Source organism: Lepisma saccharinum, chromosome 18 (genome assembly GCF_977018435.1).
Source record: "Lepisma saccharinum chromosome 18, izLepSacc3.1, whole genome shotgun sequence".
Classification (NCBI taxonomy): domain Eukaryota; kingdom Metazoa; phylum Arthropoda; class Insecta; order Zygentoma; family Lepismatidae; genus Lepisma; species Lepisma saccharinum.
Genome location: NC_139246.1, coordinates 30,800,029 through 30,872,117, shown reverse-complemented (window position 1 = coordinate 30,872,117; position 72,089 = coordinate 30,800,029). Strand labels below are relative to the sequence as shown.

The 72,089-nt window shown below is 36.5% G+C and overlaps 1 protein-coding gene across 1 annotated transcript; it reads right to left on the bottom strand.

Moving 5' to 3' along the window:
• Positions 1-14,862: 14,862 nt before the first annotated feature.
• LOC146002191 (AP-1 complex subunit gamma-1-like) lies at positions 14,863-50,854 on the bottom strand. The gene is made up of 2 exons (XM_083139908.1): positions 50,772-50,854; positions 14,863-15,106 (listed from the first exon to the last, which is right to left on the bottom strand). The coding sequence occupies exons 1-2, from the start codon at positions 50,828-50,830 to the stop codon at positions 14,863-14,865; spliced, it is 303 nt and encodes a 100-aa protein (XP_082996034.1). The 5' UTR covers positions 50,831-50,854.
• Positions 50,855-72,089: the final 21,235 nt, after the last annotated feature.

The following is a 72,089-nucleotide window of genomic DNA, read 5'->3' as shown; positions in this document are numbered from 1 at the left end:
TCATAATCTTCATCTGTATAGCTGCCAGGTCTCTTCCTAGTCATCAGTTCCCACAATCCAGGTGTGCCAGGATATTTAACAAAACCACCTCTATCTCCAAGATGAGATTCTGAATATACAATCAGATCATCTCCCATAAATGTTACTCTGAAATTGCCAATTCTATGTATGATGCTACCATCACGCTCTGTGTCAGCATATAGGCCAAATACCTCATCTTTGTTGTCTTTAGGTGTGCTTAAATATTTTTGAGCAAGAAGACCCAATTCAATAGGATCCTGAGTAGCTTCAATTCTTCGAGGAGCAACAGGACTAGGTGTATGAATACTAGAAAGTGGGGTGATTGGATAATCCAATATGTTCCTAGCAGCTACAGGTACAAGCTCTGTGATCAAATTTTGATTTTGCTCTGTAACAGTTTTGATATTTTTACCTAATTCACTAATAGCATCGATAATAGGCTGTTCTGTTTGCTTGTGTTGTTCATAGATTCCTTGGTTCTCTGATTTCCATCCCTTAAACCTTTTTACAAGATAATCTCTTAATTTAAGATCATCAATGATTGGCCTTTTCATGGTTATTTATATATGTTTCAATGTCTAGAAAATTGTTGATTTTATGTCTGTATTTGCCACTATTGGGTTTCCTTGTCATATCAATTGTGACAAAACCCATAACTGTCCTGGTTCCAGCACCTACTGCAAAACTTGGAAAAACCATTGTGGCTCAAGTCCCCACCTACATATTGATCATGTATGTGTTTGAGGTTGGTATGATCTTGATGAAACACACATATAAAATTGCTGTTGTCTCGGATCAATTGCTTCGGTATTTTAGAAAAAGTCTGTGCCAGGTAGAAGCAATCAATGTTTTTGTGTCGGCCCTGTGTAATAAAATTTCTAACCTTGTTTTGATTATCCAGTATAATGTCATCAAACACAACAACAGAATTATCGAGACATTCATGAAGTGGCTTAACATCTGATTCAAAAGTGGCAATATCCAGTCCTTCATATAGCTTCATCAGCTGCTGATATTTTAATTGTTCCAAGCTCTTAGAGAAGACATACAAGTGTCTGTTTTTCCAGTCAAACCAGTTGGGTGCCAATAAAAAATTATCAATCATTAGTGTAGTTTTACCACAAGCCGATGACCCAACAATGAGACATCTAATATTAACAGGCAGCAGCATTCCATTTCTCTTATTCTGCTGTTCAGGCTCTGGCAGCCTCTTTATAACATCCCAGGTGCTCATAGTATTACTTTGTTTGCCTCGATCCAGCTGTGTTCTGGGAGACCTAGCCATTTCACCAGTATCTTGTTGCTTTTTCTGCGGATGATTTTCTCTATGAGATATGTGTCAGGCTGTTTAGTTTTGCTGAGTTCTTCTTCATAAAACCTGCCTTTGAGAATTTCTCCTCGGAGATCTTTTATTATATACGTGTATCGGGTCCCAGGTTTAATTTGAACCACTGTAAATAATTCAGTGCTCCAGTTTCTTGTAAAGCCTCTTTTGAATAAGTGCTTATATTTGCTGATTCTTACTTGATCACCCACCTTGTATTTAGCTTTTCTTGTTGTTGGCTGGTGTCTAGGATAATAAACAGTACTGATCAATTTTTGCTCATCAGATGAAGTTATCTCAGAGGGTTTCATGTTGATTGTGGAATGGACAGAGTTGTTTTATTTATGTAGAAGTTCTGGAAGAATACTGAGCCATTTATAATTACCTTGAAGTGTGAATTGTTTATACATATGATTTTTTAGGGTTTTGTTGAATCTTTCTACAATTGAGGCCTTGAGATCACTGTAACTCGAGTAATGTTGTATGGACTGGCTTTTAATAAATTGTTGGAACACAGAATTATAGAATTCTTTGCCATTATCTGTTTGCAAATAGCGCGGTGATCTTCCACTCTGATTGATGATTGTCCTGAAGGCTTCTGTAACACATTTTCCAGTCTTGGATTTGAGTGGCACAGCCCAGGCAAATTTTGAAAATGTATCTATGACAGTGAGTAGATACTTGTAACCCTTGTTGATTTTGTCTAAGTTTTTCAGCTGTCCACTTGCCATCTCAACCAAGTCACACTGCCATAAATCATCTATGCCTTTTGTAACCACTGGCAGTCTCTTATAATTATGTCTGGCTTGTCTGTGTAATTCATCAACAATAATTTGTCTAGACATAGTATGTAAACAAGAATATTGCAACTATGGGGTGTTCAACAGCTGATACTACAGGATTTTCTAAATACAGTTTGTCTCCTATTTGTATATTAAATTCCAGAGAACCATCATCTTCAGCATAAGATGTTTCTAATGTATTGGGGTCTGTAAAATCCTCTAACTCTACACTGGTGATTTTTGGTTTGTTGTCAGCATTTGTTATTGATAAGGTAGGGTAGTGGTGTGCCTGTGGTTGTAAACAATATTTGATCTCGATTGGTCTAAGTGTGCCCCCAACAAAAAACTGGTAATAAAATTGTGCAGGGAACAGCATATATATTTTGCCACCTGGTGTAAATGGTGAATCATATTCTTTGTTGGGGATTCTGTACAATTCAAGAATTACTGTATGTTTAGGATTCTCAATTATGCCAGTTATTTCTTTTTCTGCTGTAAGCAATCTGCTTGTTACAGATTCAAGGTGCTCATTGATGGTCCTAACAACATCATCATGGCCTGGCTTGATCTTTATGTCCACAACAAGTTTCTTGTATTGTTGCACAATTTCTTGTAGCTGGGTGGCAAAAACAGACAGAGCATTTGCTTGATTGGATTCCATGGTCCCTAGCTGTTGCTTGATATTAGCTACAATTTGCTGTAAATTTTCAACAACTGCCAATTTTGAATTTTGAGCAGTAAGATCATGGACTTGTCTTCTGATATCCTCAAACAGGGCATGCAGTTCATTAATATGTTGATTAGTTGGTAGAGTGGCCACTGTCTGAGTAAGTTGTTTGATCTCTGTCTGGACATTCTTGATATCTTCTGATTTCAATATGCGATTCACAGCTCTCTTAATATTTTTAAGTTCCTGTGATGTAGGCATATTTGATACAGTATTCTGCAAAGATTCAAGTGCCAATTTCACATCATTTAATTCAGAAGCATCAACCACACCACGCATAGCATCTTCGAGCAGGGCTATATCTGCCTGAGTAGGTGTTGATTGTTGTAAAATTTCAAGTTTTGTTTCGATATCATCGATCAAGTGATGAAAATGAGATAGCTCAGATTCAGTGTTGAGGTTTTCAAGTTTGGTGATCTGTTGCTGGACACTGACAAGGGTATCTACAATACCAGGCAGGCGGGATTCTAGAGATTCTTGTACATTTGTCAAATCACTTTGCACTGCTGCTATGGTACCATCAAGATGGGTTATGGTTATGATTTTTCCAAAATCTTCATATGTTTCAAGTTGCAGCTTGATGTTGGCAACACTCCGAGTTATTGCACTCAAAGCATCAGAAGATGGCAAGTTGTTCATAAAATTTTGAAGTGTCTCAATTTTTTCTTTAACCTCGGCTATGGCATTGTTCAGAGGGTCCATATTAGGTATCTGGAGTGATTGAATCTGTTCCTTTAGAGTGGAAATCACTAGATCAAAATCTTCTTGTGATTTTATGCTTTTGACAATTGTTTGGAGCTGTGTCTGGACATTATTTATCTGCTCTTCCAATTGTTGTTTCAATAGCTCAGAGTTGGTGGCCTGGGTCTTAAATTTGGCTTGAAGAGCTGCTACAGCCTCTTCTAAACTTTGAAAATTATCCAATGTGGCCAAATCAGTATATTTCTGAAGCAGCAATTTGAGTTCAGAATCAATTTTAAGAAGAGGGTCCATGCATTGTGATTGTAAATTTGTAATTTCTAGTTGAAGACAGGCATTGAGTGTGGTTTGTAAAGCTTGTAAATCACTTCCTAAATTTTTGACTTTGACATCAAGCATAAGAATCTCATCACTGTGATCTTCATGCCTTGTATGGCCAAATATATCATTAGGCATTTTGTTTTAGTGGTTATTTATTATTGAATATCTAATTCTTAATTCTATAAAAAAAGGTATAAGCTTGTCATAGGATCCCAGGACCTCAATATATAAGCAGTCACCAACAGAAACAGTATATACAGTGCCAGAAACCATGTTTGAGTGCTTAATTCTATAAATATTTCTCCCTACTGAAATCTTGACATCACCCTCGGGGGTTGTAATAAATTGTAATTGACCACCTACAGGTAATTGATAATGATATAAATTATTGTTAAATATGTACAATGTTTTACCTGTTTTATCATCAACATCTGTAGTTTGCTGTCCAGATGAATAATTAACAAAGCACTTAGTTTAGATTTTATAGATTGTATATCAGAAGAGGGTGCTGGTGTTGGCAGGTCCATAATAGCCTGTTTTTTGAACCCAAATAAGTTCATAGGCATGTTTATTTATTTCAAATCATGCTCTGTAATTGGTCATTGATTACCACTTTTCAAATCACAATGACCCCATGGTAGGGTATGTATGCCACATGACAAAATGCATCTCTTACCATCATGTGGGTTCAGAGCAATTTTTCTTACAACATTTGTAGTCAACAAGTGATCCACACTCTGAATTCTGCATTCTGATGTTCTGATTGTGCTACATGATGTGATTTGAGACAATCTTCATAATCTTCAAATTGGAGCTCTTTGTCAACAGTTACTCTGCCGATGCCCTTGGCTTTTTTGACAAGAGCACCACTACATGTTTCAAAACTGTACATCTTGGCCCTTAGCCCAGCAAATGCCACAATAACATCACCAAGTGTCTCATCTTTTAACTTGCCAGGAACCTTTTTGTTGTGGGGTTGAATCTTTGTATGTTCACTGGTATCAAAATATTCAAGCAATGCAGGCTGTGTCATATCTTTATAGACATCTTCTGTCTGAATATCAAGAATAAAACTATCTGTGTCCATGTACATCAATTTTACACAATCACCATAAATAGGCTAGAGCACATCATAATAGAGCTTTAACATGTGTAATTTGGCCAATTCCAATATCACAGCCCCTACATAAATAGGCTTATCAAACTTAATCTCTGTTTTTTTCATGTTGAAGAGTGCCTTATTTTCATCATAAATTCTTCTATAATTGCTCTGATTTTGCTGTAGAACTCTTGTTGTGGTGGCAGAGAACACTCATCAAATTTAGAAAAACCTGTAACATAATCATATGGATATACACCCTTCCGCCTAATTAATTTCAGGTCCTGATTTGGAAACAAAGCACATGTGATTTTGAATTGATCATCAGATAATTGACTGGCCAGTGTAGCCAGGCTAGCCGATAAAATTCTGTAGGAATCAAGAAATCTTAAGTGAATAGGAACACCATTAACTTTAATTATGTTGCTAATGGCTATAGATTTCTCATCATTTTCTGCTAAAATATTTAAATTCTGCTTCTCAAACCCCTCGTACCTGATCAGACGATGGAAATCATAATTGGATGCACCATGGCAACATATAGGGACAAAATTTGGTCTCTGGATCTTAATATTACAACTATTACACAGGGCCATTTTGAATTTACCATCTGTATGAGAATGGTGATGTACCTTCATATTTGTATCTGAAAATTCAGAATCACATACCGTGCATTTTTCTGCATTGTTGAAATCTTCAATCTGTTTCTCTGTTAAAGGCAACATAGGTTTTGATTTTAATAAGACATTAGATGCTATGTTATGGCACTCATTTTCTATTCTATGTGCAAATTTTTTGATGACATCTGATCCCATGTATAAATATTCTTTATTAACAACACCATCCTGTACAACAACATAATAAAAACTAGAAGGTTCATGTAACTGGTATGATGTAATTGAAGATTCATCAGGATCTGGGCTGCAGAATGCAAGGGGTTTGAGGTTTGATTCAAAATCACAGACTATATATGCTGGGTGTTCCAACAAGGCTTCAAATTTTTTGAATTTGGCATTTTCACTTGGATTAGGCATTACCATTTGAACAGGTTTATGGTTGCCACAGTATTTTAGATGCTCAATTAACTTGTTTTTAGCAATTTCTGTGTTACATTCACGAACCCCATTTACCATTTTTTGACCATCAAATACAGTTAAACATCTTCGGCACAACTTAAATATTCTATTAAATTTGTCTAGTTGTTTTCTGACTAAAGCTTCAAGATTTTGTATCAAAGTGTAATGATATGTGATATCTCTTTCAATTAAGAGCAGATCAATCGGAACAGCAGAATCATCAAGTGTAGTGATTCTGAGAGGTGCTATCAAGCAATTGCCACGACCAGTGGAACAAATAAAAACATTAATAGATAATTGTTTACCATTGATATCTCTGGCCTTTTTTTCAAATTTATCAATATTCTGAACAGACATTGGATATTCTAAGCCCTCCATAGCATCATCAAAATCATGTTCATGCTGTTTATAATAAGTTATTCTCTGAGGATTCCTTAAAACTGGATAGAAAGCAGGTAAAATACACCACAGAAACATTTCACATCATTATTTTCTATGTTAACCACAGCTCTTTTGTTTTTAATATTGGCAGGTAATTGCAGATATGTAGAACCTTGTAATGGGCTGAATTCAGAAATATTAATATATAACTTGTGTGGAGATCCGCATAGGCTCCATCCTGACTCTTTTGCTGCAAATTCCGAGTGTTTAATATTCAATTGCTCTATCAAACTGCTTATTATTTTGTCTAAATTTGCATTTGAATATATAGGTACAGTTTCTGTTATGTGGGGCTGTGTAAATTTTGTGCCATTTGGCTTCTTATATTGTGTAAACAATTTGAGGGACAGCTTATAAGAGCCATTTTGTGCATTTAGAATTGCCTGCACATCAGGATTTATACTGTTCAAAAAATTCTTAATGTCACGTCTTGGCTCGGATTTAAAACAGTGATCCCTTAATTGGCCATTAAAACTGCTATGGATGTGTTCATAGCGTGGCTGCTTTGCTGCTCTAGCATTAACAGGTGCTTCATGCTTCCTTTTCAGACCAGATGTAGATGGCTGTGAGGGCAATATTGATGACTGTACATAACAAGTACACTTATGCCTATTGTAATATGCTTTGCCTAATATGTTATGGCATCTTGGACATATTTTTGTAGGCTTTCTGCATTTCTTAGGGTCACAAATATGCCGGTGCCTAGCCCAATTAGAACTAGATATATTTTTATTGCATTGATTGCAATATTTCAAGTTTGGCATTTTTATTGTTTATTTATATAAAATTTCTTGGTCCAAAAAACAGAAGTATGGATAATATGCCAAAACAATTATAACAGCAATTAGTGGCTGAACTGGTGCTTTTATACCCAAACAACAGCAATAACTAGGCTCTGGTGATCCCCAATATAAAATAATTTTGCTCTATTATGCTGTTGTATAACACACTTTACCAGGTTTCAAACCTCAGCTGTATATCAGCTAGCAGTGAATATTCTCAAAATCTCACGTGTGGGGATATTATTTTGCCACATGTATTTCAATCTCACCCACTTTACCAGTCCTCAAACCCAGAAGCTTTTGATTACAAAGCAATAATACAAACTCTTTGCCATCAGGGGAGGCCTACACATTTTACCAGGGCTCAAACCAGAGCTCTTGTTTACAAGGCAGCAATATTAACACTTCTCCATGGGGGGGCCTCAAACCCAGAAGCTTTTGATTACAAAGCAGCAATACCAACTCTTTGCCATCAGGAGAGGCCTACACATTTTACCAGGGCTCAAACCCAGAGCTCTTGTTTACAAGGCAGCAATATTAACACTTCTCCAGGGGGGGCCTCAAACCCAGAAGCTTTTGATTACAAAGCTTATAAGCCATTGGACTATGTCCACATTCTATTGAGTATCAGAACCTAGGAGTTATGAGCTCTATATCAGCTAAATACAGTCAAAGTTGGACTTTGAACTGTGCAATGAATATTCTGTAAGTCTCACTCGTGTATATATTATCAGAACAAGGCAAAACCTGAATTGGGCTCAGGCATACATGACAACATGCAAAAGGGTAATGTTCTTTTACTAAGAATTTCCCTCTATTACACAGAAATATTAATGGAAGTTTTATGCTCTTTCAGTGAATTACACAGAAATATTATTAATGCCCCCTTTTAGCTGTGTAGATTATATCTCTTGCGTGCCAGCACATGAAAGCCCCCAGGCGTGCATAATTTATTACCGGGCAAGCAATTTCTCAGAAATGTATTAGTCTATCAGACAATTTTGATCAGGAAAATTGATGCATTTCTGAACTAAGTAATTGCCGCGAGCAATAAAACTGATTAAAGATTAAGAAGAAAATAGAATTTGCAGCCTGCTTTTGTCCAAGGTAATTCTGTATTGAATTAGATCTGTAAGTTGTTAAGAGTATGAGGATATGAGCACTTTTGGTTTAGTTTTAGGTGTAGCAAAAACAATATCAAGAGGGGCATATTTTTGACAAGTTTACAGACAACAAACTGAGAGATTCAGCCTTTGCACACTTGGCCAAATCTGTCTGTTGAGGCTTCTTCATTTGTACACTAGGGCTCAAAATTCTTTAGATTTAACTGTGTGCACACATGGCCGATTGATTCATATAGACATCTTGACATTGTTTTAAGTGTAGCCAAATCGGGCTGTTTAATCATATGAGCTCTTCATTTGTACACTGTATGATTCTTCATTTGTACAGTAGGGTTCAAAATTCTTTAGATTTAAATATGTGCACACTTGGCCGATTGGGGCATATGGGCATCTTGACATAGTTTTAAGTGTAGCCAAATCGGGCTGTTTAATCATATGGCTCTTCATTTGTTGTGCCAATATTATCATCAATACAACTACTAATAAGACAATGTGAGCGCTGTAGGTTTCCTGGCGACGAATGACGAACAGATTCCATCGGGTGGCATATAGACGACTTGATGACTTCTGGAAATGTTTCCAAACTTTCGAGAGTAGTCACTCTCATCTCCAGGGTACAAGTGGAAGTGAAGTGAAACGATATCAATATCCCGAGAGAATCTGTTCAAGTAGATGTGATTTCTAACTGCACATTGTAACTGATTGATTAATTGGATTTTCATATTTTGCGTCGAATTTTCTGACACGTTTTGTTAATCACGACGATGAGTATGAGTGATGATGAAATTGATGATGGACCACTTACAATGAACACCTATCCCAGCTCGGGATTCGAGCCTGGGACCCCTGGCTAACTGCATTGAAAACTGATATTCAGATTCCTATATTTCCTTATCTAATGGTGTTTCTCTGTCTGTAGACCAACTTTCGGGCACTTAACCCCTAAGTAAAATACCGTCAATAGAGGGCATAATTACGTTATATTTTAAGTATCACATATAACCCTTTATTGCCCACTGTACTCCGGGTTATTTTTCTATTGCTTGAAAATTTCAACTAAATTTTACTTTTGTTCTATATTTATATAATTGTAACAATATTGAAAAACTTACGACATTTCGATTAAATCTTCACCGGTGTTGGTATATATATTATCCCATATAATAATTACTCTTTACTTGTCATCTTGTTACTTATTAATTAAACTATTTAATATGATGAGGATTTTATCACCTGATTTGTGTTGTAATGCAGAAGTTAAATATTATTAATATTTCCATACATTATATTTACTTTATCTTTTCCTTATACTTGCCAACTAATATTAAATTTATTCTAGTATTGCAATTTAATTTTTGGTTAATTTCATGCTCGTAACTCCAACGCAATTACTCCGCTAATAACTGGGACTATATAACCCACAGACCCAGCACAACTACCTATTATATAATTTAGTTCATGATAATTAAATCTAATTAGGAACACATTGTGTATATGCGACGGCGTGTCAATAATAAAGAGAAGAAAAAAAACGTGTTTTCATCTCGGCAGGGATACGAGAGCTCCAACGGAATTGTACTTAGTGCGGGTTTCGCACTTCATCTAGTCGCTGTTCCAAACAAAATGCCAGCCAAGCTATCTTGTAGCCTCGTGCAAGATAAGGGGATTACATGTCTCGCGGTGGAGGCCAAATGAATGCTACATTTCCTTTTCCGCACCTAAGGTAACAGTGAGGCACGAGATATGTATGTACGATCACCAAGCACCTCTCGTAAGCACTAAGGTGTGATTGCGACCGAGTGCAAGGACCACGTTCTGGGATACCGGAACGGACGGAAGATGCTGGCCCAATCGATGTAATTGCACTTCATAAAGAATCTAAGGAACACAATTTCTAAACCCTGCTGGTTCTAGTTTCCAGAATTGACATTAATACGCTTTGGTTTTCCAGCTCTAAATTGAATAATAACAAAATACGCCACCACATCAAGAGGTTGAATAAATGAAAAACGAAGTTAATAAAGCTGTTTTGGTCCCCAGAATAGCAAGATAGATCAGAATTAATTATGTAAAAATCTAACAATGTTTGTATTATTCATTATATATATTTTGCTATATATTATATATTATATATTGTAAATGTGAATCAATAAATAAGAAATATGATGGCGGGGAACCCTAAATATTTCACGCAACTGACGACCTGGTATATTTTAAGGAACCAGGACAGTAAGAACATAATCTCAATTGTATGCGGGAGAAGGCTTATACCTCCTTTATTTCGTTATGTCTGTAAAAGTTATTTTCTAAATGAGATTAATTACAAATTGATGATATAGTTTAATGTATATATGCATAATAAAGATATCCTGTAGAGATACGTATGAACAGTATCGGAACTACGTAGAAGAAAAATTACATCTTCACTTCCCACGCAGTTATGTTAATTTGATCCGTGAACTGATTTCGGTTCTGAAAATACTTCAACGCCCTATAACTTTGAACATCGAATTCAATTCCACCTCCTTTCTGACGTCACTGCCCCTTTTGTGAACACAGTTAAAGAGAATGTGTCAGTTCGAAAGGAATTTCTGATAAAAGATTTTTCGCTTTGAATTTTAAATAACACATTTGAGAATTTTTTTGTCACTCCACAGATTCAGAATTGCTACTTACAAGAAGGAATGATTAACCGATTCTGTGATTTCAAAGTAAAACAATAAAATTTTCAACAGAGCACTTTACAATGCATCTGAGGACACGGAACATATCACACTCTTTCAACCAAAGATGGACACCAAATTTAAGCCGAAGTCTTTGCAGCCATACTACGGCCAAGCATTAAAGTTATGCAGCTATGTTGATATCTTATATTGGATTTCTACACCAACAATAGCCCTTTCAGAGTAACAATGTGTGATATGCTCTCTATTGTCCAAATAACATTTGATATCCTCCAGTGTGCGTCTACTGTTCTTGGCGCTTTCTTGCAGACTGAAGATTTTAAACAGTTTGTTTTTGGAATATCTATTTCAATTTACGCTGTGAAAGGTGTTATCAAAATTGTGTACATGTCTTGGAAGAGGAAGGCTTTTTCCAAATCTCTGACCTTAACTAACTATCTAGCCTTCTTAAACTCGAAGGTTCATGGCTGCAGCAACACAGGCCTTCCATCTGTCCCTATCTTGAGCAAGATCTATATACTCTTTTCCATCCCTACCGATTTCTTTCAGGTCCATCTCAACGTTGTCCCTTCATCTTCGTCTTGGCCTTCCTACAGGTCTCTTACCATCAGGTTTCCCAACAAAAATGCTGTGAACTCCTCTTTCCTCTCCCATTCGTGCCACATGGCCTGCCCACCTACTCCTTCTTGATTTAATCATTCTAATAATATCTGGCCATGAATACAAATTATATAGTTCTAAATTATGTAACCTTCTACACTCACCTGACTCCTCATCCATTTTAGGTCTAAATATTTTCCTAAGGATCTTATTTTCAAATACTCTCAATTTATGTTCCTGTTTTAATGTAAGGGACAAAGTTTCACATCCATATAATAATAAAGACAAAATTACTGTTTTGTATATATTTTAACTTTTAGTTTCTTAGATATTAAACGAGAAGACAAGATTTTATGAATAGAAAAATAACATGCATTTCCTCGATTATGCCTGCTTTTCATTTCCTCTTTAATATAATTTTTATTTGTTAACATTACTCCTAAGTACTTGAATTTGGAAAATAGTTCAAACGAGTTGTTATCAATAATTAAATTTTGATTATTAGTTAACACTTGATTTCGACCTGTAAACATATATTTAGTTTTCTTTTTGCTAACTTCCAAACCTATCTATTTAGCTGCTCTGAAAAATATTTTAGCATTATTCTTAATTGTATTTACATCATCCCCCAATAAGTCTACATCATCTGCATATGCTAACAACTGAGTCACACCATTTAATTTTAGTCCTTCTTTAGTTTCTCTTACCTTCCTAACAGCATATTCTAAGGCCAAATTAAAGAGCAATGGAGATAATGCATCTCCTTGTTTCAATCCATCATGAATTGTAGGTTTGTCAGACACATTAATACCCATACGAATCTTACTTTCTGTTTCACTGGTGCATACTTTAATCATACTAACAAGCTTCTTAGGTATTCCAAACTCGACTAATATATTATATAATTTATCTCTTTTGACATAATGATATGCTTTCTTGAAATCAACGAATAGCTGATGGACATTTTGATTATATTCCCACTTGTTTTCAAGTGTCTGTCTGATGTGAAAAATTTGATCTGTAGTTGATATGTTACGTTTAAATCCACATTGATACCAATACTTTCATTAGCATATGGGGTTAGTCTTGTTAAAAGAATGTTAGATAATATTTTATATGTTGTTGAGAGTAGAGAAATTCCATGGTAATTATTGCAGTTCATTTTATCATCTCTTTTAAATACAGGAACAATTATGGATTCTTTCCACTGTTGAGGGATTACTTCTTTATTCCATATTAAACAAATTAATTTATGAATTTGACATATTAATGAATTTCCACCATATTTAATTAAATCAGCTGGTATTAAATCAATGCCAGGTGCTTTTTTATTCTTTAGCCTTTTAATAGCATCTTTGACTTCAGTCACGTTAGGTTCTGGAACTAAAGGTTCTGCTGTGTGTACTTCATTTACTTCTGATTTATCTCCTAGATGAACATTTAAAAGATCATTAAAGTAGTTCTTCCATTAATTTAGAATATCGCTTGGGTCAGCTAGAAAATCACCGTCTTTATCTTTTATCAAGTTTACGTTAGGTTGCCACCCCTTTCTAAATTCATTTACACCTTTATATAAATCTCTGATATTTTTATTTTTGCTGTTTGTTTCAATTTCGTTAATTTTGCTTTTCAAGTAATCTCTCTTTTTACTTCTAAACTTGCGGTTAACTTCTCGCTTTATTCTATTATAATTGCTTAGATTTGTATCATCAGAGTTTTTTAACCACCTTAGTCTAGCCTGATTTCTTATTTCTATTAGATTATGACATTCATTATCAAACCATAGCTTACTTTTTCTTAGTTTATGGTATCCTATATTTTCTTTAGCTGCTGATTCTATTGCATTACGTATGTGCTCCCAATTCTTATTTACGTCTGTTTCATTTATATTTTCATCATCATTTAAATCCTGCAAAACATCGAATATATTTGACAGTTTAATATGGTAATCTTTCTTAATTCTTTTATCAGTAAACTTTCCTGTATCAAATTTTATAACTTTTAGATTTTGTTGCTTATGATTTAACACTGAGAGTCTTTCTCTTAATTTACCAATTACTAAATAATGTTCACTGGCACAGTCAGCACCTCTATGTGTACGAACGTCAATTATACTAGTATCCTTTCTCTTATCAATGAGAATATGATCTATCTGATTATGAGTTTTACCATGTGGAGAAGACCAGGTATATTTATGGATATCTTTATGTTTAAAGGTGGTACTTTTCACAATTAAATTCTTTGAGGTTGCAAAAGTAATCAATCTGATACCATTTCTATTACTTAATTCATGAAGACTTTCTTTACCAATCGTGGGTTTAAATGTCTCTTCTTTGCCAATCTGTGCATTACAGTCACCTAACAGAATTTTCATATCATACTGAGAAAATTTATCAAAGACCTGTTCTAACTCTGTATAAAAATCATCTTTAGTATTATCATCTTTATCTTCCGTTGATGCATGTATGTTTATTAAAATAATTTTACACCACCTACCCTGTAAAACTGCATATGATATCCTATCATTAATAAATTCTACTGTTTTAAGAGCCGAGATAATTCTATTATTTATGAAGAAGCCTGTTCCAAAATTATGATTTTCAGTATCACCATAGAAAAAAGTATAATTTTTAGTTTTACAATTCCCTTCTCCTGGCCACCTAACTTCCTGGACAGCTACTACATATATTTTATACTTAACTATCTCATTAACTGTACACTGAAATGTCCCAGGCCGGTAAAACCTCAGAACATTCCAGGTGTATAATTTAATATCCTTATTCCTAATGTAGATGTTATCCTTAGCCCAGGGACCTCCCAATGTAGTCCCCACCCGGAGATCCGAATGGGGGACTATTTTACCTCCGAAATACCTTGGGAACATCCATGGTCTCATATTCCTGTTTCTTGACGTGTCTTTGTACAGTGCAGAGTTGTCAGCTCTACGCCTAACCCCAAATATGAATGGAGGACCGCACCTGTCGTTGGTCAGCGGATCCCTGGGATCTAGCTGGGAAGATCACATTGTAGTCCACCAACTTAAACCCCAACTCAAACAAATTAACAAATAAAATGCATTGTCTGGCTCAATACAACAGGAAGCAAATTTAAAACATTAAAGTCATGTTTTCATTACAAAGGAATAAAAAAGACAAACACCTGTACCCAAGTAACAAATCATATTAACCATGATTCTTTTCAGACAATAGGGACCTTGTGGCTGGAAGAGATATTTCCATCAGTTCAGGAACTTTACGAATTATTCTAAATGCACATAGAGCTGCTTTTTTCCTTATGTAGGCGTTCGGAGATTTCATTAACCTCTCCACCTCTGCAGCCAGGTCTCGAGACATCTCAGGAGAGGCAATAGCTCCTAGCGTGCACAGCGCAAGCTCTACCACAAACTGTGTTGAACTGTTCAGGTCACTGGAAAGAGGCAAAATACAACATGTTTTGCAAGACGTGTAATAGAGACCCAACATGCATCTTCACCTGTAAAAAGTAGAAATGATTGTAAGTGCCAACTGAAACTGTGAAACACATATAAAATAAGGCACCAGAATTATAAAAACAACGAATAAATTTAAACGAAAATCAATTTATAAAACCTTTACTTTACCTTGGTACAGACATGGACACCTCTGGACTGTAACGATCCCATTAAGAGTCAATGGAGCCGTTACAACGCAGAACTGTCCGTGACTGTACCATTAACAAAATGCAGTATAATAAAGACTTAACAAACAGTGATTTCAAATTGACATAAAAACAGAAAGCTTGGTAACTGCAAGAGAGCTTTCAGACCAAAACAGCCAAACTTTGTGGTAGAGTGGTTAGCACGTGTGCTACGGAACAAGGGATCTGTTACGTACCCAATAGAATCAAGTAAGGTGAATAGTTTGCCAAAGACGAATAGAGATGGCAGCACCAGGCGTGCAAGGTTAAGAATTGGCATAATATATGTGAATAATTTTATAAATAAGAACAAAGCAAATTGGAAAGATGAAAAACAATAGAATATATTATAAGAAGACAAAGAATAAATATGAAAGAAGTAAATTAATATATATATATATATATATATATATATATATATCTTATAAATCAAATCAATGATCACATGTAAGTTAATATGAAAAATAAGGAAGTCAAAGCACTGATACAAATTTGTGTCTTTGAACAGATATTGCATCTGTATGATTGATTTACCATTCCTATAGGGGAAATTTTGTTTACATCAGTGGCGAGCGCGTTCTGATCGACGCCCCACAGCACTTTTTGGTTGCGCGGTTTAACCGTAGCACCTACTTGGATGCGCGTGTAAATCGTTTGCACCAAGTATACACTCTGTTGTTCCTAGTTAGTGGTGGCGCGTTCCAATTGCAGCCCCAAGAGAGGATATTAGTATTATTCTCAAAGCTTAGAGGAAAAAGTTGGAAAAGGATAAAGGAATTCGTTAAATAGTCAAAACCTACATAAATTAAAATCCAGAGGGAAGTTCACAAAGAAGATAAGAAGGAAGTCCCGATCCAGACCGTCCATTGAGAAGGAAGTTCCGATCCAGGCCGTCCATCAAGAAGGAAGTCCCGACCCAGAACGTCCATTAAGAGGGAAGTCCAGATCCTCCATATTGAGAAGGAAGTCCAGATCCAGACCGTCCATTGAGAAGGAAGTCCCGATCCAGATGTGCCCATTACGAAGGAAGAAGATTGAGATGGAAATTGACTGTAAACGAGAAAATTATAGAAGAATGTAGCTTATCATGTAAAATTCTTACTCCATGTATCCTGTGTTTAAATAATATATTCGTTTAAACGTCTTAATTGGAAGGCATCCTGTCTGGTTTCGTTGTATACAAAGAACCCTACCCTGTAGATAAGATAGCTGAGATTTAAGATTAAGGTTTATGTACCTTTGCACGAAATGAAGGTAGCATAAATTAATGGCGACCAACTTTTGGGGCTAGAGAATTAGGAACCAGACAGCGAAGAGAGAAAAAATAATTGAAAATGGAGGAAAAGGATAAAGATGGAAATGAGAAGGGAGAAGCTACAATGAATGAAGACGGAGAAAAAAGGGAAACTTTCATTTGCTGCGGAGAGGAAGGAAACAAGGAAGAAATTATTTCCTGTGTCACATGCGAGGAAATGAAACATTGGACGTGCGAAGGAATAAGAAAGGAGAAATACATATCAATAAGTAAAAGGGAAGAAGATTATACATGTAAGGAATGCAAGAAGGAAAAGCTAAAAGAAAAGCAGAAGAAGACAGAAGAAATAAATTTGATGGAAATGCTCCAAAAGCTGTCAATGCAGATAGAAGAAAATAACAAGGAAGTGAAAGAAAGGCTCGATTAAAATAGTAGACAATTATGAGCAGTAAGAAATGTAAGCAAGAAAATGTACAAGATAATAAGCGAGACATGTGAAGAAAATAGAAGATCATTGGAAAAACAGATAGAAGAAAGAACACTGCTAATTGAAAACAAAAGCGTGGATATAAATAGGACGATCGAGGAAGAAGTTTCAAAAGTTAGAGAGGAGAATATACACAGAACCAATAGTATGGAAAGAAAAATTGTTGAAAATAAATCGCAAATAGAAGCAGTATCTTCTAGAGTAGATGCAAATGAAAGCAAGATAGAAGAAGCAAAGGTCCTAATGGAAGATAGAAGCTGGGAAACACGCAATAGAATGGAAAAGGAAGTTCTAAAACTGAGAGAAGTAAGTACGCGGGAACTGCAAGAAGTTCAAGAAAAAACTAGCAATATGGAGAAGGACATTGCGGAAAATCAAAATAAAATTAATGCCGCAGATAAGAAAGGAAAGGAATTAGACAGAAAATTAAATGCGGCAGTGTCAAAGATAGAGAAGACAGAAAAGAAAGTAGAAGAAGTGGACAGAAGGTTAGGAAAGCTATTCATCAAAGAAGGAAACGTAAATCCCAGGTTTCGACAAAGTGAAGAAACGAAGGTTAAGAAAGAGCTGAGAGAAGAGAGTTCAAGCGATGAATCGACGATGGAATAAGAAGAGAAGCATAAGAGATATAGAATAGCGGGAGGTCACAAGAAAAGGAAATGGAAGAATAGCGAAGATGGAAGTAATAATGAAAGGCTCTTAGACATATTGGAAAATGAATTCTCGAGAGACGAGAACTATAGGACCAGGATACCTAGGCCACAAGAATTGCAGAATCTTCAAAAATTCAATGGGAATGTATCTGATAAATGTCCCAGAAAGTTTTTAACCCTTAGTTCGCCGCCGTAACACATATGTTACAAAAAAAGTATGTCCTTTGTAGCCGCTGTAACACATATGTTAGAAACAGCTTTAGATACAATTATCGAGGGTTTTGCCACACTTATATTTGTATATTGAGGTTGCAACACTGACAGTTCGTTCGGGAACATGTTTTGCACTCGTGTTTCGAAAATTTCAAATTCCTCCCCCCTCCTTTCTCGGAATATGTCACGTGTTTGGGCTCACCCAAACACGTGTTCGCTCTTCAGTTGACAGACACAATAAATGCTTGGTATTTACGATGCTGTTTTCCTCCAAGCTTCCAACGCTTTGATTTAGTACTGATAAGGCACATATTCTTCTTTGTGTTTAGACTTGGTGATCTAGCTGAAGTAGTGGCAGGGGGGGCAAGGAGAGAGGGGATTGGATGAGGTTTGGCATGTCAGCTTTCTGTCGCCTCTATGTTAGAAATGCAATGAAGCTTGACGATAGCCAGAGGCCAGAAGCATGAGTCTAAAGCGTGCGTCTATCCAGAAGTATAGACAAAACAAACGATTGCAAAGGCTCCCTTCCCTCCTCTGTTAGTACTAACAAAGGCATCACCATAAACAGTTCGTATCATATAACAGCTCATCGATTTCCCTAAGGCACAATCGTTTCCTTCCGGACATATTTCCACAAAGAGCCGAGTCAACAGGGAAGAAAGATTCACAGTAGCTACACAAGATGCAAGTGCGAACGAAATAAAGCAAAAGTTCAGGTTTTCTCCCCAAAGTAGCTGGAGAAGAGGGGGCAAAGTCCACATTTTTATGATTTTTTCATTGAAATTCGGGGGATGTAGCCCCTGCCCGTACCCCCCCCCCATGGTTGGGGCATCCAAATTTTACATGGTTGCATGCACTGATGTTCTACCTGCGAAACAAAAGTTATCCGAAGTAGATTGGTCCCATAATGTCAGTTATAACAATTTTATGAATAATATGCAAATTGGCTAATTTCGGTAGAGTTTTACGTTTTGCCTTATTATTCAAATTGTATTGCACCCACGAACACGAATGAAGTTTCATTCTGTTACGGAAGATCCATTCTTTGAAAAAAAAGCAAAAGTTTCGGTTTTCTCCCCAAAGTAGCTGGAGAAGAGGGGGCAAACTCCACATTTTTATGTTTTTTTTTTCATTCAAATTCGGGGGATGCAACCCCCGCCCATAACCCCCCCCCGCGGTTGGGGCATCCAAATTTTACATGGTTGCATGCACCGATGTATTGCCTGCAAAACAAAAGTTATCCGAAGTAGATTGGTCCCATAGTGCCAGAGTTATTACGATTTTTCTCCATTATGCATACGAATTCAAATTTCCCGCTCAAAGCCTCGGCGACACTGGGCTTACTTTCGTCAGACCGCGCAGAGTACTAAGGGTTAAGGGAACTAACAACAAATTTCAGACTTATGAAGATCCCCGAAGGAATGATTTTGAACGTCATAGAGACATGTTTTGAACAGTCGGCAGCAGGATGGTATCAACTAAATGAGCACAAATTTAGAAATTTTAAGGAGTTGAGCCGAAAATTCCTGAATTACTACTGCACTGAAGACATAAAGGAAAGGCAGCTAGAAGCATTAAAAAGAAGATATGTAGATTGGTCAAGAGTCGACAGCCTGGAAGAATATACATGGGAGACTCTAAGAAGCTTCAAAAACCTAAAGGAAGGATGCAGTGAAGATGAGCTGGTTAAACAAGTTGTCTAAACATTGCCATTAAGAATACAGAGAGCTATAGCAGCGGTTAAGATAAAAGCAGTTGATGATTTGATTGAATATCTAAGAACCGAAGATGTGCTAACAAAAACTCAGAATTCCTGGAACGATAAGGAAGGAAGATTCTATGGAAAGAGGTAACATTCAGAAGAAGAAGGGCGCTAAAAACCAAAGTTCCGGAGACAAGAATTTGATGTAAGAAGAATAGAAGTTAGAAACAAGAGACCAAGTGCAGAAAGAAGATACGTAGGAAGAAACAATGGAAGATATGAAGGAAGCATAGACTCTGTGGAAGAAAGAGAGAGAAACGATGATAGATATCGAGGAAATTGGAGAAACTTGAGAGGCCGAAATAATTTCCGAAGATACGGAAGAGGAGGAAATCAGCGATGGAGGAACATATATGAACAGAACGAAAGAGAATACCGAGTAAGTGTGCCCAATGAAGAAATGGAAAGAAGAAATGCACTTCCGGATGTAGAAAGAGACGAAGCCATAGAATTAGCTAGAAATTATTGTAATGACGCAAGAAGATTCCAAGAGGGAATTACAGCAGATGAAGATTCAAGGAATGCAGAAGAGAATAGAGGGTCAAACATGTAATGCTCTTGCAGCATCTCCCAGGTGTGAGAGCAAAAACAGAGAGAAATGTAAGGCAGGGAGAAATTGTAAATAGAAATGTACACAGTGAAAGAGAAAGTCTTGAATTATGTTTAATAGAAGAGCCAAATTCCAATGACCTGAAGCCAGGGAGAACTTTTTATGTAAAGGCAAAAATTATGGAATTAGAAGTAAAGTGCCTAATAGATTGTGGTAGTGTGGTAGATGTAATGAGTTATGATTGTTGGAAAAGGATAAAAGGAAAATATCCACAAGCTCGTCTATATGCATCAGAAAGGGATAAAATAAGATTGGTCATGGCAGCAGGGAAAGAAGAATATAAAATACAAGGAACCGTCGGCGTAATGATGAACCTTCAAGGGTTAAATTTTACTGTCAGATTCCTCGTAGTGAAAGGTCTAAGAAGTGATATGGTATTAGGAATACCATTTTTGGAAAAATATGATGGTCATATCTATATCAAAGATAGAAGATTGAATCTAGAGTCATTGGAAGAAGAAAGACTAGATGTTCCTATGGAAACTGTAAACAACGAAATGGAGAGAAAAGAATGCATTGGCAACCTCAATTTAATGTACGGACAGATGAAGGCAGTACCAAATGATATATGCGAAGAAATTGAAAGTGAAATGAATAAAGAAAATGATGAATACACTGCATCTGTTGAAGAGATAAAGAATAAGGTTGATGAGTGCAAAGATATTTCCAAAGAAGAGAGGAAGCAATTACAAGAAGTTTTGTTAGAACATAGGAACTTGTTTAGCCAAAAGCCAGGACTCACCAGAGGGTATTCCTACGAAATAGAAGTAGATACAGAAAGACCTATAGTATCTAAACAGTATCCGATACCTTTTGCGAAAAGAAAAGCTGTAGAGGAAGAACTTCAGAAATGGTTAAGATGGGAAATTATAGAAGATTCAAATAGCATACATGTAAGCCCGATGCATGTAGTTGATAAACCCAATGGAGGAGTTAGACCAGTCTTAGATCTGAGAGAACTAAACAAACACGTATTACTTCCAAGAAACCAGGTGGATAGAATAGATGAGATGCTACACTCATTTGCAGGGAGCAGATACTTTATTTCTTTTGATTTGACACTGGGATACTTTCAAATTGAGATCGAGAAGAAGTCAAGAAAGTATACAGCATTCAGATATTGATCAAGATTGTTTCAATTCAGAAGATTGCCATATGGTTTAAATTCATCTGTTTCGGCATTTATGACTGCGTTGAACATGATATTTGGGATAGAAACTAAGCATTGGTTAGCCATATATGTAGATGATATGTGCATTCACAGTAAAGACTGGAATTCACATATAAGAAGAATAGATTGGGTATTGAACAAATTAGGAAAAGCAGGATTAACCGTCAAACTGGAGAAATGCTCTTTTGTCAGAAAGGAAGTTACCTTTTTAGGCCATGTTATATCCGGTGGAGAAATTAAGCTATGTAGAGATAAGGATGAAGCGATAAGACTTTTCCCTAAGCCAATTACAAAGAAACAATTACAGAGATTTCTTGGAATGTGTAATTGGAGAAGCAAGTTCATTAGAGATTTTGCACAAAAGGCAAGACCATTGTATGAGCTATTAAAGAAAACTAACAAGTGGAATTGGGGAGAAGAAGAAGATAAAGCTTTCGGTGTACTGAAGATCGATCTCATATCATCGCCGGCCATAAGCCAACCGAATTTCGAGAAAACATTTTGCTTGGGAACCGATGCATCTAATATAGGACTAGGGGCGTATCTATTCCAGAAGGACGGGAATGGAGAAGACCAAGTCATCCAGTATGCCAGCCGTTCTCTTAAGACTTTTGAGAAATCCTATACTATAAGTGAACTCGAATGCCTAGCCATCTTATTTGGAATACAAAAGTTCTCACCATACCTCAAAGGAAGGAGATTTAAGGTATTCAGCGATCACAAAAACTTGGTCTGGCTAAATTCGGCAAAGCAGTGGAATCCTAGACTTACCAGATGGGCCCTGTTAATACAAGAATATAGCTTTGAAGTGATTGATATAAAGGGCAGTGATAATCAAATTGCCGATGCATTAAGCAGAGCTCCAATAAGACCACAACAAGAACCAGAAGAGATAATCAAATTGTCCATAAATGCGATTGTGGAGGAAGAAATGAAAAGTATAGTAAAAGAAGAATGGATAAAAGAGGTGAAAGAAGATGATGAACTTAGTACTATATTTAAAATATTGGAAGGAGAAACCATTGTTGGAGAAAGGAAGATGAGAAAAGCCAGAATCAAAGGGAATTTCAGAATTATAGAAGGCATGATTTTCAAAGTGAACACTGAAAATCCACACCAAGTAAGGTTATGTGTACCCAAAACAATGATCTATAAGATCTTAACAACAGTACATGAAGAGTCAGGACATTTTGGGGCAGACAAAACTTTGAGGATGGCAGGTCGTTTTTATTTTTGGAAGACTCTGAAAAGGGATGTTGTGGACCATGTTAGAAACTGCGTTGTATGCATACAGACTAAGCCATCTAAATGTAAATTATAAAAGGAAGAACTACATGTTATAGCTCGAAGGCCATTGGATTTAATATCCATAGACTTAATTGGACCACTGCCGAGATCAAAAGGATTGCAATACATCCTTACATGCGTGGACATAAGTAGTAAATTTGTAATGTGTTACAACATAAGAAAAGCAACATCAAAAGAGATAGTTAAATGTTTCCAAGACGGTTTCACTAAACACTATGGAATTCCTAGAAAGGTGTTAACAGATAATGGTACACAGTTTGTATCGGAGTATTTCATGGACTATATGCAATTCAAAGGAGTCAAAGTAATAAATGTAACGCGATACCACCCCAGCTCGAATCCCATAGAACGATACAATGGAGAAATAGTCAGACTGTTAAGAACATACTGCCATGATAACCATACACGATGGTCAACTGTTGTTAATAAAATAACTAAATTGTTAAATAACGCATTGTCAGAAGAAACAGGAAGAAGCCCTGCTGAATTATTTCTCGGATACACGGAGGAACCATATGTGCTTGAAGAATTGGAATGGCCAGATATGATGGAGCAAAAGAGCGAAATGAAGAAAGTGATATCAGAGCTGTATAAAAAGAGAAATAGAAGAAAAACAAAGGACGAGAAGAAGGTTAAGAAAATAGATATCAAGAAAGGAGATTTGGTGTTTTGTAAAACACATCCGGTGAGCAAAGCTTCAGAAAAAGCTATCAAAAAGCTATTTTTCATATATGAAGGCCCATATGAAGTGATAAGTACTTTTAGAAATACAGTTTTTCTAAAGCACATAAAAACAGATGTAGAAAGGAGAGAGAATTTAGACAACATTAGAAGATATAATTGTACAGAAGAGAAGAAAGAAAGCGTCAAGAAGAAATAATAAAATTGTATATATATAATTTGAAAAAATGTATCTGCACACATATATATATATTACGACATTTTTTTATGGCAAAGGGGGGGAATATTGTGTTACGTACCCAATAGGATCAAGTAAGGTGAATAGTTTGCCAAAGACGAATAGAGATGGCAGCACCAGGCGTGCAAGGTTAAGAATTGGCATATTATATGTGAATAATTTTATAAATAAGAACAAAGCGTATTGGAAAGATGAAAAACAATAGAATATATTATAAGAAGACAAAGAATAAATATGAAAGAAGTAAATGAATATATATATATATCTTATAAATCAAATCAATGATCACATGTAAGTTAATATGAAAAATAAGGAAGTCAAAGCACTGATACAAATTTGTGTCTTTGAACAGATATTGCATCTGTATGATTGATTTACCATTCCTATAGGGGAAATTTTGTTTACATCAGTGGCGAGCGCGTTCTGATCGACGCCCCACAGCACTTTTTGGTTTCGCGGTTTAACCGTAGCACCTACTTGGATGCGCGTGTAAATCGTTTGCACCAAGTATAAACTCTGTTGTACCTAGTTAGTGGTGGCGCGTTCCAATTGCAGCCCCAAGAGAGGATATTAGTATTATTCTCAAAGCTTAGAGGAAAAAGTTGGAAAAGGATAAGGGAATTCGTTAAATAGTCAAAACCTACATAAATTAAAATCCAGAGGGAAGTTCACAAAGAAGATAAGAAGGAAGTCCCGATCCAGACCGTCCATTGAGAAGGAAGTTCCGATCCAGGCCGTCCATCAAGAAGGAAGTCCCGACCCAGAACGTCCATTAAGAGGGAAGTCCAGATCCTCCATATTGAGAAGGAAGTCCAGATCCAGACCGTCCATTGAGAAGGAAGTCCCGATCCAGATGTGCCCATTACGAAGGAAGAAGATTGAGATGAAAATTGACTGTAAACGAGAAAATTATAGAAGAATGTAGCTTATCATGTAAAATTCTTACTCCATGTATCCTGTGTTTAAATAATATATTCGTTTAAACGTCTCCATTGGAAGACATCCTGTCTGGTTTCGTTGTCTACAAAGAACCCTACCCTGTAGATAAGATAGCTGAGATTTAAGATTAAGGTTTATGTACCTTTGCACCAAATGAAGGTAGCAGATCCCATGGTTTGAATACTGGCCCAAGCATGGGTGTTGTTTCAGTTCATTAATTTCATCACACATCTCACACTGTATATGTACAACTAACAGTAGCAAACCATTGCATGTTACTGACAAAACTTGTGACATGGAAACAACAAATGACATCTGTTTATCATGTCATTCCAGTATGAGTGTTGCATTTATTTCTTAAGGTTTCATTTCAAGTGGCATGTAATGTTTGTCACCTCCTGTCACTCTCCCCTGAGAGCTACAAAAGAATATGTGTTTTGTCAAAAACAAGCAATGGATAATACTGGAACCATTACAACAAAATTAATATACATCACAGGTTCTTTTTTCCTCAACTCCACTAGGATTGATGATGCAAATGACGAATGTAACCCATTACAATACAATAACAATTTGTGGGTTATAAAAATATAGAGACTAACAATACCATGAAGTAGTGTAATCAGATATGTTCTAAGCCGTACGTGGCACGAGGCCTATTATTTTCATTATTTCAGCACAATGGAAAACCTATTTTTATGATGTTTTTGTCGATTTTATACTATGGCAAATCTGTGATTTTTCATTTCGTATTTCGTACGAGTGTCATAATTTCTTTCGAGATAAAGTCCGTAACACCTACACCCACGCCCACCCAAACCCTCCCACGCACACCCACACCCACCCACACCCACCCACTCCCACTCACACCCACCTACACCCTCCCACACCTTCACCAACCCACACCTACACCCACACCCACACCCACCCACGCACACCCACACCCACCCACGCAAATTTACTTCCCGTCTACTTCCGGTCTACTTCAGGTCTACTTCCGGTCTACTTGACAGACACATGTGGGTTTTTCTAGTTTTTATAAGTACATATATTTTAGCGGTTCAAACTCACACTTGCTACGAGGCCTATTGTTTTTTATTAATTTATCCACCGTGGAAAACCTATTTTGACGATGTTTTTGTCGATTTTATACCATTGCAAATCTGTAATATTTTCACCTCACACTTGGTACGAGTGTCATAATTTCTTACGTGTTAAAGTACGCAACATTGCGATGGCTCGTAAGGTAAACTATTGCGCAATGTTTACGCAACAAGTTATTACGCAGACCCGTATCTAGCGTGTTGTTGGTTATGACGTAATGGGTGTCTTCTGATTGACTTACTGTTTCGGATGTTTTCATCCGCGCTTAGGTTACTTAAAGGGTTTTGGCATTCCAGATCAGTTAGTATCTTGAGAGTGTTTGAAGACTACGGATGTGTTGTTGCAGTGTTAAAAGTTAAGTATTTAATTTATTTTAAAGCTACATACTATTTATTATTTTGAAGTTTAAAAAGTGTATCAAGTGATTTTTTTCATAGTAATTTCGATCAGATTGAGTTTTGATGAAATCAGATGTTACTTGTTGTCTCCGGAAATTCTGTATAAATAACATAGCTGAAAATTATATCGAAATAGCTACAATTACTTTATTTTGAAGGAGGTTCAAGTCGTTTTTCATACAGATTGAATTTGTACAAATTTGTATTTGTATTGAATTTTGTATTTTTTTGGGGAATATTTATATATCAATACCAGAGCTGAAAAAATATTATAATTATAACTATTGTTTTTTAAAGTTACTTTCTATCAATTATCGTAAGTTTAAAAGTGTTTTTTTAGTAAATAGAATCTTATTGAATTTTGAGTTGATTGTGCGTCTTATTGTTATTTACTTAAAACATATTTAAAAAAATGTCATCTACCAAGTTCATCGAATGTGTTATTTGTGGGAAATTCATCTCCAAAGCTAATATTAGCAAACATAGGGCAAGATGTAGCGAAACAGGTTCAACAATAAATCGTTAGTTACCTACTAAGCCTTGTACTCAATGTGGAAAAATAATTAGCATTACTAATTTAAGTAAACACATGAAAATTTGCAAGGCATCAACCGGACATGGAACATTGAAAAGAAAATGTGATCATCCTGAAACTAAAGTTTCTACTTCCAAACAAATTAAGATGTGTAATGACCAAAAGCCGATTAGATCTGCATTCAACAACCAACTCCTGGATTTTCTTTTTACTTGGAAACCAGGCTGTGATATTTCTAGTATTTTGAGTGAAATTAAAACATCTATCATAAATATTTTGAAAAAAAACTGGAAAACAACTCCATAAAAGTATGTGTTGATCTAATCTGTAAATATAAGAAAACCGATGGTACAAGAAATATTTTTGTTCACAAAACGAAAAACCAAGTTCTTTATTTGCTGACATTGATAATTTGAATGTTTTTTATTCTAATCTTACTAGTGAATTGATTAGGAAACATGATGAATTCGAGGCTAAGGGATCAGGTTGGTCTTTATGTAGAAGTCCTCACAGATTAATCGCTTATGTAAACAAATTTACACCTTTTTCTGCTTCGAGCTACGTTCCACTTCCGGTAGAAATTCAGGTTAAGAGAGCCGTGCTGAACATTCATAACACTGACAATAAGTGTTTTATGTGGTGCATTTTAGCGGCGCTTCACCCGGTTCATTGGATAGATCATCCGCAACAGGTTAGTCACTATAAGAAGTATATCGATGAGATTGAATATGCTATGACAGGCATCGAATACCCTGTTGCTATTTCTGACATAACAAAGTTTGAAAACAGGGCACGAAACGGAGAAAGAAACCGATTAGCTATAAAAGTATATTCGTATACTTCAGTTAATCATTTTGTGCATCCTGTTAGGATAACGAATATTGTTGATGACGAAGCCATGGAAATCATTCTGCTTCTCATTGCTGACGATGCTGTTCATCATTACACGCTAATTCGTTCACTCTTCCGCTTGGTCAGAAGCCAAACAATCAAGTTTTGTGCACACATCGAAGTTTGTCCAAGGTGTTTAACCGTATTCGACGATCGTGGCCAACGTAATTACCAATATTTCAAAAATCAAGAAATTGCCAAACAAAAACTTGCTGAACATAAATTCTACTGTGTAGTCAACAGACCGGCTCGCATGTTAATGCCCAAACAAATGAATTCGAAGAATTTAAAATGCACAAGGCCTTGTTGGAACATCCGGCTATTATCATCTCAGACTTTGAGGCTTTTCTCAAATCATTGTCTTATTGGGATCCGGATGCCGAATTTTCTTCTACAACACCGTACCACTTTCATGATCCAAATAGTTTTGGATATGTTGTTGTTTGGCAGGATAGAATACATAAACCATATATATATCGCGGACGGAATATTATTGAACTCTTTTTTTTAAAAAAAAATGGTGTAGGAGGTTGAGAAAATTGGCAGCCTCTTATGCCAATCGAAATCAATGCTTCCATTATCTAGTGATGAACTTCTATCTTACAATAACATTGAAACGTGTTCGGTGTGTGATCAACATTTCACGGATGAGAATCGGAAAGTATTTCACCATAATCATTTCACCGGAAACTACATTAGTTGAATCTGTAACACCTGCAACCTCAAAATCCACAAGTCTAAATTCGTGCCAATATTTTTTCACAATGGATCTAATTACGACTTTCATTTTTTAAATAGGAATCATGGATACGATACGCAAAAAATATATATTCTTGCTCGAAACGAAGAAAGCTATATTTCTATAATTAAGAAAGTTAAAATTCCAGGAACGAATGAAATCATAGAGATGAGGTTTCTAGATTCTTTTAGATTCCTATCGGCAAGTCTCGATGCTTTAGCGAGTAAACTTACTGACGAACAATTTAAAATTACAAAAGCTAGTTTTCCCAACATAAACATAGAACTGATTAAACGTAAAAGCTTTTATCCTTACGAATATGTAACCCCTGAATCTAAATTTGACGATGACACTCTCCCACCTCAAAAAGAATTCTTCAGTCAACTGAAAAAAAAACGGAATTACGAATGAAGAATACGAACATGCGAAATTAATATGGAAGGAATTGAGATGCAATACTCTTGGCGATTATCACGATGATATCTCAAATTAGACGTAACAATACTTGCCGATGTTTTTCAGGTATTCAGAAGAACAGAAATAAATATTTATAAATTAGATCCAGCATACTTCTACAGTCTTCCTGGTTTTGCGTGGTCTGCTTTGTTGCTCCAGACCAGGATCAAGTTGGAATTGATATCGGATGTGGACATGTTACTTTTTATAGAAAGGGGGATACGTGGGGGGATGATGCAATGCTCGCAGAGATACGCTAAGGCAAACAATATTCACATGTCTGAGAATCAATACGATGCACATCGAACATCGAATTACATATTTTACGCTGACGTAAACAATCTCTACGGATTCGCAATGATACAAAAACTTCCATACGGAGGATTCGAGTGGATAGATCCCATTTCAATTGATATTAATAATTTCGACGATCGTGAATTTGGTCTGTTCATTGAGGTAGACATTGAATTTCCAAATAATTTGCATGATACTTTTTCCGATTTACTTCCGGCTCCGAAAGTAAATGTCCACATGATTCTAATCAAAGCAAGCTTATGTTAACTCTGGAGAGAAAAAAGAGATATGTCGTCCACTACAAGAATCTCTAGTTTTTAATTGGGAAGGGTGTTCAGGTGGTAAATGTAAGAAGAATTCTCAAGTTCAAACACTCTTCATGGTTAAAATCTTATATTGAGACCAACATGAGATACAGAACAGCTGCCATTTCAGAATTAGATAAAGATTTTTATAAACTAATGAATAATGCCGTTTATGGAAAAACGATGGAGAACGTCAGAAAGCATATTGTCATAAAATTGGTTTCAGATAACAATAAATGTAGAAAATTGGTATCTGATCCTAGATTCAAATCGCGAAAAATTTACAACGAGAATTTAACACTTTTTAATCTAGATATAAAATTAATAAAATTCAGAAAACCTATTTATGTTGGCGCAACAGTTCTCGAATTGTGTCGAAATTGTACATGTTCGAATTTCTTTGTAATATTATGAAACCTTTCTATAATAATAAGCTATCAATTTTGTACATAGACACCGATAATTTTATTTATGACATACAAACACCTAACCTCTACGAAGATCTTAAACATCCTTCCATGCTTGGGTATTTCGACACTTCTTCCTACCCTCAACCCAACAGATTTGGAATTCCTTCCCACAACAAGAAGGTTCTCGGTAAGTTCAAAGATGAATGTAACGGTGATATTATTGTTGAGTTTGCTGGTTTGCGTTCGAAGATGTATACATTCATAATAGAGAGCAGCGTCACGAAAAAAGAAAAAGGAACGTGCAAAGATACCGTGAAAACAAACTAACATTCCAGGATTATATTGATTGCCTTTCTTCACAGTCGAGGATACTTCGAGAGGATAATAGAATACAAAGCTCAATCCATGAGATTACAACGAATAAAAAAAGTAGCCCTGGATCCAGACGACGATAAGAGGTGTATTCTAGATTGTGGTATCCATACTTTGCCTTGGGGGCACTTTAGTTTAGAAGTTAATAATAATTGCAGTCAACACATGTGAAAAAAAATAAACCTAACATCAAACCAAAACTTTGAAAATAACAAAAAATCTACATATAGTCTAATTTTCTATTTGTTTTATTGAGTTTAAGACTTTAAAGTAAATAAAATGAATTTAATAAGAGAGAATATTTTTTTTATTTACACATACTCATGTTTCTTTTAACATCGCAACGATGAGGATAGTTAGTATTATATGGTTTTGGTGAGTCTCAGACCTCCAGGAAAAATAATCTTCTGTAGGATTTTTTGTGTAGTAGTGAGACATGCTAGCACCGTAAATTGAACAGCACATAACTTAGATTTTATTGAAAAGAAAGCAGAAGGCGTTGGAAGCAGTTTGAAGACTGAAATGGCTATGCAACAACACCTATTATAATGTTAATATTTTAGAATAATGTTTTGAGAATTGCTTCCAATAATGCTTGGTATTTAATTTAATGTATTGTTAGATAAAATACATAATTATTAGAATTTAAGGATGGAAAATATGAACAGCGAATGAATGCTACGTTTGACTAATCGTGAAGATGAGGATGACAGTACGTTCTATCGTTCCTATATCAAAGTTTGAATGTTGCTTTAAACGATATCGTTCATTCGCTGTTCATATTTTCCGTCCTGATGGTAAGAGACCTGTAGGAAGGCCAAGATGAAGATGGAGGGACAACGTTGAGATGGACCTAAGGGAAATCGGTAGGGTTGGAAAATAGTATATAGATCTTGCTCAAGATAGGGAAAGATGGAAGGCCAGTGTTGCTGCAGCCATGAACCTTCGGGTTTAAGAATGCTAGAGAGTTAGTTACTTAGTTAGTTATTTACTTTAAAGTATTAGACTCAATAAAATATATAAAAAAATTATACTACGTGTAGATTTTTTGTTATTTTCAAAGTTTTGGTTTGATGTTAGGTTTATTTTTTTTTTCACATGTGTTGACTGCAATTATTATTAACTTCTAAACTAAAGTGTCCCCAAGGCAAAGTATGGATTCCACACTCGAGAATACACCTCTTGTCGTCGTGTGGATCCAGGGCTACTTTTTTTTTTATTCGTTGTAATTTCATTGTTTGAGCTTTGTATTCTATTATCCTCTCGAAGTATCCTCGACTGTGAAGAAAGGCAATCAATTTAATCCTGGAATGTTAGTTTGTTTTCCACGGTATCTTTGCACGTTCCTTTTGCTTTCTTCATGACGCTGCTCTCTGTTCTGAATGTATACATCTTCGAACGCAAACCAGCAAACTCAACAATAATATCACCGTTACATTCATCTTTGAACTTACCGAGAACCTTCTTGTTGTGGGTAGGAATTCCAAATCTGTTGGGTTGAGGGTAGGAAGAAGTGTCGAAATACCCAAGCATGGAAGGATGTTTGTAATCTTCGTAGAGGTTAGGTGTTTGTATGTCATAAATAAAACTATCAGTGTCTATGTACAAAATTGACAGCTTATCATTATAGAAGGGTTTCATAATATTATAATGAAATTCGAACATGTGAAGTTTCGACAAGTGAAGGACTGTTGCACCAACGTAAATACGTTTTCTGAATTTTATCAATTTTATATCTAGATTAAAAATTGTCAAATTCTCGTTGTAAATTTTTCGCGATTTGAATCTAGGATCAGATACCAATTTTCTACATTTATTGTTATCTGAAACCAATTTTATGTCTACTTGCTTTCTGACGTTCTTTATCGTTTTTCCATAAACGGCATTATTTACTAGTTTATAAAAATCGTTATCTAATTCTGAAATGGAAGCTGTTCTGAATCTCCTGTTTGTCTCAATATAAGATTTTAGCCATGAAGAGTGTTTGAACTTGAGAATTCTTCTTACATTTACTACATGAACACCCTTCCCAATTAAGAACTGGAGATTCTTGTAGTGGACGACATATGTCTTTTTTCTCTCCAGAGTTAAGATAAGCTTGCTTTGATTAGAATCATGTGGACATTTAATTTCGGCAGCCGGAGGTAAATCGGAAAAAGTATCATGCAAATTATTTGGAAATTCAATGTCTACCTCAATGAACAGACCAAATTCACGATCGTCGAAATTATTAATATCAATTGAAATGGGATCTATCCACTCGAATCCTCCGTATGGAAGTTTTTGTATCATTGCGAATCCGTAGAGATTGTTTACGTCAGCGTAAAATATGTAATTCGATGATCAATGTGCATCGTATTGATTCTCAGACATGTGAATATTGTTTGCCTTAGCGTATCTCTGCGAGCATTGCATCATCCCCCCACGTATCCCCCTTTCTATAAAAAGTAACATGTCCACATCCGAAATCGATTCCAACTTGATCCTGGTCTGGAGCAACATAGCAGACAACGCAAAGCCATTAAGACTGTAGAAGTGTGCTGGATCTAATTTATAAATATTTATTGCTGTTCTTCTGAATACCTGAAAAACATCAGCAAGTATTGTTACGTCTAATTTGAGATACCATCGTGATAATCGCCAAGAGTATTGCATCTCAATTCCTTCCATATTAATTTCGCATGTTCGTATTCTTCATTCGTAATTCCGTTTTTTTTTCAGTTGACTGAAGAATTCTTTTTGAGGTGGGAGAGTGTCATCGTCAAATTTAGATTCATGGGTTACATATTCGTAAGGATAAATGCCTTTACATTTAATCAGTTCTATGTGAATGTTGGGAAAACTAGCTTTTGTAATTTTAAATTGTTCGTCAGTAAGTTTACTCGCTAAAGCATCGAGACTTGCCGATAGGAATCTAAGAGAATCTCATCTCTATGATTTCATTCGTTAATGGAATTTTAACTTTCTTACTTATTGAAATATAACGTTCTTCGTTTTGAGCAAGATTCCACTAATGTAGTTTCCGGTGAAATGATTATGGTGAAATACTTTCCGATTCTCATCCGTGAAATGTTGATCACACACCGAACACGTTTCAATGTTATTGTAAGATAGAAGTTCATCACTAGATAATGGAAGCATTGATTTCGATTGGCATAAGAGGCTGCCAATTTTCTCAACCACCTCCACCATTTTTTTAAAAAAAGTTCAATAACATTCGGTCCGTGATATATATATATGGTTTATGTATTCTATCCTGCCAAACAACAACATATCCAAAACTATTTGGATCATGAAAGTGGTACGGTGTTGTAGAAGAAAATTCGGCATCTGGATCCTAATAAGACAATTGTTTGAGAAAAGCCTCAAAGTCTGCGATGATAATAGCTGGATGTTCCAACAAGGCCTTGTGCATTTTAAATTCTTCGAATTCATTTACTTTGGGCATTAACATGCGAGCTGGTCTGTTGACTCCACAGTAGACTTTATGTTCAGCAAGTTTTTGTTTGGCAATTTCTTGATTTTTGAAATATTGGTAATTACGTTGATCATGATCGTCGAATACGGTTAAACACCTTGGACAAACTTCGATGTGTGCACAAAACTTGATTGTTTGGCTTCTGACCAAGCGGAAGAGTGAACGAATTAGCGTGTAATGATGAGAAGCAGATTTCCATGGCTTCGTCATCAACAATATTAGTTATCCTAACAGGATGCACAAAATGATTAACTGAAGTATACGAATATACATTTATAGCTAATCGTTTTCCCTCTCCATTTCGTGCCCTGTTTTCAAACTTTGTTATGTCAGAAATAGCAACAGGGTATTCGATGCCAGTCATAGCATATTCAATCTCATCGATATACTTCTTATAGTGACTAACCTGTTGCGGATGATCTATCCAATGAACCGGGTGAAGCGCCGCTAAAATGCACCACATAAAACACTTATTGTCAGTGTTATGAATGTTCAGCACGGCTCTCTTATGCTGAATTTCTACCGGAAGTGGAACGTAGCTCGAAGCAGAAAAAGGTGTAAATTTGTTTACATAAGCGATTAATCTGTGAGGACTTCTACATAAAGACCAACCTGATCCCTTAGCCTCGAATTCATCATGTTTCCTAATCAATTCACTAGTAAGATTAGAATAAAAAACATTCAAATTATCAATATCTGCCAAATAAAGAACTTGGTTTTTCGTTTTGTGAACAAAAATATTTCTTGTACCATCGGTTTTCTTATATTTACAGATTAGATCAACACATACTTTTATGGAGTTGTTTTCCAGTTTATTTTTCAAAATATTTATGATATATGTTTTAATTTCACTCAAAATACTAGAAATATCACAGCCTGGTTTCCAAGTAAAAAGAAAATCCAGGAGTTGGTTGTTGAATGCAGATCTAATCGGATTTTGGTTATTTCACATCTTAATTTGTTTGGAAGTAGAAGCTTCAGTTTCAGGATGATCACTTTTTCTTTTCAATGTTCCATATCCGGTTGTTGTCTTGCAAATTTTCATGTGTTTACTTAAATTAGTAATGCTAATTATTTTTCCACATTGAGTACAAGGCTTAGTACGTAACGAACGATTTATTGTTGAACCTGTTTCGCTACATCTTGCCCTATGTTTGCTAATATTAGTTTTGGAGATGAATTTCAGTAGTGTAATTGATGCTATTACCATCTCGAGAAAGGAAGAGCTCCCCTCAAGCAGATTTGCTACACTTAAAACTAGCTTAACATGCCCACATGAGCTTTTTGCTCAAGTGTGGAACCCTGCCTAATCCGAGATTTTTGTCAAAATGCCCTCAAATATTGTCTGAGAAAAGAAGAGCTCCCTGAGAAAGGAAGAGCTCCCCGAGAAAGGAAGAGCTCCCCGAGAAAGGAAGAGCTCCCCTCAAGCAGATTTGCTACACTTAAAACTAGCTCAACATGAGCAAATGAGCTTTTTGCTCAAGTGTGGAACCCTGCCTAATCCGAGATTTTTGTCAAAATGCCCTCTGAGAAATGATGAGCTTCTCAGATTGATTTGCTTATACTTACAAAAATTGCATCAGCCAGATTGTTGTCCATAAACTTGTCAAAAATTGATATTTTTTTGGCCACACCAGAAATTAAGCCAAAAAGCTATACACACACACACACACACACACACACCCATATACACACATATTTACTTCCAGTTTAAGTTTAATTGGACCCCAGCCTCAACTTGCATATCCAATATTAAAACAATGTAATATGCAGAGACCCTCTAGAATTGCTCCTTGACTCTCTTATTTCTTATATTATATGTTTGCATGTTTCAAGTAATTCCCCTCTGTGTTAGTGTGTACAATTCCCGAGACGGTAGTATTGATTTTTGTTTTGCATGTTTCTCCTCAGCGCCAGTACTTACAGAAATTCCCGAGTATTGCATCAGCCAGTATTGTGAGAGTGGTTGAGGAGAACAGATGTGTTGTTACAGTGCTTCTCATATTTATAGGCCTGTTTGATTTAATATGAATATTAAATATATATTGAACAATATTTTGCCTAACATCTAGCTTGTTTGTTGTAATCCACTCATATTTAGAGTCAGGCATATATCTATCCCAGCTTGTTATACAAAAATCAATACATAATACTCAGCGCTGGGTTATTGCCATTCTAGGACATGCATGTCTGTGCAGGTATTTGCGGAAGGTCAGTGTGAATGAATATTTATTCTCTTTTTCTACTTGTGGGCTATTGGCTTTACAACCTGTCATAAGATAAGCATAGAGTTTTTGATTTGGACCCCAGGAAATTGTATATAAATACCAAAGCCAAAAATATTAAGTGTATACACACATACACACATACACACACACACAAAGCACAGTGCTGAACCCAGCTGATATTTTTATCCAGCATAGAGTTTTGATTTGAATCCCAGGAAATTGTATATAATAAACAACAACAAAAATGCGAAGTCAAAAATATTGTGACCAATGCCATAAAAATATATTTAGCTCTAATTGGGCCAGACACCAAAAGATTTGTAACCCAGACAAATGCAGAACTCCCACAAAAATATGCCCCAAATGCCATAGAAAATACAACATGGAATATTTCACATATAAACATAAAAGTACTTGCTCTGCACAGTCATCAAAACAACCATCTACATCTGGTCTGAAAAGGAAACATGAAACACCTGTTAATGCTGGACCTGCAAAACAGCCACGCTATACACCACCTATCCGTAGCAGTTTTAACGGCCAATTAAGAGATTATCGGTTTGTATCAGAGCCAAGATGTGGTATTAATAATTTTTTGAACAGTAAAAATTCTGATCTGCAGGCAATTCTAAATGCACAAAATGGCTCTTATAAGCTCTCCCTCAAATTGTTTGTACAATATAAGAAACCAAACGGCACAAAATTTACACAGCCCCACATAACAGAAACTGTACCGGTATATTCAAATGCAAATTCGGACACAATAATAAGCAGGTTGATAGATCAATTGAATATTAAACACTCTGAATTTGCAGCAAAAGAGTCTGGATGGACCCTATGCGGCTCTCCACACAAGTTATATGTTACTATTTCTGAATTCAGCCCATTACAAGGATCTACATATTTGCCATTACCTGCCAATATTAAAAACAAACAAGCCGTGGTTAACATAGAAAATACCGACCAGAAATGCTTTTTGTGGTGTATTTTAGCTGCTTTGTTTCCAGTTTCAAGGAATCCTCAGAGAATAACTTATTACAAACAATATGAACATATTTTTGATGATGCAATGGAAGGTTTAGAATATCCAATGTCTGTTCAGAATATTGATAAATTTGAAAAAAAGGCTAGGCATATCAATGGCAAACAATTATCTATTAATGTATTTATTTGTTCCACTGGCAATTGCTTGATAGCACCTCTCAGAATCAGTACAATTGATGATGAATCTGCTGTTCCGATTGATTTGCTCTTAATTGAAGGGGATGGTACATATCATTACACTCTGATACATAATCTTGAAGCTTTAGTGAGAACACAACTAGACAAATCTAATAGAATATTTAAGTTGTGCAGAAGATGTTTAACTGTATTTGATGGTCAAAAAATGGTAAATGGGGTTCGTGAAAAAAATGCAGAAATTGCCAAAAACAAGTTAATTGAGCATCTAAAATACTGTAAAAACCATAAACCTGTTCATATGGTGATGCCCAATCCAAGTGAAAATTGCAAATTCAAAAAGTTTGAAGCCTTGTTGGAACACCCAGCATATATTGTCTGTGATTTTGAATCAAATCTCAAACCTCTTGCATTCTGCAATCCAGATCCTGAAGAATCCTCAATTACACCATACCAGCTACATGAACCTTCCAGTTTTTGTTATATAGTTATACGGGATGGTGTAGCTAGTGAGCCACACTTATACATGGGACCAAATGCCATCAAAGAATTTGAACATAGAATAGAAAATGAGTGCCGTGACATAGCATCTAATATTTTATTAAAATCAAAACCTATGTTGCCTTTAACAGAGGATCAGATTGAGGATTTCAACAATGCAGAAAAATGCCCGGTATGTGATTCTGAATTTTCAGATACAAATATCAAGGTGAAACACCATTCCCATACAAATGGTAAATTTAAAATGGCCCTGTGTAATAGCTGTAATATTCAGATCAAGAGACCAAAATTTGTCCCTGTATTTTGCCATGGAGCATCCAATTATGATTTTCATCATTTGATCAGGTACGAGGGGTTTGAGAAGCAGAATTTAAATATTTTAGCTGAAAATGATGAGAAATATATATCTATTAGCAAGATAATTAAAGTTAATGGTGTTTCTATTCAATTAAGATTTCTTGATTCATACAGAATTTTATCTGCTAGCCTGGCTACACTGACCACTCAATTATCTGATGATCAATTCAAAATCACACGTGCCTTGTTTCCAAATCAGGACCTGAAATTAATTAGGCGGAAGGGTGTATATCCATATGACTATGTTACAGATTTTTCTAAATTTGATGAGTGTTCCCTGCCCCCAAAACAAGAGTTTTACAGCAAAATCAGAGGATCTGGAATCACTGATGATGATTATCACCATGCCCAATTGATGTGGAACAATTTAAAATGCCAGACATTTGGTGATTATCACATGGCTTATTTAAAACTTGATGTGGCTCTCTTAGCTGATATATTGCAGGCATTCAGAAAATCTTCCATGCAAAATTATAAACTGGATCCAATGTATTTTTTCAGTGCCCCGGGCCTAGCATGGGCCGCAATGTTTTTCAACACCAAAAAGCCATTGGATCTGATCAAAGATCAAGATACGTATCTGTTTATGGAGAAATGTATAAGAGGAGGGATGGTGCAATGTTCCCAGAGATATGCCAGAGCAAATAACAAATATATGCCTGATTATGATCCAGCACTGCCATCAAATTATATACTGTATGTAGATGCAAACAGCCTCTATGGTCATGCCATGACGCAAAAATTGCCATATGCAGGGCTTGAATGGGTTGAAAATTTCAACATTGAGGATCTTCAGGACTTTGATGACAGTAACTATGGCCTCTTCTTAGAGGTTGATCTGACAATTCCAGATGATTTGCACAATAAATTTTCTGATCTGCCCCCAATTCCCGAGGTTCAGTGCTCACCTGGCTCTAAACAGAAGAAGCTCATGATGACCCTGGAGCCGAAACAGGATTATGTCGTATATTACAAAAACCTCCAGTTCCTGATGAAACATGGTGTTCAAGTGACCAAAATTGGCAAAGTTTTGAGGTTCAGGCACTCAGAATGGTTGAAACCATATATTGATACAAACACAGAGCTTCGAACATCTGCAAAGAGCCAATTTGATAAGGGCTTGTTTAAATTGATGGTGAATTCAGTGTATGGCAAAACTATTGAAAATGTCAGAAAACATACCGATGTTAAAATAATTACTGACCCCAGCCGGAGCAAAAAATTGGTTGCAAAGCCCAACTTCAATTATAGAAGAATTTATGATGAGCACATGGCACTCTTCAACATGAAGAAAACAAAGATTAAGTTTGATAAACCTATTTATGTAGGGGCTTCGATATTGGAATTGTCCAAATTACGTATGTTAATATTGTATTATGATAAGTTGAAACTTTTTTATGGTGATAATATAAAATTGATGTACATGGATACGGATAGTTTTATTCTTGATATTAAAACAGAAGATGTTTATCAAGATATGTTACGGCCTGAATTGCTTGAATATTTTGATACCAGTGAACATACAAAGATTCAACACCACCACAACAAAAAGGTGCCTGGCAAGTTAAAAGATGAGACACTTGGTGATGTTATTGTGGAATTTGCTGGGTTAAGTGCCAAGATGTACACTTTTAAAACATGTAGTGGTGTTGCTGCCAAAAAGGCCAAGGGCATTGGCAAAGTAACTGTGGAAAAAGATCTTGAATTTGAAGATTATAAAAATTGCCTCAAATCCCAGAATTTAATCAAAACATCAGAAAATAGAATTCAGAGTGAGGATCACTTGTTGACTAGCAATATTGTAAGAAAAGTGGCTCTGGACCCACATGATGATAAGAGATGTATTTTATCATGTGGCATACATACTCTACCATGGGGTCATTGTGATTTGAAAAGTGGGAAACAATGCCCAAACACAGAGCATGATTTGAAATAAATAACTATGCCTATGAACTTATTTGGGTTCAAAAAACAGGCTATTATGGACCTGCCAACACCACAACCCTCTCCTGATATGATATCTAAGCTGAGTGGCTTGTTAATTATTCATCTGAACAGCATACTTACAGATGTTGATGATGAAACAGGTAAAATATTGTACATATTTAACAATAATTTAAATCATTACCAATTACCTGTAGGTGGGCAATTGCAATTTATTACAACCCCTGAGGGTGATGTCAAGATTTCAGTAGGGAGAAATATTTACAGAATTAAGCACTCAAACATGATTTCTGGCACTGTATATACTGTTTCTGCTGGTGACTGCTTATATATTGAGGTCCCTGGATCATATGACAAGCTTATACCTTTCTTTATAGAATTAAGAATCAGATATTCAATAATAAATAACCATTAAAACAAAAATGCCTAATGATATATTTGGCCATACAAGACATGAAGATCACAGTGATGAGATTCTGATGCTTGATGTCAGAGTCAAGAAATTAAGAAGTGATTTACAAGCTTTACAAACCACACTCAATGCCAGTCTTCAACTAGAAATTACAAATTTACAATCACAATGCATGGACCCTCTTCTTAAAATTGATTCTGAACTCAAATTGTTGCTTCAAAAATATACTGATCTGGCCACATTAGATAATTTTCAAAGTTTGGAAGAAGCTGTAGCAGCTCTTCAAGCCAAATTTAAGACCCAGGCCACCAACTCTGAGCAATTGAAACAACAATTGGAAGAGCAGATAAATAATGTCCAGGCACAGCTCCAAACAATTGTCAAAAGCATAAAGTCACAAGAAGATTTTGATCTAGTGATTTCCACTCTAAAAGAACAGATTCAATCACTCCAAATACCTAATCTGGACCCCTTGAACAATGCCATAGCCAAGGTTAAACAAAAAATTGAGACACTTGAAAATTTTATGAACAATTTGCCATCTTCTGATGCTTTGAGTGCAATAACTCGGAGTGTTGCAAACATCAAGCTGCAACTTGAAACATATGAAGATTTTGGAAAAATTCAAAGTACCATAACCCATCTTGAAGGTACAATAGCAGCAGTGCAAAGTGATTTGGCAAATGTACAAGAATCTCTAGAATCTCGCTTGCCTGGTATTGTAGACACACTTGTCAGTGTCCAGCACGAAATCACAAAGCTTGAAAACCTCAACACTGAATCTGAACTATCTCATTTTCATCATTTGATCGATGATATCCAAACAAAACTTGAAATTTTACAACAATCAACACCCTCTCAGGCAGATATAGCCCTGCTCCAAAATGCTATGCAAAATGTGGCTGATGCTTCTGAATTAAACAATGTAAAATTGGCACTTGAATTTTTGCAAAATACAGTATCAAATCTGCCCACATCACAGGAAATTAAAAATATTAAGAGAGCAGTGAATCGCATATTGAAATCAGAAGATATCAAGAATATCCAGACAGAGATCAAACATCTCACTCAGACAGTGGCCACTCTACCAACCAATCAACATGTTAATGAACTGCATGCCCTGTTTGAGGATATCAGAAGACAGGTCCATGATCTTACTGCTCAAAATTCAAAATTGGCAGTTGTTGAAAATTTGCAACAAATTGTAGCTAATATCAAGCAACAGCTAGGAACCATGGAATCCAATCAAGCAAATGCTCTGTCTGTTTTTGCCACCCAGCTTCAAGAGATTGTGCAACAATACAAGAAACTTGCTGTGGACATAAGAATCAAGCCTGGGCACGATGAGATTGTTAGGACTATTAATGAGCACCTTGAATCTGTAACAAGCAGATTGCTTACAGCAGAAAAAGAAATAACAGGCATAATCGAGAATCCAAAACATACAGTAATTCTTGAATTGTACAGCATCCCCAACAAAGAATATGATTCACCATTTACACCAGGTGGCAAAATATATATGCTATCCCCTGCACAATTTTATTACCAGTTTTTTGTTGGGGGCACATTGAGACCAATCAAGATCAAATATTGGCTTCAACCACAGGCACACCACTACCCTACCTTATCAATAACAAATGCTGACAACAAAATAAAAATCACCAGTGTAGAGTTAGAGGATTTTACAGATCCCAATACATTAGAAACAACCTATACTGAAGATGATGGCTCTCTGGAATTTAAAATACAAATAGGGGATAAATTATATTTAGAAAATCCTGCAGTCTCAGCTGCTGAACACCCCATAGTTGCAATATTCTTGTTTTCATATTATGTCTAGAAAAATTATTGTTGATGAATTACACAGACAGGCCAGACATAATTTTAAGAGACTACCAGTAGTCACAAAGGGCATAGATGATTTATGGCAGAGCGACTTGATTGAGATGGCAAGTGGACAGTTGAAAAACTTAGACAAAATCAACAAGGGCTACAAGTATCTACTCACTGTAATAGACACATTTTCAAAATTTGCCTGGGCTGTGCCACTCAAATCCAAGACTGGAACATGTGTTACAGAAGCCATCAGGACAATCATCAATCAGAGTGGAAGATCACCGCGCTATTTGCAAACAGATAATGGCAAAGAATTTTATAATTCTGTGTTCCAACAATTTATTAAAAGCCAGGCAATAAAACATTATTCGAGTTACAGTGACCTCAAGGCCTCAATTGTAGAGAGATTCAACAAAACCCTCAAAAATCTTATGTATAAACAATTTACCCTCCAAGGTAATTATAAATGGATTAATATTCTTCCAGAACTTCTACATAAATATAACAACTCAATCCATTCCACAATCAACATGAAACCCTCTGAAGTAACTTCATCTGATGAGCTAAAATTGATAAGCACTGTTTATTATCCTAGATACCAGCCAACAACAAGAAAGGCCAAATACAGGGTGGGTGATCAAGTAAGAATCAGCAAATATAAGCACTTATTCAAAAGAGGCTTTACAAGAAACTGGAGCACTGAATTATTTACAGTGGTTCAAGTTAAACCTGGGACCCTTAACACATATATAATAAAAGACCACTGAGGAGAAATTCTCAAAGGCCGGTTCTATGAACAAGAGCTCAGTAAAACTAAACAGCCTGACACATATCTCATAGAAAAAATTATCCGCAGAAAAGGCAACAAGTTACTTGTCAAATGGCTAGGACTCCCAGAACACAGCTGGATCGATGCAGACAAAGTGATAATATGAGCACCTGGGATGTTATAAAAAGGCTGCCAGAACCTGAACAGCAGATTAAGAGAAATGGCAAGTTGCTGCCTGATAATATTAGATGTCTTATTGTTGGGCCATCTGCTTGTGGTAAAACTACACTAATGGTTGATAATTTTTTATTGGCAACCAACTGGTTAGACTGGAAAAACAGGCACTTGTATGTTTTCTCTAAGAGCTTGGAACAATTAAAATATCAGCAGCTAATGAAGCTATATGATGGATTGGATATAGCCACTTTTGAACCAGATGTTAAGCCACTCCATGAATGTCTCGATAATTCTGTTGTTGTGTTTGATGATATTATATTGGATAATCAAAACAAGGTTAGAAATTTCTTTACACAGGGCCGACACAAAAATATTGATTGCTTCTACCTGGCACAGACTTTTTCTAAAATTCCAAAGCAGCTGATCCGAGACAACAGCAATTTTATATGTGTGTTTCATCAAGATCATACCAACCTCAAACACATACACGATGAATATGTAGGTGGGGACTTGAGCTACAATGATTTTTCCAAGTTTTGCAGCAGGTGCTGGAACCAGGACAGTTATGGGTTTGTCACAATTGATATGACAAGAACACCCAATAGTGGCAAATACAGAAATAAAATCAACAATTTTCTAGACGTAGAGACGTATATAAACAACCATGAAACGACCAATAATTGATGATCTTAAATTAAGAGATTATCTTGTAAAAAGATTTAAGGGATGGAAATCAGAGAACCGGGGAATTTATGAAAAACACAAACAAACAGAACAGCCCATCATTGATGCTATTAGTGAATTAGGTAAAAATATCAAAACTGTTACAGAGCAAAATCAAAATTTGATCACAGAGCTTGTACCTGTAGCTGCAAGGAACATATTAGATTATCCAATCACCCCACTTTCCAGTATTCATACACCTAGTCCTGTTGCTCCTCGAAGAATTGAAGCTACTCAGGATCCTATTGAATTGGGTCTTCTTGCTCAAAAATATTTAACCACACCTAAAGACAACAAAGATGAGGTCTTTGGCCTATATGCTGACACAGAGCTTGATGGTAGCATCATACATAGAATTGGCAATTTCAGAGTAACATTTATGGGAGATGATCTTATTGTATATTCAGAATCTCATCTTGGACAAAGAGGTGGTTTTGTTAAATATCCGGCACACCTGGGTTGTGGGAACTGATGACTAGGAAAAGGCCTGGCAGCTATACAGATCAAGATTATGAGCACTACAAAGAAATATTAATAAAATCAGATGCTCTATACCAGAACAATGATCCCACACAAAAAAGAGTCAAGTCTAGCAGTGGAGCAAAATACAATAATTTAATCAAGCCCATATGGTCACAAATTAAGACAGGCAGTGGAATCAAACAATACAACACCCTGCCTAAAGAATTTGTGTGGGTTGATGATGTCAGGAAACTTGTAGATAGGTTATTGGTGATAGCTGGGGAGGAAAATGCTGGGAACCACAATTTTTACAATGAAAAGGTTTGAATTATGGACATGATAAGCACAAAATTGTCTAATTTTATAGTGAATGACACTAAGGGGATTGGATATCTCATAAAAATTATTAATACTCTACCACCTAAATTTTGGAATATTTCTGAGGGTCGGGGCCTGGTTAATGACATTTTAAACAAGCTGCCATTTGAACTACACATTCCAGGCTATCAGTATTGTGGTCCAGGCACAAAATTGGAGCATAGATTAAACAGAGGGGATCCTGGTGCTAATCCCCTAGATGCTGCTTGCAGAGACCATGACATAGCATACAACACACATTCTGATCTTGACAAGAGACATGTTGCAGACAAGAAATTAGAAGAAGCTGCATTTGGCAGATTTGTAAGCAAAGATGCTTCTTTGAGTGAGAGAATAGGAGCATTGGGAACCACCATAGCTATGAGCACCGAACAAAAACTGGGGTGGGGGCTGTGAATATGTATATAATAAACCTACAATGAAGGCCAAGGGTGTTATGTATCAAATACCTTATGCAGGTCTTAAATCTCTTAAAACTATTGATAGTCTTTTAACCAAAAAGCAGCGGAAGAAAAAAAGCTCTTGTCTTGCAAAGGGGCATGGTATGAAATTGTTGCTTAGTACCCCCCAATTAAAAAAATTACAGCAATCTAGAAAAAAATCACATGTGGGGGGTTTCATATTTACTATCCCGGCCATCTTAGCTGCTCTCGGGGCTGTTGGGAGCTTGGCTGGGGGATCAGCTGCCATAGCAAAAACAGTAATAGATGCCAAGAAAAATAGGGCAGAATTAAATGAGCAGAGGCGCCATAACCTGGCCATGGAGAAACAAGGCAAAGGTGTTAAGAGAGCCATGAATAAGTTTAAAAAAAACAAGAGCCGCTTACAAACCAAGATATTGAAGCTTTAATCAAGCCACTGGGCATCAAAAATTTTAGGGGTGTTTACATGTCTGATTCTTTACCAGAGCAACCACTCAACAAAGAGTGTGGCATTGTTAATTTGGATAAGTACAAAAATCAGGGCACTCACTGGATTTGTTATCTTAAATATTTAAACAATGAGGCATTTGTGTTTGATTCATTTGGAGGTGTTCCACCTGAAAATTTAATAAAATATCTAAAATCAGCTAATCTTTATTACAATAATGCCCGTGTTCAAAATTTCAAAGATGTTAATTGCGGACATTTGTGCTTATCTGTTCTTAGATATATGTCTCAAATAAATAAACCATCAATTGAAAATTTTCAAAAGGCCTTGTGGTATTTGAAACATCATGGGGGTATTCCATCTCACCAGCCAAAATTCAATATTGAAACTCAAATTGCATGATGATATAGTGTATCCCAAAACAATAGCTCTCAGAGCATTTTATGGCATGTACTTGATCCCTAATATTACACACCACAACAACAAAATTGCAGTAGGGGATCAAAAAATTGTCATCACTCCAGGGCAGTATAATCTGTCCACTCTAAATGCTCAATTACCCAGAGGTATAGTATTAACTCAAAATTCTGTCACTCACAGAGTAGAGATTGTGTCTGTTACAGAAACAGTGGATCTGGGTACTATAGGAGAGCTGTTAGGCTTTGAGAACAACACAAAACTTGAAGCGGCCATCAAACACACTGCTATGAATATACCTAAATTCTTAGCCATAGAGACTCTGAATATTCACTGTAATGTGGCTGAGGGTATGATCACCAAATCAAATGGCATAGGCACTCACAAACAAACTGGCATCATTGCAACATTCAAACCTAATTCTGAATTTATGGAGCCAATCATCTACACTCCATCCCCAACATTATATTTTCCTGTGTGCCATAATAGAATAGATAATATTGAATTGATGGTCACTAATGAAAAAGAAGAATTAGTTGATTTTGCTGGAGCCACAACAACTGCAATCATAGAGATTAATATTTAAATAAAAATACATACAATGGAAAATATTGAGAGTTATGAGCTACAATCATTCCCCCCAAACAGGAGGACATTTGCAAATTTAAATCAACCCAATACGGAGATTGAGGTTGATCTTGATGTAGGGGATGGCTTTATACACCCCCACAGAGCAGATCTATACATCAAATTTGATGTTGTAAAGCTCGATGGAACAGATTATCCGGCAAATTCAAATATAAGATTGGTAGACAATTTTGTGCCGCATCTGTTCTCTGAAATTGAGATCAGAAAGCATGGCGTTGTTATAAACAGAGTGGATTATCCCGGCATTACCTCCACAGCTTTGGCCACACTAAAATTATCCAAAACCGAGGCTTCTTACTACAAAATAGGTGGATTTGAGGCTGGTGAGAAAATATTATCTAAAAATCACACAGTGCTGTTCCCCATGCGCCTGTTGCCAGGATTCTTCTCAGATTACAAAGATATTATGTGGAAGGGTGGTTTAAGAATCACATTTAGAAGAGCTGCCAATGATAATAATGCTTTGATGAGGTACAGCACATTAAACCCTACAGGAGAAGCTCTGCCTAATACCCTACCTGATGAAGGCAAATGCATTATTCAGACTATGGAGCTAAGAATCCCGGTTGTTGAATATGAAGCCAGTTATGCTCTTAAATACAAAGCAGATATAATAAAAAATCCACAGATTCCTCTGCAATTTTATACATATCAATGTGTACAGAAGCCCGCATCTGGTACTTATTATGAGTTTGATGCTACAAATTCATTCTCCAGCATACAATATGACATGCCTGATTTTGTGGTGGTATTGTTTCAGACTGGAAGACACAACAATCAGGAAAAAAATTCAAGTAGATTTGATAACTGCAACATCAAGAACATATATCTTAAAAATGGCAGAAATGAGGTATTTCCTAGAGAAAATTACAATTTAGACATGTCCAAGGATGATTTCCTCAAATTATATGAGGCATTTTCATCATACAAAAGAGTCACTACTGGCAATACTGATATGTATTACACACCAGATGAATTCAAAGCACAGAGACCCATGTTTGTAATCAACACTTCAAAAAGGAAACAAGTTGTGGTTAATGACAGGACAAACATTAAAATTATCTGTGAATTCCATGAGGCTTTACCTGATGACACCATATGTAGTGTTATTCTCATAGGTGAAAAATCATATGTTTATGATGTAAGAAATGAGAGAGTCACGGAGCAATTCTAGAAGATATTTGCTCTATTATGCTGTTGTACAACACACAAACCTCAACTGTACATCAGCTAGCAGTGAATATCTCATGTGTGGGCAGTTGTATGTATTTCAATCTTATATCAGGACTCAAACCCAAAGCCTCTGATTACAATGCAGCAATATTAACACTTCTCCATATGGAATATATCCACATTTTACTGGGTTCTGAGACCCTAATACAGACAAAATTGGATTTTGAACTGCCATATTATTCTCTAAGTCTTGCCTAGGCTCGTATTATCAGAATGAGAATTGGTTTCAGCATGAAAGGCAGTTCATTGCCACTGTGTCAGAAAATGTGTATCTTTATTGCACAGAAAATATGTATCTTTATCTCAATGATCTTTGTTACACTTTTACATGTCGCACAGAAAGATTAATGGCCTCTTCAGTGAATCGCACAGAAAAATCATTAATGTTCCCTTCTAGCTGTGTAGATTATATCTCTTGCGTGCCGGCAAGACATGCAAGCGATTAATTATGCTTACCCGCTCTTCTCCTATTGTATTGAGCGAGTGGTTATAAAACATGAGAAAATAAGGAAACTGAGAAATTCAGTTTTTGTACAATATATTGTTGTAAAACACTTTTTACCAGGTTTTCAGATCTGGGAGTTGTATATCAACTAGCAATAATTATTCTCAAAATCTCACGTATGGAGATATTATTTTGCAACATGTATTTCAATCTTACACATTTTATCAGAACTCAAACCCAAAAGCCTCCTGATTACAAGACAACAATATTAACATTTTGCCATCAGGGGAGGCTTCACATTTTATGAGGACTTAAACCCAAAAACCTCCTGTTTACAAGACAACAATATTAACATTTTGCCATCAGGGGAGGCTTCACATTTTACCAGGATTCAAACCCGAGCCTCCCGATTACAGGGCAATAAAAACCATGCACCACACTCTACTGGCTCTCAGAACCCAATAAATATCACTTCAAGATTCCTGGGATTTTGACAGAAAAAAAAACACACTATAAACAATAAAATCATATGGGAACTTGGCATAGTTTTAAGTATAAGCAAATCAATCTGAGAAGCTCATCATTTCTCAGAGGGCATTTTGACAAAAATCTTGGATTAGACAGGGTTCCACACTTGAGCAAAAAGCTCATTTGCTCATGTTGAGCTTGTTTTAAGTGTAGCAAATCTGCTTGAGGGGGAGCTCATCCTTTCTCGGGGAGCTCTTCCTTTCTCAGGGAGCTCTTCCTTTCTCAGGGAGCTCTTCTTTTCTCAGAAAATATTTGAGGGCATTTTGACAAAAATCTCGGATTAGGCAGGGTTCCACACTTGAGCAAAAAGTTCATGTGGGCATGTTAAGCTAGTTTTAAGTGTAGCAAATCTGCTTGAGGGGAGCTCTTCCTTTCTCGAGATGGTAATAGCATCAATTACACTACTAATTTCCCACAAATAACACATTCGATGAACTTGGTAGATGACATTTTTTTAAATATGTTTTAAGTAAATAACAATAAGACGCACAATCAACTCAAAATTCAATAAGATTCTATTTACTAAAAAAACACTTTTAAACTTACGATAATTGGTGGAATGTAACTTTAAAAAACAATAGTTATAATTATAATATTTTTTTCAGCTCTGGTATTGATATATAAATTTTCTCGGGAAAAATTACAAAATTCAATACAAATACAAATTCGTACAAATTCAATCTGTATGAAAAACGACTTGAACATCCTTCAAAATAAAATAATTGTAGCTTTTACGATATAATTTTCAGCTATGTTATTTATACAGAATTTCCGGAGACAACAAGTAACTCAATCTGATCGAAATTACTATGAAAAAAATCACTTGATACACTTTTTTAAACTTCAAAATAATAAATAGTATGTAGCTTTAAAATAAATTAAATACTTAACTTTTAACACTGCAACAACACATCCGTAGTCTTCAAACACTCTCAAGATACTAACTGATCTGTAATGCCAAAACCCTTTAAGTAACCTAAGCGCGGATGAAAACATCCGAAACAGTAAGTCAATCAGAAGACACCCATTACGTCATAACCAACAACACGCTAGATACGGGTCTGCGTAATAACTTGTTGCGTAAACATTGCGCAATAGTTTACCTTACGAGCCATCGCAATGTTGCGTACTTTAACACGTAAGAAATTATGACACTCGTACCAAGTGTGAGGTGAAAAAGTTACAGATTTGCAATAGTATAAAATCGACAAAAACATCGTCAAAATAGGTTTTCCACGGTGGTTAAATTAATAAAAAACAATAGGCCTCGTAGCAAGTGTGAGTTTGAACCGCTAAAATATATGTACTTATAAAAACTAGAAAAAACCACATGTGTCAGTCAAGTAGACCGGAAGTAGACCGGAAGTAAACCGGAAGTAAACCGGACGTAGACCGGAAGTAAATTTGTGTGGGTGGGTGTGGGTGTGCGTGGGTGGGTTTGGGTGTAGGTGTAGGTTTTTAGTTGGTGTGGGTGTGCTTGGGTGGGTGTGGGTGGGCGTGGGTGTAGGTGTTACGTACTTTAACTCGAAAGAAATTATGACACTAGTACGAAATACGAGATGAAAAATCACAGATTTGCCATAGTATAAAATCGACAAAAACATCATCAAAATAGGTTTTCCATTGTGCTTAAATTAATGAAAATAATAGGCCTCGTACCAAGTACGGCTTAGAACATATCTGAATACACTACTCCATGAAAAGATTACATCACACCATATTATTAGGGATGGGGACAAAATGAGAATAAAACCACGAAACATTGATTTTTGGTAGAATGTGGATAAAATAATAGCACACATATCTTTTATGAATAGTGAAAGGATTATTTTATGTAACTTTTAGTGGTTCTTACAAATTTACCATGAGTGCAGTATGCAACAACTCGAGCGGTTACGAGCAAGGGCAAAGTCCTATGCAGGACATTACACTGGGAATCCTGTAACTGTAGAATTTTATTTCAAAGTATAACAACACACACGCACAAAAGAAGAATTGTTAAAGACTTACTTCTTCAGGCAATTTGTAATAAGCAGATGGACATCCTGCCTCTCATCCAGCAGCAACATGGCTCCCAGGTAGCCAATCCGCTTATCTGTATATCTCGCGGAGGCAATGAGCTTCAGGCATTCCAAATGACCAAAGTGGGCAGGATACCAGAAATGTGCGTGCAGAAATAATTATAAATTTCTTGTGTGAAAAACTTTGCATGGGTACTAATTATGGGTGAACTGGCACACTCTTAATTCTCTTACTGATTTACACCAAATACAGATGAGTATACTTCAAAAACTGTAACAATTCAAAGTAGTTTAGAATATTTACATGTAAGTTTTCAATTGGAAGTATATTACAGGAATTTTTGCTTCACAATATTCATAATGTCACATGAGATAATCATTTAATTGCAAAATCCACTTCTATACACAACACTGTTGAGAAAATATTGGTAATTATGTATTTTGTTATCATGTTCATATATTTACAATCTGCGAGGGTCGTTCAAGGAAAAAGTTTCCCTATGTTGCAAAAAAATGTATTTGTTAAGTTACAGATAAAAATCAAGTTGCACCATGTAGCATGGTTCTTTCTCACTATTCAATATAATTTCCAAGGTGGCACAAGCATTTGTCCCATCGTTGCACAAGTTTTTGAAAGCCATCTGCAAAATATTCGGGGTCCAGGGAACGAAGAACACTTTTCTTACGGCTGAATCCATTCCATCGACGTCCGTTTGAATTCTGGAGTGTAATGATGAACGAAGCTCTCATCCTGAGTCACAATACGTGAGAGAAAGTTGTTCCCTTCGTTGTGGTACCGGGTCAGAGAATCCAGACAACATGTCATACGCGTCATGAGATGTTCTGCAGTGAGTTGTCGTGGGATCCAACACGATGAAACCATCACGTATCCCAAATTTTCGTGGATGATTTTGTGTGCAGTCCCGACGGAAATGTTCAAATCAGCGGCTGCTTCACGAACCTTGATTCGACGGTTGGACAAAACCAGTGCATTCACATTGTCAACCTATGTTGCGTCACTGACACAGACGGGCCATCGGTCCGATCTTCATAGAATATGCTTGTTTGTCCTTCAGAAAACGATTTGCACCACCTTCGCACCATTTGCACTGACATTACAGAGTCTCCATAAACAACAACCAGCTTCCTGTGGATGTCGATAGGACCAAGAGCAATTGCCCACTCATACCGGATCACAGAACGAATCTCTTCTTTACTCCACACCGCCAAAACACGTTGTTCCGCCATGACTCGCTACTCCTTATGGACAGGGCACGTTTCTAACTGCATGACTCACGCTAATCACGTGCCGCCCATGCACGGTAACCCGCACGAACATTGCATTTTGTGTAAATGTAGAGGAAAGACAAGAGAACACATTCCTAGTTTTATTTCATTTATTGGGCTCGTACTTTCTAAAAAAAATAGAAACTTTTTCCTTGAACGACACTTGTATAAAAGTATAGGTGATTCAATTTCAAAATACACTTTCCGAGACTGACACACCATTAGAATTGGACATTATCTCTGTCTTCATGCTAGTAATTAAGTAATTTATAGTTTATACAATACTTATTTCATTTTTACTTCACTCATTACATTACATTATTTATTCAAAATAAGTTAATTTATACAGTAAAACCTCATTAATCCGGACCCCGACAAGCCGGATTTCGCTTAATCCGGACAGGCAAAAGGAAAAAAAAGTAGAATGCAAGGTTTTAAATGTGGCTAGAACTCAACAATCACTTTAGTATTATTTTCAAAGAATGGACATTTCTCAAGAGAATGAAACATGTGTCATGTTCTTAGGTGCCGTGCAAGTTGAATAATAAGCCAAAATGTGATTTTTTTTAACGAAAAATAGGTAATTTGCATTTTTGGAGGAAAATTGTTATAACTCGGGCACTATGGGAGCAATCTACTTCGGATAAGTTTTGTCTTGCAGCTAAAACATCAGAGCATGCAATCGTGTACAATTCAGAATGCCGAAACCGAAGAAGGGGTGTTTGGGGACCGCGAGCCCCGAATTTCAATGAAAAAAAACATAAAAATCTGGAGTTTGCCCTTTCTTCTCCTGCTATTTTGGGGAGAAAGCTCGAACTTTAGTATTCGTTGCAAAGAATGGACATTTCTCAAGAGTATGAAACATGTTTCATGTTCTTGGGTGACATACAAGTTGAATAATAAGCCAAAATGTGACCAAAATCTCTGACCTAGTGAGATGAAATGGAGTATCATGCATTGTTTAAGGAGTCTGACGAAAGGGTTCGTCATAAGACGTATTCACTAAACATAAAACTTCTTTCGATTTTTAGCGGCATGACGATTGTCGATGCGATTGTGTAGTGTGTATGGATAATAGTAAAGCCTGACGTGAAGGAAATTCAAGACGGAAATTCTACCATCGTTGTAACATATGGAAGACAAATTATATATATATATATATATATATATATATATATATATATATATATATATATATATGTGTGTGTGTGTGTGTGTGTGTGTGTGTGTGTATTCTCTGGAGCAAGCAGCGTCAACGAATTTTATCGAGTTTGGTTGAAGGGTGCACAAGATATTTTGAGGTGGACCGCTTGGGTGGCCAAAGATACTGAGATCCTGTTGTTCTCTTTCTCCGTTTCTCTCTTGTTCTCCTTTCTCTATTTTCAGTTACACTCGCTGTAGTTTTTTTTCTCGTTTTCTCTCCTAATTTCTTCCATACATTTTCTTATCCGATTCCTTTGCATTTCTACTTCTTCCTCTCAATATCGATCTTGTTCTCTCTCTTCTTCAGAATCGCCAAATTTTTATCATTCCCTTCTTGCTTGTTTGTATCTCCGTTTATATTCTTTCCTTCTTCTTCTTCTTCTTCCTTTCTCTCGTCCCCTCCTCTTCTCTCTAGTTATCTCTCATTCTTTTTATTTACCTATCACCTATTTCTGTATCTCCTCTTACCCACTATCGTCATTTTCTATAGATCCATACTGCTTTCTACCTCCGTTTTCACTCTTTTCTTATTTTTCTCATTATCCTATCTTATTCTCTCTAGTTTTCTCTGTCTTTTGTCTAACTATCGCCCTTTCCATTATCTTCTCTTTCTCACTATCGCCAATATTCACCCATCCCCTATTTCTTTATTTTTAACTATCCATAACACTGTCCTCTTCACTAATAAAGTAGAGTACACAAATATTTTAACTTTAAATTGGTAATATAATTTAGTGTATCATAACTTTAAATTGGTAATATAATTTAGTGTTTCATTATGACTAATAAAAATTGCTTTGTTTTTCCAGAATTCTTCATTTCTAAGGACTGTGTATAACACTCCGTGGTATGATTCATCAGAAGATGTCCAAGTCTTTCTCAAGATTGTCACGGAACAATGCAAGAAGCATCTGTTCTTCTCGGGAGCAATGTTCATCTCACTGTCTTATGACTAGGGGTCGGATAGTTATGCACTAAAAAACGCAAAATATGCATGAAAATATGCACTAAAAAGTGTAAAATATGCACTTTAACAACCCGTTTAATTTATAAATGCTGTATATAACAAACAATGAAAGATTACATGCCAGGCAATGAATATGCATTATTCTGAATGCTCATTCGCTACACAGATTTTTTTCAATTAATATGATTCTGCGTTAAATGTAACACAATACATTACAGATCAAGATCATGATTGCATTTGATAACTAGATGTCTCAAATTTTCGAACATAAAACTCAAAAAACACACTTTAAACTTCCCAAGATACAAGTGGACTGTATTTTAGGGCAACAAAGTCGGACACATCAGGTTCCAGATTATCCACACGTTGTCCATTTGTATACCCACTGTTCTTTTTCAATACTGCATCCAAATTCTGTACATACACAGGATCTTCAACGTGGGCGAGGGCCTCTTTAACATATTCTATAATTTTGATGCTTGTTTGAAGTTGTAACCCTTTGCTTTCTAATCGACGAATGGAATATTTCAGGCAGGAGCTCGGATGTAGGCAAGATCCTCACGAATTTCCTGTGTGGAAAGTATTCGCTGGACCTCCCCGATGCACACTGGGCATCAAGTCTATCAACAACCTGTTTCACCATTTCAAAATTGTCGCCGTAATATGCAGCAGCCTCAATCCACGTGCCCCATCTAGTAACCACAGGAGATGGCGGAAGTGACACGTCAACCACTGCTTCCTGGAAAACTCTTACACAGTTAGGTGCTTTGAGAAACACCATTTTCACATTTTAAATTAGTTCATTGACCTTATGAAAGTTTGCTGGAACTAATTCAGACACACAATGCAGCGTATGTGCAAGACAAGTATAACATGAATAATTGATTGAATTGCTTTATTTTACTTCTTGTGCATCTTTGCGAAGATGAGGATGAGTGATGATATGATGAAATTGATGAATGGACACCCACAAACATCCATGCCCAGGACAGGATTCGAACCCGGGACCCCTGGCGTCGTAGCGCAAGCTAACCACTCTGCCACGGGTGCCGTCATATCATGAATAAGTTTCTGATACAATATTTTAAGACCGGTCATTGGTTTACACATATATTGAGCAGCATCGATACAAGCAACTAGCACTCGGTCGTAATATGCACAACATCAATTTATTTTCATACTAATATACACCTGCATATGAAATATGCGTTTTTAGTTGCAAATCCTTAAATGTGCATTTGAATATGCAATATGCAAAATGCATAACAATCCGAGCCTACATATGACTTTTCTCTGCAGTGAGTCTGTATTAGCATCTACTTGACATATAGTATAGCTTTATATTAGTCATAATATCTGAACACTTCTGGTGGGTGAAATCACTCATGTCATGGCTGCCTTCAAAGCAGAACAGCATCAAGCGGCGGGAGGGCTGTCAGGATAAAACCGCAAAATTTGGTGTCATTGCCCATTTCACCATAAGCCAGTTGACAAATCAAATTTAAGCTTCACTCACACGAGTCTGCTTATTGTGATACTTTTCAGGTGACAAACAAGATTCATTGTGTTTTCTGCGATCCAAAGATAACGTTGAAATTCATACATAGACTTCAGAGCTAAAACTCACCGTACATCCAAGTGAAAGTGGTGGTAGTTTCATGGTCTGTGGCTGTTTCTCCTGGTTAGGGATCTGGCCATTAGTTTTGGTCAACAACAACATGAGGAGTGGTGTTTATGAGGACATTTTAGACAATAGAATGCTGCCCACACTGTGGAAACAGTTGGAATGAATCCATTTCTCTATCAGCACGATAATGCCCCTACCCATAAAGCAGGGCCCATTCCATCGGGGTTTGAGAACAATTAGGTGGATGTGCTTAGCTTGCCCGCTCAAAGCTAAGCTGGAACTCCAAAGAACATCTTTTGGATGAACTGGAGAGTCGGTTGCGTGCCAAACCCACTCGACCGAAATCCACCCATGAACTATTCACGAGACTACAGGACTAATGGAGGAGGATGATCAACCATCATTATATCAGAACTTAGTGGAAAGCCTGCCCCGAAGAGTAAATGATGTAATAATAGCGAAGAAAGGTCCGACATCTTATTAGTTACTTGGCTGGTGTTCGAAATGAACATGACTGGGTGGTCGGTGACTTTTGGCTATATAGTGAATGTCACTATGATGAGTTTCTCCGAAATTAGAGTAAAGTCAAAACATTTCTCGCGACACTTTCACCTGGTGGAACCAGCTTATCTAGCAGCTCTGCGAACTCTGAGAAGAGCGAACACGAAAGTTGATTGGTTTAGATGACGTCAGCGGATGATATCTTGATTGGATACTTCAGGAGATGTGACTCGGCGCCAAGCTCAAACCGTAGAACTTGCAGACCTGTTACGAAAATAGCCTTGCAGGACTGTCGATTATTTTTACATAAAATGTTTAACATATTGGTTCTGTAGGCACGAACTCTGTACGGAATTTCCGTTCTTAATGTTCTTTTTACAATATACATGGTGGGTGGAAAGTAACTCCCTATTGAAAAATGCTTGTAACTTTCGTAAATAGCGCCCCATTTACATGAAACCCTTAATGGCCCTATGTCTGACACTGCGTGAGTGCGCCCTGTTGGCATCTCAAATACAACGTTTAGCAGTCCCTAGTTCAGGGTACTCACGAACCTCGTGCTTCAGTGGATGGCAAGGCCATCAGAAAACTGCCATTCCAAGCTGATGACTACCGGATATTTGGTAGATACTTGCAGACACTGTCGTCCCTCAACACCCAGTTTGTAGGAAAATGTGCAACTAGTGCAGAATACCTGCATATTTGTCCCGTAAAGGCAAATTGCAGTACTCGTATTATACCAGGAGACATGAATTCTACCAGAACGCTCAGTTAACAACCATTCCTACATATAGATAAGAATGATTAAATAATTCACTACACCAAAATTATAGCTCTTATCCAGTCTTACGGCAGGCGCCCAACATGTTGTCAAGGGAAGTGTGGAGCGGGGAAACGACCAAATCCAGAGCGATTAGAAACACAGCAGCCTGTGCTGCGGGCAGCACCTCCTTCCGTGACGGCGTAACTCTCACCCCGCTTCCCTATGCAGAATGTAGGCCGCCCGACGTAAGACTAGACACGAGCTATAGCAATAATATTTATGCAAATTTTGAAGTACTTGTATATAAAGGTAAAGTTCCCCGTGCATATAGCACCGTGCCGTGAAGGCACATTTACGGAATGTGGAGGTAGGACCCACACATTCTCGATCTTTGCCATTTGGAAGTGATGTGATCAGCATCACACTCCGGCCACCTTTACCCCACACGGTGCCCCCCAGATACCCCTTGATTTGAGGCTGGGTGAGCACCGGAGCCACTTTATGTAGGGACAAGGCCGGAAAAATTCCGACGTTAGATCACCCACGCCGGGAATCGAACCCGTGTCTCCCGCCTGCCAGTCAGATGTCAAATCAACTTCTTTTTAAACTTTTTTATTTTTTTCATTTACCAGGATTACAAGTTACAATTTATATTAACATGGTTATATATAATATACCTCCCTTTTATTTGTACACAACTTTTAGAAAATTTTCCTAATTCTTTCTATTCTGAACAATATTTTTTTGCATTAATTAAAAATATACTCCTCTGATGTTTTAAATGCTTTTAGACATTGTAAGTACGTTGTCTTCACATAAGGATTTTTAATTATGAAGGCTTTCTTTACTTGAAACCTGTTCTTCATATCGATATTGCTGAGGGGTTTCCCGGGTGCAAATAGCCTTAGTGTTATGTCAACCATCATTTTAACTTTAATCAATCATTTGCTGCGACTAAGACCTCACATGTCAACTGTCATCGAGATTAATAGATTATCCATCATCTGACTTAATGGGGAACCTGAATATCAACAATGAAGGTGAGAATCAGTGGCGGCGGATGGGTTCAAAAATTGCGGAGGCAAGGTGTCAAAACTGGGGGGGTGGCAAATACAGTATATTTCCCTTTGTAGATAAAATTTAGCATAGTGCGGCGGCAAAAGTGGCGAAAAGTCGGAGGGCAACTGCCCCCACTCGCCCCCCATAATCGCCGCCACTGTTGAGAATTAACGTATAACAATACTGATTAATATATAGAGTTCAAAACAGATATAAATATTTGTTTTTTATCAACTTCTGGGGTAAATAACTCATGACTACATTACAGTGACGCCTTGTTTGTGTACATACGTACACACACACACACACAAACGCACAAACTTACACACACACACACACACATATATATGCACGTACAAACAAATATATATAGATATGTATGTCGTATTTATGTGGTACATTTGGAACAAACATATGTAAGCCATACCGACTATAACAAGCTTATATTGAAGTAACGAAAATTAACCGAACTGGGTAACTTTCGGTTTCAAATCGAAATTTTGCCTACAAGTTAATTTCGCAAATAAATTAAATACAGTTGGAAAAGTCCCCTCCCCCATGGCGCAGTGGTAGCGTCATTGCCTTGTAATCAAGGGGTCCCGGGTTCGATACCCGGTGGAGGCACAAGTCGTTCGGATCCCACTTTAAACTGTAGGTCCAGTCCCGATTAGCCTTACTGTGCATAAAGTGGACTTAAAACACCAACTCAAACCAAGTTGGAAAAGTGAGGGAAAGTCTACTAACAACGACCGATGTTTGGTCAAAATTCCGTGTGGAATTTGGCAACTTACAATTTGACTCCATTGCTTTCTCGGGAAATATAATATATAAATTTTGAGAATTAACAAATATATTACCAGAACTACAGAAGATCTACCGATTGGAAAATATTTATTTTGATACTGAAAATTTGTTAGGACAGTATGAAGTATGTCGGACCCATTTAATTCGTGAAAAAATTAGTTACCGTTGGAAAACTGACAAGAACCATTTTACACCTAACCATAACGGCCAAGAATTTTCAAATGTTGAATGTTCCTTGGTTAAATTGCGTGTGAAGCTTGAGAAATTGCAATTTCTAATTTATCTGTATTATTTACTCTACGAATAAATTTGATACATTTTGCGAGAGAAGGAAAATTGTATTTATAAAGGGGAACAAACTAAAATTAACCATCTCAATAGTTTTGTACGAATTTGAAATTGTAACTGTATGTAGCCAATTTCACATTCGGCCAAGACAATTATTTCGTGAAGAAATTGAATACTTTTGAATTGTCAGGGCAATTCTACCAGAACTAATCAACACCCTATAGAGTCTACCAATTTGGATTGTTGTTTGGTCAAAAATGCGGGTTGAAATTGAGAAACTGCATTTACTTTCCATTATTTATATTGATGAATAAATTGATTAGAATTTGAGAAATAACAAACAATAATCAGAACAAATTAGAAATAAAGAAAATCCACCCATCAGGATAGTTTTAGGTTTCAAGTCGAAAACGGGTGAAGTTGGTTCCACCCATTTATTTCCTTCATAATATCCATATCTTTGGCGGAACCAACGAAAGGTTTTCCACTTTTCGAGAGAAAAACAAAGAACTACCGACCTCGCTGATTTTGAAGTGAGTAACGAAAATGTGTCGGGCTCAGAGGTGTTCATCCTGCGGAGGTCGACCATCAACCTCACCCTCCGAAAGACTTTTGAGGGTGAGGGCGGTGGAGGGTGAGGGCGACTCGATATCTGAGGGTGAGGGTAAAGGGATGTTTACTCAAAATGAACACCGACTCGTGCTATCCTCACTGGTGTCTCCTAGTCGATTTCCCGAAAGAATCTGTTGGAGAAGTTGTGATTTCTAACTGCACTCAATACTAACATGAGGGTTCTTATATTTAATTGTTTTACGTCATTTCTCTAATAAAAAGTAGGCTTAATTCAGGAAATGCATGCTACTTCTCTCTTCAAAAACATTTATCTTCTCGTTTAATATCTAAGAAACTAAAAGTTAAAATATACAAAACAATAATTTTGCCTGTAGTATTATATGGGTGTGAAACTTGGTCCCTTACATTGAAAGAGGAACATAAATTGAGAGTATTTGAAAAAAAGATCCTTAGGAAAATTTTTCGACCTAAAAGGGATGAGGAGACAGGTGAGTGGAGAAGGTTTGATAATTTAGAACTACATAATTTGTATTCATGTCCAGATATTATTAGAAAAATTAAATCAAGAAGACTTAGGTGGGCAGGCCATGTGGCACGAATGGGAGAGGAAAGAGGAGTTTACAGGATTCTTGTTGAGAAACCTGATGGTAAGAGACCTGTAGGAAAGCCAAGACGAAGATGGAGGGAAACGTTGAGATGGATTCAAAGGAAATCTGTATATAGATATATATAGATCTTGCTCAATATAGGGACAGATGGAAGGCCTGTGTTGCTGCAGCCATGAACCTTCGGGTTTAAGAAGGCTAGAGAGTTAGTTAGTTAGTTAGTCATTTCTCTATCTGTACGTTATATGATGAAGCATAGGTACTGGAAAGCTAACAAGGAATATTTTACATGTTATAAATTCTGATTTCGGTGAGGAACTTAATGTAAGATTCATCATCGAATCCCCATTCTTATTTCGCAGTCTTTATGTGATTTCAGTCAAAAAGAATGTAGCGGTTCCAAAGGAATTTCTGAGAAAAAAAATCGTTTTGAATTTTAAATAACACACTTGAGAATTCTTTTGTCACCACACAGGATTCAAAATTGCTAATTACAAAAAGGAAGGATTAATGACTGCTGTGATTTCAAAGTAAAATACTAAAATTTTCAACGGTGTACTTTACAATTCCTCTGAGGACACGGAGTATATCTCATTCCATCAGAATTTTTCCACTTCAAAAGATGGACGCCAAGTTTAAGCCACGAGGTCTTGTAGCCATTCTATGGCCAAACATTAGAGTTATGCAGCTATGTGGATATCTAATATTGGACTTCTACACCAACAATAGCCCTCTCAGAGTAACAATGCGTGCTATGTTCTTTGTTGCCCAAATATAACTTGATATTCTCCAGGGTGCGTCCATGGTTCTTGAAGACTGAAAATTTTAGGCATTTTGTTCTTGTAACATCTATATCAATTTACGCTATGAAAAGTGGTATCGCAATTCTGCACATGTCTTTAAAGAGGAATGCTCTTTGCAAATCTCTGACCCTGTAGGATGAAACGGAGTGTCACCCATTGTTTAAGGAGTCTTAAGAAAGGACACGTCAGAAGACATACTCACTAAATAAGAAACTTCTCTCGTGGTTTAGCGGCATGACAATCGTAAATACGATTGTATGGTGTGTATGGATAGTGGCCAAACCAGAATTGAAGGAAATTCAAGACGGAAATTCTACTATTGTTGTAATATTTCGAAGACAAATGCTTGCAGGATGGTATCCCTGGGACGACCAAACCACAGTCGGATATATAGCTGTGTTCTGCTTTCAGGTAACAGAACTGAACGCACGGCCATGAAAATAGGCGACTGGGCAGAATTGCGCTGGCGCCACATATGTGTAAAGCAAAGCAAGAGCGGGACAAATGTCGCTGGTTCCCGCGCACTGTGTGGCAACGTCAACCGGGCTTTGTTACCTAGTTCGATCGTCAGACCGACCTCTCTCTGGGGCACTTTTGTGTGATCCCTGACCTTTTGAACAAATGCTGTCAGTTTGTATCACATGGATTACAAAGACAAACTCTACAATGAGATCTTTCATTCTCTTAAACTTCCGAACATACAAGGTTGTGCTCCTACGTGGCAACAGCGCGAACGTCTGCCACCCGATTAATTTCATGGCCGTCCGTTTAGTATGTAATATTTTTTCACATGCCTTTTCGCTTAATTATACATATGTATGTAATGTATGTATAATATTGTCCCTAACCATGGCTGTGCGGTCGAAGACATCATGGTGTGATCTGGCTAAGGGACACACGCTGGTTCGAGCCTCCTATGGGGAAAATTACAACTTTTCTCCTGAAACAACAACTTTTCCCACCATCGTGAGGAAATTAGGGAATTACGAATGAACGCCATAACCCGGTCATGGAAAACCTAGATCAACGACTGTGTTTTTTTTCCACTGGAATATTTGTTTACTTTGGAGTTATTCTCACAGAGGACATAGAATAGATACACTTTTCCCACAAAAAAATAATTTCGAAGAATCCCACTTTATTTTTAAAAGTATGGAAATGTGAAATCGATGATAGAATTAGCTTTATATGAAATATGTGTTGATTCACGCAATGCCTCTCAATCACTTATTTTCATGTGATTTTATTTATTTGGCCATCACAGGACCGAAGTACCATTTACCTTGAAAACATAATGTACAGGAATACAACGTTAATAATACTCACAGATATTAATAATAATATTAATGTAATACACAAATATACACAACACAATGCTAAAATTTAAAATAATATAACAAGATAAAAATAAAAATAAATATAGTAAAAACTCATTTACAGTCAAATCCAATAAAATAGGAAATTGTGCAGAATTTTGCGTCTAAGAACATTACATGAATCGAGAAATATGCTAAAATTATCACTAGGAACAACTCATTAAATGATATCTGAACTCCTATTATTGGCGAGTTGTGTACGTGTAACCTTGAGAATGGCGTAAGAGAAGTTTCTTTTTTCTCTAATTCAGAGCATAGCCAATCTTGTCTTACTAAACTACGAAAAAATATTAGATCATTGAAAACTCTTCTGTCTTTCAAAGTATTGAAAACAATACGTCTACATGAAATTACATAATTTTTATTATGATATTCAATATTGAATTTCACCATTTGCATTTGTACCTTTTCCACCGCGTCATCCCATGTCTGTTTGAACTGCAATATTCAAACATAGGGCGAATTAGTTTAATGTATATCCTGGTTACCGTTGAGACTGAAAAATTATGCAAACGTTTATCCTGATAAAACCTACAAGCTTCAGACATCATTTTATGATCGTTTGATAATGACAATTGAATATTAAGTAACATGTAAAAGTAACGCCTAAATCCATGATAATCTATGTTCGTTGAACTATTTTATTGTCTATGGTATAGTTGTCAGATACAACTCTTTTCTTATCAATAAAAGATACAATCTTGCACTTATCTACGTATGTTCAGGACCAATCAGCTTTAAGTTTTATCCAGTCGGTTACTGACCAAATCTCTTGGTACATCCTTACATCATCTTCGTACATAGAGACCTCAGTTTTTGTATTTCGAGAGGCACATTATGTACAAATAATAAGAACAAATATGGACCTAAATTGGAACCTTGGTTCTCAAGGATGACACCACCCTATCGGAAGATGACAAACCGTTCAATACAACATTTTGCATGCGGTTTGATATATAACTAACTAGTCAACAGTTATAATAGCTGACCCTATACCCCCACTGAACGTAGTCTTTGTATAAGAATTATGTGATTCAGTTTCTCAAATGCATTGCTCATATCCGTCTAAATAACATCCATTTGTTTCCTAATATTAAGGCTATCAGCAATATTCTGTATTATTGCAGCTAAGCTTGTAACCGTTTGTCTCCCGCCTACAATGCTATGCTATTAAGATACAATTACATCCCTGAGATGCCATTTAAAAAGTTCGCACAAGTGATAAGGTATCATGGCATTATGCAATTGGCACCCATGGAAACAACAGCAATGCCAATCTATCATTATAGTCGGGACACGTGCAAACACAAAATAATTTGTATATTTTTCTTGTTTTTTTGGGGGCACCTCTCCTGCTGTCTCCTTACTGACTGGGTTAATAGAGAAAAGTTATTTACTCGTCTTGATGAAAATGAATATATATGAGGGGATATGTGAACTTGAAATAAAATTTATTTAAAAAGAAAAAATATAAGGCTTAAATACATTAGATAAATACGTTAGGTAATTGTTGTAGACGTATACAAATAAATACGGATATCTTGTATCCCGTTTGGTATCATATTACAATGTTTCTTCCTACCCAAAAGTTGTAACATTCTAATTCATAATAGCTGCCTTCCGAGACGATAAAACATTAAATTGTGTCGTGTCTATTATTTTTAAGGTGCTAGTGGGTAAAGCGGAGAATGTACCTTCAAATAATAATAATTATAGTTTTGCCCACGAGACGAGACTTTGGCCTGTCTCGTCTCGTGGAAATGCTGTCTCGTCTCAAAAATATTCGTTTGTCTCGCGACACATGATCAATCTCGTCTCGTCTCGAATTTTTAAAAGCCTGTCCTCAAGGAATTCATGATCCACAAGGAATTCCTGCCGGAGGGAACAACAATTTTTCCGCCTTGGCCTTCTTCCGACGGGGTGATGCAGGAGAACGCCATTCCATGTTTTGGCGTTTCGTTTCAGGGTCGTACCTCACACACCAGCTCTCATCCTCTGTAGCAATGCATTGCAAGAAATTTGGATCTGAATCCTCCAGATTTCTTTCTCCTCCCACGCCTCAAAATCGCTTTGAAAGGTCAGAGATTTTAGGATATTCCGGACATCCACCGTTCTCAACGGTGCATAGCCATGGGAGAGGACTACTTCGAAGGACAGTTAGGTAGGTTTCATTAAGGATTCGTCTACTTTCGATATTCATGATCATTCACCGAACTTTATTGTCAGAGGTTGTATATCACTTTAAACGTTCACCGCAAACTATTACCACTACACTTACTTATGAAATCACAAAACAATAAGCGGTTGTTTTTCCTCTATAACAGTGTCTGTTTAAATATTACACATCACCGCTCACGACTCGAACAACGTTTAATCTTCAGACAGTTTATTGTTTTGGCAACGAATCCAACAAAGGATTAGACTGTTCTAGTTTTTCTCATCCTACAGGAAATGACCTTAATTCCAATAATGCGTGCTATCAACATACAGCCAAAAATCATAAATTGAACATTGACAAAAACAACACTATGAAACAAACAAATAAAGCAAACACATTTCTGTGAAATTAACAAACAAATAAAACATGCAAATGATAAAAATAAACAAGGCGTAGCAAACATGTATCCCGTTATGCATTTGCACTGAAAATGTTCGGCTTGAAATAACTTCAGGATTACAGTTACGTGAAAAGGAAGTATACCGTCGTGTCTGTTTTGAAAGTATTGTGCATTTTCATGTGCAACATGCCCACAATTAATTGTTTAAAGACTATTAAAATTGATTGATTTGGTATTTTAAGTCCACTTTATGCACAGTAAGGCTAATCGGGACTACTGGACCTACAGTTTAAAGTGGGATCCAAACTACTATGTGACTCCACCGGGAAACGAACCCGAGAATAATTGTTTAAAGGAAACTGACTTTGACTCTAAGATGTGTGACTACAAAATGGCCGCCATGTTTGTCACATAGCTATTACGGTTTCAACCTTCCCTGCATCATGTATTGATATGTCTTATGCCGCTAGTTTTGTTTAAATTGGGTCTTTCCATAGTGAGGTAAACTGAAGTTGCACAAAGCAGGAGGGCCGGCTCCCGTGGCGGAGAGGTTAGCACATCGCGCTACGACTCTAGGGGCCCACGTCCCGGCCTGGACGTGGATATCATATCATCACTCATCTCCATCTTTGCAAATTAGCCAAAAGTGGCACAAAAAGCGAAGTAAAATAAAGCAAATCAATCAATCAATTAAGAAAGCAGGAGGAAAAAAAATGTACTGAAAGCATATGCATTAGAATGTACTATCGAATCACCAGTGTGTAATGAATGAGATAAATATTTAGTTTGTGTTTAGCGTGTTACGAAATTACTTAAATGTACATTGTGTGTCACTGAACATGAAAGTTACAAATATTTACATGATTTATGCTTTATTTTGCAGGTTTATGGGTGCTGTGGACAACGTTTTTGGGTTTCCATTGATGCTTCTGGAAATGATAATATCTAGACAAGAGTGGAAGCAAAACCACATCAAGATTCACACAATTGCTCCAGAAGCAATTTTAAGCAAATGTAATTTTTCGGATATTGGAATATCTTGAAAACCTTGAATTGATGTTTAAAGTCCACTTTACTCACAGAAAGGCTAATCAGGACTGGACCTAGAGTATAAATTGGGATCCGAACCACTACGTGCCTCCACCAGGTACCCCTTGATTACAAGGCGACGACGTTACAAGGATATTGGAATACCATAACGGCTTTTGAAAAGAGAGGAAAACGAAACTACCCTTCCACAGGACAACGATTCAGTCGAGCCTTCTCCGCCTGGTAACGAATAAAGAACTTGCCTGGACTTGCTCCTGGAATATTGTACAATATTGAGTTTACACAGGAAAATTCTAGGACATTCATTTAGCGAGGTAAGCGAAGATCGAGGGAATGGAACAAAACCATGCGATTCGATATATTTTGATAGGGGTTCCATTACTATTTGGTTTCGTTTATAAATGGGTTGAATATGAAAAGGAATTTTATATTTTTTGGTTATATATGTATTATAGGAGGAGAGTAGCATGGCGTCTTTCGTTGGTAATCGTCTGGAGAAGCTGGACCTATTGATTTATTTGTTACCGAGCAGGGTAAGTTCACTTCTTCACCCTAATCTGCAATCCTCATTGCTCAGTCAGAAGTTTTAAAATCTAAATCATGGGTCTTTACATTATAAGCTAGGTATTTCACCTGGCCCTTTCAGGGCCTTCTCTGCCATCAAGTGCTACAATTGGTTGGTGGAACGCTACACCTTAATCTAGATTGATGAGCAAGCGGCCTAAAATAGTAAAGATAGAAATACCACTACCAGGAAATTATCGCGACGTATTTTAACATATAAAATTCTCATTTATGTTTGTGTATATAAGATGGGGTGAATCGTTACCGATATAGTTGTTCTGGAGTATTCAAAAATGCCGCACGACACTTTCTCAGAGTGAAATTATCCTAGATGATATGAAAAATTCAAAGATTTCTCGAATTCTACACCAATATTATGTGAAAGCTGTATTTTGTGATTGCAAAACAGGTACAGTAGAAAGTCATTAATCCGGACTAATGGGTGGGGGAATAAGTTGATTACGGCCCGTTTCGCTTTTTCCCATTTCGCCTCATTGCGTTTTCACCTCCCCCAATACTACTTCAAATGATTTGTGACACGAACTTTCTAAGGTGAAACGGGACATACCTTTTCGCCTTACACACAAAAATATTCCCACCAGGGAATATTGGTTGATTGATTTAGTTTATTTTACTTTGCGTCTTGTGGCTCTTTGCTAGTTTGCGAAGATGGGGATGAGTGATGAACTGATGAAATTGATGAATGGACATTCACAAACAACCAAGCCAGAGCGGGATTCGAACCCGGGACCCTTGGGGTCGCAACGCTATGGGCTAACCATTATGCCACAGGGTCCGGCACTACCAGGGAATATTATGGACATGAAGGGTCATTATCAGTACCTAACCTAACCAAACCTATTCTAAACTAACCTAACCTAAAATTTGTTCGTAAAAATAATCGTTCGTACACATACCTGTATACCTTTGGAACAGGTGTCAGTGGCTCCTCGAGCACACGTTTCTTCATCTTATCCAAAAGTGTTCTACCTGCCATCGTTTCTGGAGTAGAATCGTGTTCATTACTTTCTGATATCGCCACTGGATCACTACGTCACGGTAGCTACCAATCTCCTTGTGCGGCGGAGTTATGAGACTCTCCTTAATGTTATGCTACAATGAGCATTCTTAGGACGTAACGATTTGAAAAATAAATAGCTTCTTGTCGTTTACAAATTTAATAACACATTTTACCTTTAAACATTAACTGCAAAATAACAACAATATTCAAAAACACAATTACCTTTCAATTAAGCTGCGGCTTATCCTTTATAACAGTGTTTTTCACAAAATTAACTTCATCTCACGCAACTCAACTTACTTTTTCCTTTTCACGCACTGTTGTCCCGGCAACGGAATCAATAAAAAATTAGACAGTTCTACAAATGTTTATAAACCGGAAATGACTTCCGCTTCCGATATTGCGTGTAACAAATATATAGCAAAAATTACAAATTTAAATCAACACAAACAACAGTATTGAAACTAACAAATATATCAAACAGATGTCTGTGAAATTAACAGAAAACAAATAAACTATTACATATGGCCAAAATAAACAAGGCGTATCACTGTATACCTTTGGAACAGGTGTCCGTGGCTCCTCGAGCACACGTTTCTTCATCTTATCCAAAAGTGTTCTACCTGCGATCGTTCCTGGAGTAGAATCGTGTTCATGTGTTCCAGATGTAGATAGTAGTTCTTCCCCCGACAGGACAATGGGAGCCAAGGTAGGCAACATCACAGCCTCTGCGTTCCTATTATGAATTTCCCTTCATGTCGATAATATTCCCAGGTGGGAAATTTCTGTGTGTATTAAGGCCAAACAGGATAAAGCAAAATTGGATTTCCCGTTTCGCCTTAGAAAGTTCGCGTCACATAAATCATTTGAAATTGTACTGGGGGAGGTGAAAACTCAATAAGGCGAAATGAGATATGGCGAAACGGGAGTACACGGATAAGTTGATCGGTTTAACGAAAGTCCTAATTAACTGAAACAACTTAAAAGAACAGTAGAAAGTGCATTTAAACTCCATTTATAGCAACAAAATACGTTTTTTATGGTGTATTTAAAGAACATAGGCTTAAATACATTATACAGTACAGTACAAAGTCTGCGGGAAACAGAATGTCATCAGTGGTAGTAGTATAATTGATGATATTATAAACTCACTAATAGCGTAGAAATGAAGAGGTTATTTGATTGAACAATCCGATTTGGCTACACTTAAAACAATGTCAAGAGGGGCATATGCCCTAATTCTTCAAGTGTGATATGCTTTTAATTCCAAGAATTCTGAATTCTAGTGTAGAAAAGAAGAAGCCTCAACAGACAGATTTGCCTACACTTAAAATTATGCCAAGTTCCCATATGATCTTATTGTTTACAGTGTGTTTTTCTGTCAAAATCCCAGGAATCTTGAATTCTAGTGTAGAAATGATGAGCCCCCCCTCAGATTCATTTCGCCATGTGTACATTGATATAAAGCTCATAGCTCCTGGGTTCTGAGACCCAGTAGAGTGTGGTGCATAGCCCCATGGTTTTTATTGCCTTGTAATCAAGAGCCTTCTGGGTTTGAGTCCTGATAAAATGTGAAGCCTCCCCTGATTGCAAAGTGTTAATATTGTTGCCTTGTAAACAAGAGGCTCGGGTTTGAGTCCTGATAAAATGTGTAAGATTGAAATACATGTGGCAAAATAATATCTCCACACGTGAGATTTTGAGAATATTCACTGCTAGTTGATATACAACTGATAGCTCCCAGATCTGAAACCTGGTAAAGTGTGTTGTACAACAGCATAAAAGAGCAAAACTATTTTATATTGGGGATCACCAGAGCCTAGTTATTGCTGTTGTTTGGGTATAAAAGCACCAGCTCAGCCACTAACTGCTGTTATAATTGTTTTGGCATAGTTCTGTTTTTTTTGGACCAATAAATTTTATATAAACAAACAACAACAATGCCAAATCAAAAATATTGCAATCAATGCAAAAAAAAATATATCTAGTTCTAATTGGTCTAGACACCGGCATATTTGTGACCCTAAGAAATGCAGAAAGGTCACAAAAATGTGTCCAAGATGCCATAAAATATTAAGCAAGGCTTATTACAAATGGCATAAGTGTATTTGTTATGAACAGTCATCAACATTGCCCCCACAACCATCTACATTTGGTCTGAAAAGGAAGCATGAAACACCTGTTAATGCTGGACCGGCAAAGCAGCCACGCTATGCACCACCTATCCATAGCAGTTTTAATGGCCAATTAAGGGATTACCGGTTTGTATTAGAGCAAAAATGTGACATTAAGAATTTTTTGAACAGTATAAATCCTGATGTGCAGGCAATTCTAAATGCACAAAATGGCTCTTATAAGCTGTCCCTCAAATTGTTTACACAATATAAGAAGCCAAATGGCACAAAATTTACACAGCCCCACATAACAGAAACTGTACCGGTATATTCAAATGCAAATTCAGACAAAATAATAAGCAGTTTGATAGATCAATTGAATATTAAACACTCTGAATTTGCAGCAAAAGAGTCTGGATGGAGCCTATGCGGTTCTCCACACAAGCTCTATGTTAATATTTCTGATTTCAGCCCATTACAAGGATCTACATATCTGCCATTACCTGCCAATATTAAAAACAAAAGAGCCGTGGTTAACATAAAAAATAATGATGAGAAATGCTTTTTGTGGTGTATTTTAGCTGCTTTGTTTCCAGTTTTAAGGAATCCTGAGAGAATAAGTTATTATAAACAGCATGAACACAATTTTGATGAAGCAATGAAGGGCTTAGAATATCCAATGTCTGTTCAGAATATTGATAAATTTGAAAAAAAAGGCCAGGGATATCAATGGTAAACAATTATCTATTAATGTATTTACTTGTTCTACTGGCCGTGGCAATTGCTTGATAGCACCTCTCAGAATCAGTACATTTGATGATGATTCTGCTGTTCCGATTGATCTGCTCTTAATTGAAGGGGATGATACACGCCATTATACTCTGATACATAATCTTGAAGCTTTAGTCAGAAAACAACAAGGCAAATCCAATAGAATATTCAAGTTGTGCCGAAGATGTTTAACTGTATTTGATGGTCAAAAAATGGTAAATGGGGTTCGGGAAGTGAATGCAGAAATTGCTAAAAACAAGTTAATTGAACATTTAAAATACTGTGGCAATCATAAACCTGTTCATATGGTGATGCCTAATCCAAGTGAAAATGCCAAATTCAAAAAATTTGAAGCCTTGTCGGAACACCCAGCATATATAGTCTGTGATTTTGAATCAAATCTCAAACCTCTTGCATTCTGTAGCCCAGATCCTGATGAATCTTCAATTACATCATACCAGCTACATGAACCTTCTAGTTTTTATTATGTGGTTGTACAGGATGGGATTGTTAGTAAAGAAGAAATATACATGGGAGCAGATGCCATCAAAGAATTTGCAGATAGAATAGAAAATGAGTGCCGTTGCATAGCATCTAGTGTCTTATTAAAATCAAAACCCATGTTGCCTTTAACAGAGGATCAGATTGAAGATTTCAACAATGCAGAAAAATGCCCGGTATGTGATTCCGAATTTTCAGATGCAAATATCAAGGTTCATCACCATTCTCATACAGATGGTAAATTCTTAATGGCCCTGTGTAATAGCTGTAATATTAAGATCCAGAGACCAAAATTTGTCCCTATATTTTGCCATGGTGCATCCAATTATGATTTTCATCATTTGATCAGGTACGAGGGGTTTGACAAGCAGAATTTAAATATTTTAGCTGAAAATAATGAGAAATATATTGCCATTAGAAAAATAATTAAAGTTAATGGTGTTCCTATTCACTTAAGATTTCTTGATTCATACAGAATTCTGTCTGCTAGCCTGGCTACACTGGCCACTCAATTATCTGATGATCAATTCAAAATCATATGTGCTTTGTTTCCAAATCAGGACCTGAAATTAATTAGGCCGAAGGGTGTATATCCATATGATTATGTTACAGATTTTTCTAAATTTGATGAGTGTTCTCTGCCACCACAACAAGAGTTTTACAGCAAAATCAGAGGATCTGGAATCACTGATGATGATTATGACCATGCTCAGTTGATGTGGAACAATTTAAAATGCCAGACATTTGGTGATTATCACAAGGCATATTTAAAACTTGATGTCACTCTCTTAGCTGATATACTTCAGGCATTTAGAAAATCTTCCATGCAAAATTATAAGCTGGATCCAATGTATTTTTACAGTGCTCCGGGC

Coding starts and splice junctions, on each gene's coding strand:
- LOC146002191 (XM_083139908.1), bottom strand. CDS start 50,830: ATGTTGCTGCTGGATGAGAGGCAGGATGTCCATCTGCTTATTACAAAT. Junction 15,107..50,771: donor ATTACAAATTGCCTGAAGAA/GTAAGTCTTTAA, acceptor GCCTCTTTCCAG/TGACCTGAACAGTTCAACAC.